The sequence below is a fragment of the Abramis brama genome (assembly GCF_963993115.1).
Source record: "Abramis brama genome assembly, chromosome: 2".
Taxonomy (NCBI): Eukaryota; Metazoa; Chordata; class Actinopteri; order Cypriniformes; family Leuciscidae; genus Abramis; species Abramis brama.
The window spans coordinates 7,953,224-8,025,312 of NC_139964.1; the positions used below are offsets into that span (position 1 = coordinate 7,953,224).

The following is a 72,089-nucleotide window of genomic DNA, read 5'->3' on the forward strand; positions in this document are numbered from 1 at the left end:
TTAAGGCAGTGTTCTTCAACCCTGCTCCTGGAGTACCCCCAACACTGCACATTTTCTTTGTCTCCCTAATCAAACACACCTGATTCAACTCATCAGCTCATTATCACATGGGTTAATGAGCTAATGAGTTGAATCAGGTGTGTTTGATTAGGGAGACAAAGAAAACATGCAGTGTTGGGGGTACTCCAGGAGCAGGGTTGAAGAACACTGCCTTAAGTTATTCTGAATAATCTGAAAAATGCGTGATTTTCTCCTTCAGTGATTCTGCTTGTTAAAGGGACAATATGTAGCTTTTTAGGTATTTTATTATCTAAAATCAATATTTTTATTCATAAATATGCCCTCAATGGTGTACAAATACCTATGCCAATGATCAGACTAATCCTCGTAAACGAAGAATTTATTATCTTTATATACATGGGACGGGTAGGTCCACGGAGGCTTCCATGTAGTTCCGCCATCTTGAAAAACTATAATAGCAGAGAGGGACAAAAAGTACTAGGCCAACGCTTTTCCACAACACGTTTCGTTCAGAGCCAGGCATCACGTGACTGAAGCCAGCAGAAGCGGAGGAGCAGAGCAGAGAGAGGCGCTTGTCACTGCCGCGGCAAGTTTAAAAGGCTGCACTGCACGGTTATTTATACACCGTTCATTCATACATATGCTGAGTCACAGGATAAGGAGTCCTCGTCATCGAAAAAGTCCAAAATAGACCGTAAAAGGAAACGTGACCGGAGATTACAAAAACAAGGGTTAATGTCGGGATAGCTAATGCAGGAGAAAGCTTTTAAAAGAGACGCTGAAGTTTCCTGCTTTCTTCTCGACAGGTAAGTCAATGTTACGGTGTTAATTACAAGCTTTCTTTTTTCATTGCTTTGTTGTGAACTTTATTATATAGACAGTAGAACATTTATAGTTATATCTATTTATCTATTCTATTCATAGTAAGTTAAACAGGCTCTTTGATGATTAGCAGCTAACGTTATTGAGTAAAGTAACGTTAGAGAAGGCACGGATGATGATGATAACAATGCACGTACTTCAAAAATATAACGAATAAAGGCGGCATTACTACTAACTACCATAGTTAATGTTTTTCACAGTCAGTAATTCATACTGTAACATTCTTTTTTTCGTTGATTCAAGTTTCAGTTTGTTTTAAATAACAAACCTGTTCACCCGAAGAAAAACTCGAAGTGCTAATAAGACATCCTGTCATAGCTTTTTGGTACATAACGGCAACCGTAGATGCAACGCGCATTTGGAAAAGTGAGGCACTGGAGAGCATTATTCGTTTGAATGCAAAATACAATTTCACCACTAGATGGGAGAAATTCCTACTTACAGTCCCTTTAACATCAGGTGTCTTCAATAATGCTCAATTAATCACTTAATTATCTCATTAACTTCAACACTGCTTCAGTGTTGAGAGTGTGGATTATATAAACATTGAGCAGTGTTAATTTAACACTGTTGATTTTGCTGTGTACATTTCTACAGTACGAGGATAGAGGTCAGTGTTTGCTTTAGTTGGGCTCTTTGGCCTTGACTATTTGATTTTTGTATGTCAAATTGCAAGACAAAATGTGATCAAATATTTTGGCTGCTAGTTGATGATGAAGATATCATCATGTAGCAGTCTGAATTCATCCATGTTCTAATTTCTGACATCAATTTACTCTACAGCATGAGATGTGTTTTAACCAAAATATCTGGAGAATTCAATTTTAATAAATTGCATGTGCACAATAAGTTTTAAAACCATTCATCAAGACAAAGACAAACCTTAAGAATCAGCGCATGAATCTCAATAATGGTGACATGCTTTGTGCCGCAATGTATTCTGGGTGCATCATACAAATCTCATTAATGGCTCCCAGAATACATTGTGGAGATGTATATGCTGATTCTTAAATTGTTTAATGTCTAAGCAAAGCAGTAGTTCAAAATGTGTTTTTTATATATATACAAAAAATATATATAATAAATAATAAATAAATTATATATATATATAAATAATATATATAGGTGGGGGGAGGTGGGGAGGTGCTCATAACATGCTTGGCTCGGCTCTTAATTCCTCTCACACGCTGCGAGCCGCGACCATGCAAGCATCACCGATTCCACTCGATTTCTTCAGAGTGAAAAAAATCATCTGCGAGCTCGTAAAAACAGCAAAAATCGCACCGTGTACGCCCGCCTTAAGATATTTCATATTTTGTACCAGGTCATTTATTGTTGTTTGTATTGTTCAATAAAGTTCTTGGTAAAAAAACAAAAACAAAACAACAACAACAACAAAAAACAGCTACTGAGCCTATTATTCTTGAATACAGTGCGCAAGGTTTATGCGCATGCTTTAAGTCTTCTTCTCCATTTTTAGTGCATCTTTGTGGCAGAATTACAGCACTGCTCGTCTAGCATGTATACTACATAGGTTTGAGTCAGTTTCAGTGGTTTCGTGAGTACGCAGATATTTCTTGAGACGACACCGTGTTTACGGAGTCTTTTTTAGAACGAGAAAAAAAAAAAGATTGGATAGCTCTGGCTTTGTGTGGATGTGGCCTTAGTTCAATTGTAGATACTATAGCACTACTGCAGGATCACAGACAGGAACTGAGACAGGTTTTAGATTGTAACCAGTTTTTCTTTGAGATACTGTGATATCTGGTTTTAGATAAAAAAATGCTCACAAGTTGTACATAATTATGTATTTATGGCTGTATCCAATTTACATGGTTTATTTCTAAGAGTTATAGTAAGTGTTGTACTGTTTCATTCATACATTTGTGATTGTGTGTATGTTTCATATTTTGTATAGCACGAGGAGGTGTCGGTTTCTTTGTTTCTGGACATAGTAGAGGAAAAAGGACTGAGAAGTGATCTGGAGGAGAGAGATCTCACCTTTATTGAAAAGTTAATTAAGGGGGTTGAGCCTGCAACTTCAGAGGAGGTAAATAATCCTGTACACTGCCATTTTACTGGGTGTCCAACAAGTTATATTGTACTGAAGTTATTTATATTCTTCCAGTGGACAGCGACGGGGAGGCCTGAGGAGAAAGCTTTCCTGTATGAGATTGTGGTAAATAAATGGAATGAAATTGATGTGCGCAAATGGGACTATTTTGCAAGGTAATTGTATTTTTTTTAAATGTTGATTATTTATACATAATTATCACATTGTGAAGGACTTAAATGGCCATTAGCATAAATACCAGTAGTCAAAATGTCATTATTGATATCACAGTAAACTTTCAATTCATAATTATATTTTCATATAGAGCTACACGATTCTGAGTAATTGACAATTGTTTAGAACAGAGATCAACATTTTTACTTAAGTGATTTACAAAATCTGAACAACATAACGTAATTTAGCCTACTAGAAATTCTGAGAAATATTGTGATTCACTTTATTATTATTTTTAAAGCAATAAGACCAAAAGTTATGTGAAACCAAAAATATAGCGATATGTCAATCAAAAATACACTACCGTTCAAAAGTTTGGGGTCAGTAAGATTTTTAATGTTTTTAAAAGAAGTCTCTTCTGCTCACCAAGGCTGCATTTATTTGATTTAAAAATACAAGAGACTTCTTTTAAAAACATTAAAAACCTTACTGACCCCAAACTTTTGAACGGTAGTGTATAAATTAAAGGTTTACACTTCATTTTAAGGTAGTGTCCCTTATGGAAAGAAGATATATTTCCATATATTTATAATCAATATATTATACACAGTATGGCGTAGATATACTGAATAATATATTGTGCTAATATACTGTTAATATATAACAATATATTTAATAATACATAACGAAATGCTGCTTTTCATATATTTAAACTGTATTTACAATATATTCACACTGTAAAATGTAATTAGTTGAGTGTATTTGAAACCATGAGGAAAACTATTGCCTTCAATTTTTCAAGGATGTTTTACTCATTGCTAATATAAAAACACATTTATGTGTATTTATTAAACTATAAATACTTTGTGTATGTCTGAAATTTAACTGGACAAATAAAACAAGTAAAAAAATTAAATAAAAAAAAATCAACTTAAAGATGCTTAACAGGTTAATAGACACCACTGATATACAGTTATTGCTTTTTAAATAAAGCAACATGCAGCATATCATCAATGTCTCTTGATCTTCTCCTGGACTGAAACACAGGCTCTACTCTTCTGCACAATGGTGACCCCCAAACCTCAGACAACAGAAACCCCTTTAAATCCCAACAGAACATTAATATATGACCATATAATATTTTGATCTCAAATAAATGGAAATATAATTTCGTTCTGTACGGTTAAAGTCAGAGATCAGTGATATCCATCAGCAAGAGTGTGCATTTAAATCCTCTCTTATTGTTTCAGAGACTGTCATTACCTCGGCATCCCAAACAGCTTTGACCATCAGCGTCTGCTGAAATCTGCTCGAGTGTGTGATGTGAACGGGAGAAATCACATCTGCTTCAGGGACAAGGTACATGATACACTTACCACTGCTTATTTGATGGCTGATCACTTTCTGCCTGTTGGATAACACTGTGAGTGTCTCATACTGTATATAACAGCAGAACATTGAATTTAGTCTTTCTGTGCAGTATCCTGAGACATTGGGCCCTATCTTGCACCCAGCGCAATTGACTTTGTACACCGACGCATGTTTCATTCCTATTTTGCACCCGCGCAAAGCGCGCTTTTCCCTCCACAGAAGCACGTCGCTAAACTAGGGAATGAACTTGCGCTCCCTGGGCGGTTCAGCGCAAAAAAGGAGGCGTGTTCCGGCGCAAACAATCCCTGGTGCTATTTTACTGTTCCATAAAACAATTGCGCCACTGGCCAGAAAAAACCTAGTCTAAAGTCAGTGGCGCGTTGCGCGTTGTTCATTATGCTATTTTAAGGGCGCATGCTTGACCATAATGTATTGCGTGCACAACGCGCATACACTTTGATTCTCTAATCTACACAGAAGCAGCATTTTCATTTTTGCAAATCATATTATTACAAACGATAGATAGATAGATAGATAGATAGATAGATAGATAGATAGATAGATAGATAGATAGATAGATAATTTATTATAAAAGCATACATCTATCTTACACATTTACCCACATTATTATATACCTGTTTAACCGAAGCTAATTTGGGTGTGTTTCTCCATCCCCAATGTCACTTCTCTCTCTTTTACGGCCGTGACGAGAGCGTTGCTCTCCTCGGCTGTGAACCACTCCTGGCGCGCGCCTGGCAAATCCGCCGTTATAATAGCAATATACGCTAAGGAAAAAGCGCGTCTGCTCTTAAAGGGAATGTGAGATGATGCTCTGATTGGTTTATTTCACGTTACGCCCAAACCACACCTATGAATAATGAAGCTACTTCAGACCAACCTCTTTTAGATTTGCGCCGGGCGCAAGAGCCATTTATCCCGCCGGGAAAATAGCAACAGCGCCGAGACCCGCCCACAAAGTTACTTGCGCTTTGCGCTTTGACACTTGCTCTTCAGATCGTTAAAATAGGGCCCATTGTCTGACAGTGATCAATTACTGCTCATTTCAAAAGGAATTATCTTTGTAACGTTTAAAAGTTTCCAATTTAGCCAAATTTAAGAATATTTCTGAATGACAATTGAAAACCTGTACATATCAATATTAATATTTGACTGTTTGTGCTATTCTTTGTCTCTCATAGGTGGCAGATAATGTTTATGACATGTTTCACACCAGATACACCCTGTATCTCCAGGCCTACCAGCACAAGATCGTCAACATCATTGAAGACAAGTTATTATTGTTTTTACTCAGTTATAATCTTTGTTTTTTATAGTTTATTATTGCTTGAGTTATGTACTGTTTCATACTTCTTTTTTTAAATTTGTTCATTAGAATCGCAAACGCCTTCTGGGAAGCTAAAGACACACTTGGGATCACCCAGAGTTCAGAATCCCCTTCTCAAGAGATCACCCAGAGTTCAGAATCCCCTTCTCAAGAGATCACCCAGAGTTCAGAATCCCCTTCTCAAGAGATCACCCAGAGTTCAGAATCCCCTTCTCAAGAGATCACCCAGAGTTCAGAATCCCCTTCTCAAGAGATCACCCAGAGATCAGAATCCCCTTCTCAAGCGATCACACTGATTTCAGAATCCCTTTCTCAAGATGAAAAGACAAAGTTCATTAAACTGACAGGTAAGTTGAAAACACAGGTAGGATTCTAAAGATCAAATGGGGGGAAAAGAGAAGTTGTAAAGTTCAAGTTCAAGGCATCTTACTCTTACTCCTACATGGTTTATTCTTATGATTTAAACATGTTTTCATTAGACCAGAAAGGTTTCAATGGTAAAGATGCAGAGCAACGTTCAGTCGAAATTGTTCTCATTCCATCAGATCACATCTTTGAGGAGATCTTGTACTCCACTGATGACAAGCTGAAAGGTGCCAGAAAAGAGCTTGAGGATGTTGTGAGGAGACGCCTGCCAAAGTGTGTGGGAGAGACCAGAATAACAGAAGAGGAAGCTAAAGCTGAAGGGGAAGTCTTTGAGGTGAGTAAAATTCTAGTGTTCATAGAATTATAGAGAAACATACCATTATTTTATAACTAAATTTTAACTTCCCCTTCTAAATTTTAGGGTAATTTTCATATTTGCAATTTCGATTTATTCCATTATCACTCCATTAAATTGACTTAAAAGGCTGTTCCAATTAGCTAATAATACTGTTCCGGTATGCTGGTAGATGCACCAACAAATCATACCTATCTTTTGATCTGCCATTTCATAATTTCATAACCTGTACAATCAATGAAAACGTGCAGGTAAAAAAAACAATAAGAAATTTCTTTGCTGAAGGACATGCACAGATAATGATATACTCTCATGTAGATAATTTGTTCTTATTTGTTTGACTTTAATGCTCAATTCTCCAGCGTAACTGGAAAGAAGCAGTGGATGAATGGAACAAACTTCACCAGACTGTGTTATTGGATAAGAAGGATTTCAGCACTGAAGTATGTTGTGTTCAGAATTTCCAAAATTTCCACTCTTTGATTTTTCTTCAACACTTTTTAGTGACTAACACTGTAATCTCCTCTCACACAGGTAATTACACTGGATTATAATAAGAATGGTGAAAACCCCATCAACAGTGTCTACTTCTACAAGAAGAAGAAACCCACTAAAGGCTACAAGATTAAGAAATATGAGGTAGCCTACTCATACCAACTGGCATTTCATTACACTGTTAGACCTTACCGGGTTTTTTTACAGTAAAATACTGGCAACACTGTTGCCAGTAAAATACTGTTAATTGTACAGTTCTTTACTGTAATCTAGTTTGTTTCTGTAAAAATGCACTAAATTATAGTTAACTAATTACACTTGCAGAAACCGACTGCCTTAAATTGACCAACTGTCATTTAAATGTATTAACTAAAATTTATAATGCATTAATAATGTGAGCAAAGTAAAACTGTGAACTTCTTTTATTTGAGACCACTAAAAAACTATTGTACATAAAAAGATTTCCACTGGACCAGCAACTACACAGTCACCGCCTGTTAAATAAAGCAACATGCAGCATATCATCAATGTTTGTAGATCTTCTCCTGGACTGAAGCACAGGCTCTACTCTTCAGCACAATGGTGACCCAAAAAAATAATTTTACAGTAAACTACTGGCAACAGTGTTGCCAGTATAAACCTGTTTTATAACTTACAGTTTATTACTGTTAAAATACATTTTGTGGGTGTGTCTTTTTATCTTACACTGTTAACCCTTTCAACCCCACAGGGAAATCCACACTACAATGAGTAAAAGCAACATTGAGACAGTGTTGCAGTGAGATAATTAAGGATATGTAAGTGATTGTTGAGCATTAGTGATGAACACCTGCTGTTAACAAGCAGAATCACTGAAGAAAAGAGAAACACAGGAACAGAAAATAGAGAAACACAATAACTACGACTGACTTCCAGCCATTACACATTATTACACTTATTATTAACCAGTATGACTTTATTTCTGTCATACAGAAGTTGTTATTGAAAATGTTTGTTTTGAAGTTACCATTATAGAGATCAGTGCTTGCTTTAGTTGGGATGCTGATGCTATAACATTCATTTTTCTTTTGCCGCTTGAGCTGTGTTTTTGCAAGTCACACTTGTGCGCACACAGTTTATGAATGATTGTGGTTGTAATGCTTATGATGACAAAATCATCATATTGCCTGTTCATTCACTAAGGAATTAATTCTTATTCATTCAGAGTTTTATCCTCGATCAAAAGTGTTACATTAGCACCACTGTGAAACTACAGCAATAAATTACTATGACTCTTTTTTTTAACACATGCTGCATAACCAGAGAAACAGAGCTATACTATGTTTTAGAAACACAGAGATATCACAATTTAGCACATTAATCTCAACAATGGTGGCAATATTTCTTTTTTTTATTATTCATGCAGCAGTGCATGCTGGGAGTTTTATATTATCCTGGAACCCAGCATGCATTGCAACATGAAACTTTTCACCATTGTTGAGATTCATGTGCTGATTGTTGATGTCTGTGTGTGTCTGAGTCAAGCAGGAGTAAAATAAAATTGAATGCACTATATGATTGTTATTTTCAGAAGACCTGATAACAGAAATATTGATTTCATTTTGTAGATACACAGAGTTATGCTAAATATGACATACCCATAATTTCAATGAATATATACAGGAATAATCTGAAAATCAGACATGTCCAGGATGATTGTGACATCATCACAAAATAATAAAAAACACCTTATAAACTACCTCTTGACTTTTTCTTGCCATAACAAATGTGTTTTATAAACTCACTGTTACAGCAGCCAGAGAGAGATGAAAGCTAAGAAGTCCAGGGACAAGAGACCAACTAAAGCAAATACTGATCTTCATCATGGTGACAACAAATTTTATTATTAACTAAATCTTTGTTAATTCTCAACAAGAACTTTTGTACATGTATGAAAGAAATAATCGTAAACTGGTTTGTAAACTGGTTTCACACTCAGTATTGCTGGAAGTCAGTTGTAGTTTTTGTGTTTCTCTTTTTTCTGTTCTTGTTTGTCTCTCCTTCAGTGATTCTGCTTATCAGGTGTTCATCAGTTTCTCAATTCACTCACTTCTTTTCATTCACTCTGTCAAGTGGACTATATTAGTGAACTAATGTAGGGAATAGTGAATGAGGGTATAGGGTGTGATTGGGAAAACAGCCTCTGAGTGTCGATTTTGAGCACTGTTCATTTACAGTATATTCCTGTAGGCTATTTTTGTTTTCTACGGTATATTACTGTTTTAATGGAAAATGGTATGATACTGTCTGAATTACGCCTTTTTTTACAGCAAGGGTTAACAGTGTAGGTTATGTTTTAGAATTACAAATTAATTGCCAAACCCCCCTGTTAATCTGGAGAGATGGGTGCAAGAAAATGTTTGAAATTACATTTTTATTTATAAATGTACCTTTTTAAAACATCTATTTGTTACTTATTCTTACTTATTACGTAATCAAGCCATTGCTTAAAGATACAATATGTAAGATTTTGGTAATAAAATATCCAAAAATCACTTGCACAGTGTGATATATTTCCTGCAGTTGTGAGAAATTCCAATTTTAAATAATGGTCCGTCCCGGAAAAAAATGTCGCCCGTCAATGACGCAATATCCGCGCTATCCTCGGTTTCCGCGATATCACGTGGACAAATGCGCAAGTAGTGGTTATAGCTGTTGTGTACATCATGGATCACGATTAGTCTTTGGCGAGTATTGAAACTCAATAAGTATATGAAAACGAGTATTGAAACAAAACGTAAGCGTTGATATGAGGAGACACGCAGAGTTTGTGACAAGCGGAGGTATAAAACAAGGATAAATATCGGCGTGGCGTTTTCGAGATGGAGAGAGCTTTGCGACGAACTTGGGCTCGACAGAGACTCTGATCTTGCGTGTGTATTAATAGACAGGTAAGCAAATCTATGTTTGTTTGTACAAGTAATGTAATAGTCATGTACAGTACAGATGATTTTAATAGATATGAATTACACCATATTCTTACATTCTGTCACTTTAGCATTTTTATCAATGACGTTACCAGTTAGAGATACATATATGACGTGACAGATCATAATGCATGTTGATTCACCACAAAAACTATCAAGTGATCGTTATGCTGATGAAATTTCACAGTTATATTGCTCTTTGTACTTCGCCAATGCCTTTTATCACGTGTGGTGACCAAGATTATGGCAGTGCAATTAAATACAATCGGCTATGTGTTGTTAAAAAATATTTAGCCATTACTTGCAAATACTGTGGGTTCGGTCAAATGTACTTTTAGTACGATTGTTCTGAACACGTAAAACAACACGGCATTAACCTTAAACACGTAAAACTGCGCAGCATTAACCCACCAAATCATTTGACAAATAGTTGTAACAGGATAATTTAGCATTACATTTTGCGTTCATTGTAGTTAATTCATTACGATGACATAAAATAGTGTGATCAAACGTTCAGGTAATACAAAAACTAATAAATTACCTCATCCGTTATCATGATTCGTTAATTCCATACATCTCTGGATGGTGAGAACGACATCTCCCTACGTTCCACTCTCCTTCATAGCGTCATCAAGGTTCACCTTTGTTATTCTTTGAAAACTGCGCCCTCATGCTGTGAAAAATCTTACATATTGTATTTTTAAGCACTTAATTATCATCTTGCATTTACAGTCACTTTTTTTTTAATAGGGTGAAAGTGGTTTTATTAAATGGCACTTAGGTGGTCGTAAAACAGCACCACTTTTTTTTTTTTTTTTTTACAATTTATCACCCTTCTATGTACATATTTTATTCTTACATTATTTCAATCTTACATACAGAGTCACTCACCAGTGAAAGTGTGTGAAACTGTAGACCGTTGTGTAAAAGAAATGGCAATACTGCCTCTTATAAATAACATGAAGACTTCACAAAGCAAGTCTTACAATTAACAGCCAACACGAACACCCGTTTGATCGATCTGCAGTGTAAAACAAACACAATCAAACGAAGATTACAACAGAAATGCAAATTAACACATATTTGCAAAAAGAAAAGTGAAATATGTTCTGCAATAATATTAGCATGTTATGCAATTCATCCTCATAACACATCTGTAGCTTGTCAGTTGCACTTGCAATCAAATGGATGGTAATAAAATGTCAGACCATTTCTTTTTTATTTCGGCCACGGTCCGAGGTTGTGAGGCTGCAGCATTAACGGCGTCTGCAACCTTTTGCCACTCAAGTGCCTTTTTGGCATTAGTAATGCCCACTCTGTGCCCTCCAAACAACATTTTACTCCTCTTTTCCACCTCGCCAACGATAAATTCTAAGTTACGTTTCTTGGTTTTCCTCTCTGTGTTTGCCATGATTTCGCAATCGATGAATATTAACTTGTGGGCGTTTCACGGACTATTTATGAGCAACTATGGGCGTGACATGAAGCCGCAAAAGCTGCGCTACATTTAGAATTGACTGTGATTTATTAAGGGAAAACTGCGTAGGATGTGCATGCGCACGGTTTTATAAATCCGAATATTTCTGTGCGTACGCACGTCCTATGTTTCATCAGTACGCCACTTCTGACGCAAATCCTATGCAAAGTTTTATAAATGAGGCCCCTGGTCAATAGGCAAGTCAAAGTAAGTGTCCCAGATCTATAATTTCTGATAAACACATTATTTCTCTTGTATCGGCAGGTATCCAGTCTTCTGCCGGAGAAGTTCATTGAACATGTTGGTAGGGTTTACTACACAAAGAACTCTGATGAGAAGGAGAAGGACGCTAAGGAGTGCTTCAGATGGTGGCGCCTCGGCAAGGTGTGTATATGGTTGCTTGTCATCTCTGAAGAACTGACACACACACACACACACACGTCACACAGAAACCACTCTACAATGACGTTGTTCATTATCCAAGTGTTTGCTTGGCTCTATTGGCTTGTCTCATATAAAACAAACTATGTTTCTTTTCTACAAGTGTGTGATTCGGGTCTACGATCAGGAAGACTTTGGAGGCAATGAGCGCTTGATCACAGAAGACTGTCCTTCTTTGGACCACTGCGGTATTAACGCGGTCCGATCAGAGGCGTCTGGGATCTCTATGAGGGTCCTGAATACAGAGATCCCCGTCACCGACTGGAGGAGAGAGAGTATTGCAGTCCTGCAGAGTGGAGCTCCATCACTGCTCCTGCTCCCGCTCCTGCTCCCGCTCCTGCTCCTGCTCCTGCTCTGTCTCTTAAACATGTGAGAGAGTGAAGTCTGATCTATACATCCAAATCTTGCCCTTGTTCACCTTTAAAGTAGGGCCGTTAATTTAAACCATTCATGTTTAATTATGATTTCAAAACAATAATAGTCTAATCAGGAATTAACTCTGCTGTAACAATCATAATGTATCTTAGTTTTTTTTTTATTATTATTTAGAGGCTTTTCTTCACCAATTTTAATATGTACACTGAACTGGGAATAATATGATTAGCATAACATGCAGTTGATGTGATTTTATTTTATTCATTTAGCAGATGCTTTTATCCAAAGTTACTTGCAAATGAGAAACGTCATGATTAAATAAAGATAACTGATTGAGAGCAATTTAAGCAACATGTGTCCATATGACATTTTTGTGAATAAAACTTATGGTAGATGCTGTTGACAAAAAGCTGTGCAAAGAAAAATCCGATTAAACCATAAACATGTCTAAATCAATCCAAAGTATCAGAGTTAAAATACTCAAGTAGAGTGAGCTTTCTGATCTGGAGTTAACTTGGGTAAAACTGAAGTGCTGCCTGTTGGGATATTTCAGTTCTTCACATATACAGTAGAATATTTGGCCATAACTACTGATATAAATAGTTTGAGCAGCTCTATTTGCTTATTCACAAAATGTGGCGTTCAATGCTGGTTATAGACTCTGTTAGCAACTAAACGTAGAGGATGGTGAAGGGTTATGCTTTGACAGGTTTGTTGGGCAACTGATAGATATAGGTAATTGATGGATTATTTCATATTTTGGGTGTGTTTTTTTTTTTTTTTTTTTTTTTTTTTTGTAGTAGAGTAGAATAGAGGTCCGGTTACATATTTTTATGGATTGAATTGAATAAGGAATTATTTGTCCTACATCTAATCGTTCACCTTTTCTTAGGATTTAGGAGGTTACTTGCACCTTTTTTGTGTGTGATTCTGGGAAAACATGGGTTATTATTTTAATCTTGTTGTCGGACACTGACAAATAAACTGTACTGCAGTAACAGCAATGGTGAAGCAATGATTTATTATCTCGTATCTAATAAATGTGATGTTCCTTCCTTTATTTTGTGTATTAGTTTATCTTCTTTATATATGTGTCTTGTGATTAATGAATCACTAATTAATCAGTTTAATGAAGGATGCAGAAGCAAGTTAGGTATGATTTCATGAGTCTTGAGCAATTAATTAAGCGTTCCAAAATACTTATTTAAAATAATATTTTTATATTATTTGTTTTTTAATCAAACTGAATTAAAGATGCTGTAGCCTGATCTAAGTTGCTTACAAAGAGTAAATAACACTGAAATATTAAAGAAAGAGCATTTTACAAAACAATAATAATAATATACGTATACGTATTATATAATAAATAATACGTTAGGCTATGCTAAAAGTGCAAAATACAACAACAAAGCAAGCACACTTCAGTGGATATTATGCTAAAATAATACTAAAGAAAAAATTTACCGAATTACCTAAAGGTGAACTCTAGGATTGTTCAGGTCTTCAGAGACCGACATCGTTGTTAAAATATCACAGACATTATTCATCAGGAGTAGCTTCTGTGTTTCAATAACATTCAGAAATCGATTCAAACAGAATTGCAAAATAATTTGGCCAATTAAATGGAGAGAAAGAACCAACTTTACAAGAAAGATTAATTTACAAATGATTGGCATCGGAAAACACATAATTACTACTTCAGGTCAGAACAGAGCGTACAGCCATGGGTCGTGAATACAGTGATCCCGTCACCGACTGGAGGAGAGAGAGTATCGCAGCTCCATCACTGCTCCTGCTCTGTCTCTTAAACATGAGAGAGTGAAGCCTGATCTATAAATCATAGTGATAATAATTTACATTATTAATGTATTTTACTTATTTTAAATTTAAGGCTTTTTTTCTGCCAATAATAATATATAACTGAACTGGGAATACTGGGATGGGATGTTTTAGTTCTTCACAAATACGGTAGAATATTAGGGCATAATAGCAGATCTTTACTATATTTACAGTATTTGCTATTATTACTCACACAATGTGGTGTTGTATGTAAGATAGGCACTCATTAGTGATTAACTGTACACTGTTAGACCTTACCGGGTTTTTTTTACAGTAAAATACTGGCAACACTGTTGCCAGTAAAATACTGTTAATTGTACAGTTCTTTACTGTAGTCTAGTTTGTTTCTGTAAAAATGCACTAAATTCTAATTCAAATGAACTAATTACACTTGCAGAAACCGACTGCCTTAAATTGACCAACTGTCATTTAAATGTATTAACTAAAATTTATAATGCATTAATAATGTGAGCAAAGTAAAACTGTGAACTTCTTTCATTTGAGACCACTAAAAAACTATTGTACATAAAAAGATTTCCACTGGACCAGCAACTACACAGTCACCGCCTGTTAAATAAAGCAACATGCAGCATATCATCAATGTTTGTAGATCTTCTCCTGGACTGAAGCACAGGCTCTACTCTTCTGCACAATGGTGACCCAAAAAAATAATTTTACAGTAAACTACTGGCAACAGTGTTGCCAGTATAAACCTGTTTTATAACTTACAGTTTATTACTGTTAAAATACATTTTGTGGGTGTGTCTTTTTTATCTTACACAGTTAACCCTTTCAACCCCACAGGGAAATCCACACTACAATGAGTAAAAAGTAACATTGAGACAGTGTTGCAGTGAGATAATTAAGGATATGTAAGTGATTGTTGAGCATTAGTGATGAACACCTGCTGTTAACAAGCAGAAACACTGAAGAAAAGAGAAACACAAGAACAGAAAATAGAGAAACACAATAACTACGACTGACTTCCAGCCATTACACATTATTACACTTATTATTAACCAGTATGACTTTATTTCTGTCATACAGAAGTTGTTATTGAGATGTTTAATTGAAAATGTTTGGTTTGAAGTTACCGTTATAGAGATCAGTGCTTGCTTTAGTTGGGATGCTGATGCTAAAACATTAGTTTTTCTTTTGCCGCTTGAGCTGTGTTTTTGCAAGTCACACTTGTGCACACACAGTTTATGAATGATTGTGGTTGTAATGCTTATGATGACAAAATCATCATATTGCCTGTTCATTCACTAAGGAATTAATTCTTATTCATTCAGAGTTTTATCCTTGATCAAAAGTGTTACATTAGCACTACTGTGAAACTACAGCAATAAATTACTATGACTCTTTTTTTAACACATGATGCATAAACCAAAAAAAACAGAGCTACACTATGTTTTAGAAACACAGAGATATCACAATTTAGCACATTAATCTCAACAATGGTGGCAATATTTCTTTTTTTTTATTATTCATGCAGCAGTGCATGCTGGGAGTTTTATATTATCCTGGAACCCAGCATGCATTGCGACATGAAACTTTTCACCATTGTTGAGATTCATATGCTGATTGTTGATGTCTGTGTGTGTCTGAGTCAAGCAGGAGTAAAATAAAATTGAATGCACTATATGATTGTTATTTTTCAGAAGACCTGATAACAGAAATATTGATTTCATTTTGTAGATACACAGATTTATGCTAAATATGACATACCCATAATTTCAATGAATATATACAGGAATAATCTGAAAATCAGACATGTCCAGGATGATTGTGACATCATCACAAAAGAATAAAAACACCTTATAAACTACCTCTTGACTTTTTCTTGCCATAACAAATGTGTTTTATAAACTCACTGTTACAGCAGCCAGAGAGAGATGAATGGTAAGAAGTCAAGAGACAAGACCAACTAAAGCAAATACTGATCTTCATCATGGTGACAACAAACTTTATTATTAACTAAATCTTTGTTAATTCTCAACAAGAACTTTTGTACATGTATGAAAGAAATAATCGTAAACTGGTTTGTAAACTGGTTTCACACTCAGTGTGGCTGGAAGTCAGTTGTAGTTTTTGTGTTTCTCTTTTTTCTGTTCTTGTTTCTCTGTCCTCCAGTGATTCTGCTTATCAGGTGTTCATCAGTTTCTCAATTCACTCACTTCTTTTCATTCACTCTGTCAAGTGGACTATATTAGTGAACTAATGTAGGGAATAGTGAATGAGGGTATAGGGTGTGATTGGGAAAACAGCCTCTGAGTGTCGATTTTGAGCACTGTTCATTTACAGTATATTCCTTTAGGCTATTTTTGTTTTCTACGGTATATTACTGTTTTAATGGAAAATGGTATGATACTGTCTGAATTACGCCTTTTTTTACAGCAAGGGTTAACAGTGTAGAGGATGGTGAAGGGTTATGCTTCTAAATTTTAGGGTAAAAAATTTAATTTTCATATTTGCAAAGACAAAGGCAGGGGTGCAGCCGACCCCCTGGAGGTAAAGGAAGGGACCATCCTGCTGGTGGTGGTGGGGAGGATGGAGGTAATTGGCGCCGTCAGTATCTGCGAACTCAGACGAATGTAAGTACCATTCTTTTATACTGAGAGTGTTAACACATGATTGGTTAGAAGTGAGTTAATACATGACGCGCTGATTGAGTCTTCCTGGCAGAACTTAACGCTAAGCTTACATTTCTTGTGTTTCTGCTCATCTCTTTTTCTGTTCTCTTCTTTCCTTCAGTGATTCTGCTTGTTAACAGGCTTATTAAGGCTGAGATGACTCTATATTTAATATACATGCATTCTTTTCTCATGAGACTCTTTATCAGGTGCATGGATGATGATGTCATCTGATATGTTCTCTACTCCTTCGATGCCAGCCAGAACAGTGGCTATTTCATGCTGGTACTGCTCACTTGCTGACAACACTCCAAACACCAGTCTTTTGAACCTGTATATACCATTATGAACGGCAAACGTGGTGATGTCTCTTGATTTTAGGGTCAATTCCAGCTGATGGTACCCCCATTTCAGGTCTAGTTTGCTGAAAACGACTGACCCATTCATTCCTTGCAACAGTTCATCCACTGTGGGGATCGGGAACCGCCCACGAATGATTGCAGTGTTTGCTTGTCTCATGTCCAAACACATCCTTATTTCCCCATTCGCTTTGGGTACAATGACAACTGGGTTTACCCACGGGGTTGCTCCATTGACTTTCTCGATAATGTCCATGTGGAGCAGCTCATTTATCTTTTCCTCAACAGCCTCTCTAAGGTGGAACGGAACGCGCCTAAGGGGCTGTGCAACTGCCATCACTGTGCTGTCTATGTGTAGGCTAATTTGTTTTGTATTTAGTTTGCCTACTCCACAGAACAATTTGGGGTACTTCTGTCGTATCATGGACTTCACATCGCTCACCACTGCAACATTAGCTCCGATCCTCAGCACTCCTAATTTAACTGCTGTGTCTTTTCCGAGCAATGGCTCCCCTCTCCCGCAAATAACTGTGAATTCAGCTGTTGTGCTGCGTTTTCCCGTTTTCTGCTTTAAGCTGATAAAACGTCTGTCTTGCAAACGCTGTGTTTACCTGAGGCACAAAGTATGCGTTCAGTGCTGTTACTGCCTGCGCGTAGTCTGTTGGCCCTCCTGTGTCAGCGAGTGTGGAGAAAATATCCTGCACATCTGTCCCAGCGTGATGTAAGAGCAAGGCTCTCCGTCTTTGCTTTGTAGCGTCGGGTGCATCGTCAGTCAGGATCAAACCCTTTCCATCGGCAAAAAGTTCAAATGCATTTAACCATCTTGTCCACCGCGGACCTAACGTGGATGGATCGCTGTAGCAGTCAAACTTGGGAACAGTACCGTCCATCTTTAACGCGCACCGCCTATCTCCACTAAACTTTTCAGTTAACTGAGATAAAACAGTCGGCGTGACGCACGTCTAACTCACTTTCAGATTTAACTAACGAGTGAGTCCTTGTTGCATCATCCTCGTCGCCAATGTTGTAACCTTTCTAGTTATTTCGGATCGAACCACACAGACACCAGATTTAACTTCCATCCTTTATCTCCGCTTTGTGCGTAATGACGTTGATGACGACACATCAATACACAACACTCGATGATACTTCTCAATAGTGCAGTGCTGTTACAGGGCTAGAGAGTTCACAGTTGTTGAATTGTTGAATCGTCTACAGTTGGTTTCAGTCATTAAAGGCAGCAGATTTGAAAACTGGTAATCAGCAAACCAAGACAGAGAAAAGTCACGCCAATGAACCTTTAAATCTGGATACCAGAGTGATCGATGAAAACGGCGGCGGGATTGCATAAATATACATTTATTCAGCAGAGACTTTTATTGAAAATGATGAGAATAATACAAACATATTGCTAAATCAAAGCAGAACACAAGCACAGTCATTAATACAAGTTACTAACAGTATTTTAATTTGTTCTTTTGAAGATTGAACTGTATTCTGCTGCTCAGTATTGGCAAGTTACAATGTAATTAGTTACTTTTTTTTTAGTTAAAAAGTAATGTAATTACATTTTTTAAATATCTATTACTGCCTTTCAGGCACTTCACTTGTGTTTCACATTTCTAAAATACATTTAAATCTTAGTGGAGAAGGCTTGTAAATGAGGCTTATTTTCCTCTGCATGATATACATCCCATTAAAACACTGACATTCATGACATCAAGTACATTTATAATCGTTATGAATATTGTCTTGCTCTTCATCCGAGCTGATGCGCTCATCACAGATTGGCTTATTGCTCACAACATAATGCGTCACTTTTGGTAAACTGATGCTTACAAAGATTAAAGATGATTTTTAAAAATAAGTTCTGTCATCAGTTTAACATTTCAAGAGAAGTCAATGTTTCCTTGTGTCTCTGAGAGAAACATTTCAGCTTCTTTCCCAACAGTGACCTGTAAGTGTCACAACTGATCCATAACCTGTTCTAATAACTGATCCATGTTAACAGGTTAGAGCTTTCACACTGCACGCGGATGCGGTCCGGCGATCCGTTCCAGTTGTGGTGCGTATACAGCCGTGCAGCGATCGTTTCTGAGTCTATTTCTGCTGTGCTGCAGACGCTGAATTAAAGTGACAGCGCATGGTTCGTGGTCAAAATGAACACAGATTGACATGAAAATATAATAATCTCACCATAAATGCGTTTAATTAAATAAAATGTAGTAATCTCACCATAAATGTATTTAATTAAATACTTTTTTTCACAGTCATCTTTTTACTTTAAAACCGGGGTAAAGCAAGGAAAAATACAATTTACCTCAACAAGGCGACATAATGAACAACACTCGTCTCATTCGTGGAGGTGGAAAAACAAGTTCTTTGTGACATGCAAGATTTATTGTATTAACATTTAAATGCAAAAGAAAACCCTTGTGAAAAAAAAGCACTTTAGTGTACTTTTATAAAGTGTACTTATTATACAAATAATATACTTTAAATGTATACACTTAAGTGTAACTCAAATGCAATGTTTTCACCGGTCTGAATGCACATTAAGTATAATTGATTTGAAATATATCACATATTAAGTTGAAATAAAATGCAATAAGTTGTCATTAAGAGTGATTTTTTGCTACAACTTAAGTGGGACTTTAATACAACTTTATATTTACTTTCATAATTGCTTCTAGTGTCTTTAAAATTGATTTAAAGTGCACTTCTCAATGCACTGACAAGCAATTAATGTGAACTAAAATGTACTTTAATGTCAGTTAACAATACACTTAAGTGTGAATTAAATGTAATGTTTTCACCGCTTAATTGCATTTTATTTGTATTTAATTTCAAATGTATCACAAATTAAGTTCATATTAAATGCAATTAGTTGAACTTTTGAATGGTTTTTGTAAACATAAATGGGACTTTAATACATATTTAATGAGTACTTTCAGTGTATTTAAAATATAGTTAAAGTGTAGTTTAATGAACTGACAAGTAATTCATGTGAACTAAAATATACTTTAATGTCAGTTAACAATACACTTAAATGTGAATTAAGTGTAATGTTTTCGACAAACGTATTGCATGTAATTGATTTCAAATGTATCACAGATTAAGCTCAAATTAAATGCAATTAGTTGAAATTAAGAGTGCTTTTTTGGAACAACTTAAGTGGGACTTTAATACATTTTTATTTGAACTTTGAAATATGATAAAAGTGTACTTCCAAATATACTGACAAGCAATTAATGTGGACTAAAATACTTTAATGTAATATACATGTACAGTATTATATAAATACATTTGCAATTTAAAAAATAAAGTTGCAATTTATTTCAAATTTGAATAAAAAAAAAAATCTTAACCTAGTTACAAACACAAATTCAATTTAAAACCCTCTACGTACATTTACTGACAAAATCTCTAAAATAAATACATAAAAACCTTTCTGTTGATGCACAAAAACACCCCAAAGAAACACTATGCATAAACAGTTACAACACCTTAAAGGGATAGTTCACTTCAAAATGAAAATCTCGTCATACTCGCCCTCAAGTTGTTTCAAACCTGTATGAATTTATTTCTTCTGCTGAACACAAAAGATGATATTTCGAAGAATGTCAGTAACCAACCATTTAACTGGTCCCATTAACTTCCATAATAGGGAAAAAAAAAATATGGAAGTCAATGGGACCAGTTAACTGTTTGGTTACAGACATTTTTTTTTTAAAATATCTTCCTTGGTGTTCAGCAGAAGAAATAAATTCATACAGGTTTGAAACAACTTTTGAAGGCGAGTATGATGACAGAATTTTTATTTTAAAGTGAACTATCCCTTTAACTCATTTATAAAGAGTCTGGAGGACAATGATGCTTATTATGCACAATCATTTTCTCCCTTATACAAAGGTACCTAAACCTATCCATCACAGAAAACATTTAGCATTTTTACATTTTCAAAAAACATCATTCTGTATGGATTTATAAGATTGTTTGCATGTAATTTACTGGTATTGCTATACTTTTGAGGTAATTTGGTCCCCATAACCTAGGGATTACCAGTACAAGCATCATTTTAGAAGCAAACGCACAGTACCTCAAACACACAACCCATGAATTAATACAAACAAAATGTGAAGAAAAGTATCATTCCATGTACAACACTAAGATTCAAACGGGTAATGCTTTACAAAAAGGTATTATTAGTTAACTACTTCAGTTAACATGAACAAAAAATGAATAATACTTTAAGCATTTATTAGTCTTAGTTAATGTTAATTTCAACATTTAATAATGCATTATTATATTCAAAAGTTGTGTATTAAAATTAGTTAATGCACTGTGAACTCACATGAACAATGACTATAAATTGTATTAACTAACTTTAAACTATATTTTAATTAACTAATATTAATAAAGATTAATAAATACTGTAAAAAAAATTGTCAGATCATGTTGGCTAATACATAAACTAATATTAACATAGCACACTTTACATAGCACCAACATTAAACAGGACAAAATGCTTACTCCAGCATTACAGTGAATATAAGTTTGTCTAAAAACAAAACAAAAAAAATGAAGAAAACCAAAGGCACAAAAACAAGAAAACCAAAATCATGTCATCAATTTTTTTGAAGTTGTTGGAAAGTGCTGTTTATGTCAATGTCCCAGAAGCTCTCCAGAGTAAATGTGAATGGAAATGTTCCAAAGAGGCAGAAAAGTCAGAAAAAATACCTTGAAAAAACAAACAAACAAAAAAACAGAAGGAAAACATTTGTTTATAAAACAGATCCAGTCCATTATTATATTTAGCTCAGATGAATGAAATTGATAGATATACAGTTGTGCTTTAAAGTTTATATACACCTTGCAGTATCTGCAAAATGTTAATTTTAGCAATAAGAGAGATCACAAAAATGTGTTCTCTTTTTATTTAGTACTACCCTGATGAAGTAGTTTATTCTGTAAAGCGTACATAAACTTTTGACTGCTAACTGTTGATGAACGTGTGATGAATCAGTCATCAGGGTCACATCGTAGTGCTGGGCAAGGCTCCTATTTCCCACAAACACCAGGATTCCACTGACCACGCCATCTTCACTGACACTGGGCTTAAAGTGATTAAAAGTAGAGAACATTTGTATTGCTACTTTACAGGGAATTAAACATAACTTATCAATTACACAAATATAGATAAATGACCCATGCAAACCCAAGACCCATGCAAATTGAGAAAGGTAATCTTGAATTTTAAGCTTGCCGCACATAGCTAGTTATCTTCATGAAGGATGTTCCTGTAGGCTATTTACCACAGCAATGCTGCAGCCTTCTTCATTTTTACCTGTAAAATACATGGTTATAGGGGCATATGTAAATGCACAGGTGGAAAAGATTCAAAGCATCAAAGCTATAAGGATAGTTAGTGACTTGATAGTAGTGTTTTAGCTTGATCAAGGTGTGATGTCTTGGCAATACATTTTGTACAGACTCTTGTACATCTAACTTACTCAAATGAGTCAAAGGAATATTTTATGCATTTAACAATTATGTTGACTTAACATGTTATGCTGCATAAGATCCTTATAAACATATGTAAACCATACATATTTAACATTCATTTTTCTTTCTGCAGCGGCAGGAAATAACACAGTATTACATCAGCTGAATGTATGTCTGAAACATTTGCCTGAGAAAGTGCATCCAATCTTTATATGTATACTACATAACTTAATAAACCAAACACAATTTTAAAGTAAATTCATAATGAACACTATAACCTTGTAAATGGAGTCAAGTTGAATCGAATTAAACGCATTTCACAATCACCTCGTGTTACAGCGTTCACAAAATGGCGGACAGTCTGCATATCAACATATTCACAACCCCGAACGTCATTACTCGAAATATCTGCGGCATATACATTTGCATTACAGATCTCGTGTGCATATGTAACAATAATACCTGCAAAATAACAGGAAAAATTGATGAGACAGGAGCCACTGTGTCACGTCGCACCAAATCCTTAGCAGAGAGCAGATGTAAGGGCGCAGGCGCACACAGCTCCTAACAGCGCATTTTTCAAACTCTAGTAAAGTAGTGCGTCATCATGACGTAGTATTTCCGGCGCATGCGCATTAAACAACATGTTCGTATATTTCCGTCTATGTATATTTCATGCATGGTTAAATGTTATTTCCATAGACAGAATATAAAGGGTTATTTATTTCAAATTTTCTGTTGTTAGACTCTGTAGCCTAAATTGACAAAACTTGACTCTTTCACCCAACTAAAAATCAATATTTTTGTTCAGTGTAGTGTAGTCTGATTACAATTAAATGTGTGTTTAATTGACTAAGAACAACATAATGATATTGAAAGTATTCTGTTCACAGTTGTAAAGTACAACACATTACTATTATGCTAAGACTCCTCTCATAAATTACATTTTATTGTCATATATAAAACAGACAAAAATGTCAACAATATGATTTGTACAAGCAAATGTATTGGAAAAATACATTTCAAGTGCATTAATGCACAAGTATATATTATAGACTAAACATATTTAAAATACATTTACAAATTATTTTTGGACAACACACCTGAGTTGTAATTAAAATAAATTATTTTCCATGTTTTCCATTAAAGTTCTTATTTTATTTAGTATATTAGTCAATACATCAAAATAAATGTCCTTTAATAACTTAGAACTTTAACTTTAATAACTTTAAAACACTATAAAATCATAATTATTTAAAATGTTTGTTTAAGTAAAACTTAAGTAGACATTAAAAAGTGCATTTTTTAAAACATGCACTTAAGTGTGTTTAGAAATATTATCATGAAAGTGTACTTTCTTTAAATAAAATTAATTAGACATTATTATAATGTGCATTTTTAAAAAGTACACTTAAGTGTGTTTAGAAATATTGTGATGAAAGTGTACTTTCCTTAAAGGCACAATTGTCACGGTTCACGAATGCATTGCTTTCTTTTTGTCTCGTGCATTTGTTATTTGTGTATGTGTGTGTGTGTCGCGTGGATCTGTGGGTGTGGCCGGAGCAATCACGCTCATTCATCAATCTGCAATCATCATCGGCTCCAGCTGCGACTCATCATCACTTCCTTAAATACTCACCGTTTTCTCCTCTCCATTGTCAGATCGTTGTTAAAGTCTTGTGCTGTCTGGTGTCCTGATCCTGTGTTCCTGTTCCCGTTCTGTGATCGTGTGGTGTTTGTTCCTGGATTCCTGTTCGCTGTTCTGTTCGTCATTCACGCCGGAATTCACCGTCACTTCACTCAGCACCAGCCCAGACTCACCCGTGTTTGACCATCGAGGTCCCTGCGTCACCCGCCAGTGTTGTTGCCTTGTATGTTTCATCTGTGTTTCTAATAAAGAGTTTATTGCACCTGCTATTGCTTCCTCGTTCTCACAACATGACAGAACGATCTGACCATGGAGAGGAGAAAACGGTGAGTATTTAAGGAAGTGATGATGAGTCGCAGCTGGCGCCGATGATGATTGCAGATTGATGAATGAGCATGATTGCTCCGGCCACACCCACAGATCCACGCGACACACACACACACACATACACAAATAACAAATGCACGAGACAAAAAGAAAGCAATGCATTCGTGAACCGTGACAACAATATGTAACTTTTTTGCTTTAAAAATAGCAAAAATCACTATATCTATGTTATATATTTTTTTTAGTTGTTTACTTACATTATCCCGACTGTTTCCAACAACTTTCAAGCCAGGAGAAATTTGTAATTTAATTCGAGAAACGTCCCGTTTCTTTATTTCCGTTTTGTCGCAGTCAATGGCGTCATATCCGCATTGTCCCTGGTTTCCGCCTTGTACTGCCATGGTAACCAGAGCTATGAACTAGAGTAGAGCCCTCTGATAACCAAGACGACAGACGTGGACCACTGTAGTTCGCAATGTCTATCTGCATGCTGTTGTTGTTTCGTTCAAACATTATGGACCATGGCAAGCAGACTTTGGATAAAAAAGGAGAACTAAAACGAGAATCAATATCAGCGCGGTGTTTTCGAGATGCCGAGAGCTCCCATATATAACTTAAACGAGAGCTCCACGTCCGAGACTTCGACCGCTCCTACATGTACTTTATTAAACAGGTGAGCACATTTACATAAAACTAATCAATGTTATATAGTTCAACAATGATAAAATGTCAGAATATGATCTGTATGTTATTCTCATGTTGATCTAGCTTACTGCTAGTCTCATACAGACAAACTAACACATACATTTCAACACATTCAAATGCAGTTTAGTGTGATAGTGTAATGTTAGACCAAGTGAAACAGCGCTGCGTTACCTCACAAGTTTAATTTGTCTAATAAACTGACCTGTGAGTAGTAATTCTGCGTGTAGTTCGGTAGAATGAAATGTCCATATTCCTTTTATATCCGCGGGACTCGCGTCGCTTGTGGAGCTGATAGCTGTCTCTTAGCAATCCCGAACTGCTTCATATCACAGTCATGATAAAAACATCGATGTATTCAGTCATCCATAAACATTATTAGATCGGTCGGCTTGACGTTGACGACAAGATCCATAATTCTTAGCAAATGTTGAGTCATCAAACTACGCCTTTGTTATTGTAAATAGGTTAGCGACCCCTAGTGGAGAAAAAATTCCATACTGTACGTTTAAGTAAAACTTAATTAGATATTATTACAAAGTGCATTTTTAAAAAGTACACTTAAGTGTGTTTAGAAATATTGTGAGGAAAGTGTACTTTCTTCAAGTAAAATTTAATTAGACATTATTACAAAGTGCATTTTTAAAAAGTACACTTAAGTGTGTTTAGAAATATTGTGAAGAAAGTGTACTTTCTTCAAGTAAAACTTAATTAGACATTATTACAAAGTGCATTTGTAAAAAGTGCACTTAAGTGTGTTAAGAAGTATTGTCATTAAAGTGTATTCCATTTAAGTACACTTAAGTGGTCTTTAATTTTAATTATATTATATTATCTGCAACTGCACTTTTTAAAAAGTACGCTTTCAATACAATTAAGTACACTTCTTTTTCACAAGGGAAGGCATGAGAGTCGGCTGTTTTTGTCAATTTTAAGTTTTAATTTAAAATGTTTGCGATTTTAATATAAGTACATGGTTAAATATTTGACCACTTGCTTGAGCAACTTAATATAAGTAGAAGTAATGCATGGAATAATAGCCCTACGTTGTTTAAATTGTGTTTAAACGTGCATACGTCCATTAAAGAGTATATATGTGTACAAAGAGAATCGCAATGCTGCCAAAACTTTTTTTTTTAAATAAAAGTTGCTGCATAACTTCTGGATTTGAAATAAAAATAGTAAGTATGTGTTTGTGGTACAGCCACGGATCAGTTATTCACTGCAAAAGCAGCAAAGCACTATAGCTCGTGCTGCTCCTGTGCCGCATACGCACCGCAACACGCACCGCATACACACTGCAAACGGAATATGTGTGAAACTGGCGTCAGAGTGAATCTCTTCATTACTGAAGGAGACAGTAGCATCACTGAGATACAGCAGAATACAGGGGCTCATCAGAGGGGACTGTGGGTAATTGGACTGTTGAGTAAAGTAGATTCTGTGAATCAGAGGGGATTGTGGGTAACTGGACTGACAAGTAAAGTGGATTCTGTGAATCAGAGGGGATTGTGGGTAACTGGACTGTCGAATAGAGGAGTTGATGTATAATCTGAGTTTTGAACCTGTAAGAGAAGCAAAATCCCCCAAACATGAAGTCTCAGTTTAACCCTCTGGAGTCTGAGCTGTTTTCTGGGCCCTGGAGGTGTTCTGACATGCTCTGACATATGAGCTTTTTTCAGTTATTTATAAACATATTAATGGCAAAGGTGTAAATTCACTCTATATAGCACAAACAGGGCTACCAAAATATCTGATCAACATGCATGTATATGTTTGAATTTTTAAGAGAATAATGTTTATGCGTGGTTATTGGAAAAAATAAAAATGAAAGTTGCAGAAATAAGACCTCAAAACACATACTAAATATGTGTGAATAAGACTTTTTACTAATTAATTGTGTAGCTTTGAGTTTTGGCTTCAAAATGGTGTGAAAATCATCCTGCCTCATCGTTCTCATAAAACAGTACATTGATTTGAACTTTCTAAAACAGTTTTTTTGTCAGAAGAGGTTTATGCATGGGAGGGGTGGCCCATCAATATTAATGGGCCAATGGCCATCAATATTAATGAGATTCAGACCAGGGGTGTGACATACACTCTTTCAGTGGCTAATGGGCCATCAAGTGCCTGAACAAAGAAGAGGAGATTCAAAGGTTTTGTTTTTCAATCTGTTTTATTGTAATTCCTCTATGTGGAGGAACTAAATGTTCTAAATTTGCTCTAAGCAAAATAAATTAATCAGTCTGCTATAAACAAAGCAATTGTGAGCGATAAACAAAAGTAAAGGCAGGTATCTCACAGTAAATTCCTGTGCCCCGTTTATATGCGGGCTACAAGTAAAACAAATGTGAGCAAAATAAAGAATCCTGAAAAAACTATCACAGGTTATAAAAAATATATATTAAGCAGCACAACAGTTTCCAACATTGATTTTAAAAAAATAGTCATCATATCAGAATGATTTCTGAAGGCTGATGGTTAGTGGAAGGTGGTCAGCAGAGCACACACATCTGAACACAGTCACACATCTTTATGCCACTCCTGAAAACAGTTCCTGTTTAACTGAAGACATAAGTGAACATTGCATGCCTGGCATTTCCATGGTGTTAAATTCCTTTTACCATGCTGTGCTTTGCAATGCACACATTCGCGGCGACCAACTGTGGCAACATCCCTGTCATCTGATGCCAGCTCAGCTCCTGGAACTGGCACATGGTCACTATTGGTCTGTTTTGGTGCTGTTTTCAGTGACACACCACAGAGCTCTGTTATGAGTTGCTCCATAAACTCTTTATGGGACAAATTACCATGTAGCTCTTTGTGCACAATGAAAGAGTTGGTGGAAGCAATGTCCAAGAAGTGTAGAAAGATCTTTCTGTACCACTTCATGGTTTTGTGCTGTGTTGTGTAGTACTGTAACAGCTGATCGGACAGGTCAACACCACCCATGTGTTTGTTGTATGCGGTCACAGGTGCAGGACATGGAAATGTCTTTGTCCTCCATGTATCTTGTGTTTTCACCCTCCTCTGTGCAGTGTCTCCTGAATAAGCAGGATGGATAGTAGAACAGACAGATACCTCTCGTGTGTCCATCCACTTTACAAATACAAGAGGTCCATCCCGAATCCACCTCATTGATCCCCTGGCAGATTTTTTAGAGAGTGAATTAGCTGCATTCCGAGGGCAGTCCTTCCTGTTGTCCCTGTAAGTCCCACATGCACCAAACTTCATTGTAAACAGGTCTTTGAGGAGCTTTGGACTTGTATAAAAATTGTCCATGTACACATGGTACCCAGAACCCAAAAATGTAAGATCTAAAAGAGATATTACAGCATCATATGACAGTCCATGGCCTGTGGGAAAATTGTTCTTTCCAGTGTACACAGAAAAGTCCACAGTGTATCCATTCGATGAGTCTGCAAGAACAAACAACTTGAAACCCCATCTGGTTGGCTTGGCTTTCATGTACTGCGTCATACCTGTGTGTGCTTTGCATGCCACCATTCTTTCATCCACAGCTAAGTTTCTTTTAGGATGATAGATGGCTTTACAAGCCTGACGAATAGTGTCCATGAGAGGTTTGACCCTGAAAAGACGGTCATGTTCAGCTGTGCCCCTCTTTCTGTCATTATCCATATCTGCATCTGGGTGACTCATGTGCACATTCCATGAAATGATGCGGTATCTGTCCCGGGACATAACTGTAGCTGGAAAGGGTACGGAGAAAACACTGCTTTTCCGCCAGTAGTCGCTGATGGAGCTCACCTTCACCATGGCCATGTAGAACAGCAACCCAATGTATCGGTACATCTCACTGATGCTGACATCTGTCCATTTATATTTGCAGCCCTTTGCAGTTGCCTTGGCAGCCTGAGCATTGGTGTTGTTGCACAGAGTTGACACAGCACTTTCTGAAAAAAAATGTTTGAATAGACTCATGGGCGAATGTGAGTCAACAGAAATCAGTTGTGGTCCAGTTTCTCGTGCAGGACGGAATCGCACAGTCTGTGGAACCATGTCAACATCAGTCTCTGTTTTCCATGCCAGAGTGGACTGCCTGTTGCTTGCCTGCTGGTTAGCCTTGGCTCTCTTCGGGACAGGTGCTTGGACAAGTTCATTGTCACATCTGTAAAAAAACAAAAAAACAAACATGTGAGCATGCTAATAACACAATTAAAGAAATTGTATTATAATTATGAATCACTAATGGCCATGGATAAAAAAGACAGCGTTTTTTGTCATTTCACACAAGAATAGGTGGCTACTTTTATATTATGATGATGTAAAAACAATTAGGCTATATTTTATTTGTAAAATATTACGTCCTATGCACTTACTCAGTATGATTCTCGATCGCACTGAGAACTGCACGACACCTGCGTGCCCCTCTGTGGGGTGCTGGAGAAGGAGAGCTTGACACATTCCTTAAAAAAAAACAAAAAAAAAACTGTTAGCATACATTATTCAAAGTAAACTGATGAGCAATTGATGGTTATGGACGCACAATGTGTATATTTGTTGATGGCCCATAGGATGGAGAAATATATTTATGGGCCATTGACCGCGCCACCGCAAGTATCTGTTGATGGCCATAAAGACCGCACGCATTTAGTGACGCACGCAATGAATGGATCGTTCGCGAATGGCACACATCTCTACATTTCAAACATTTACACCTGTATTCACAAACATCTGTGCATAAGGCAGTATTGAAGCGTGTCATATGCTAACCAAAACCGAACATTAATATAAAAATATAATGTATTTAGACAGTGTCACATATTTTACCGGAGGATGAAATATATTTGCACTAAATCACATTATAGGCCTATTACCTAAGCAGATATTTGCAAACAAGCTACATTACACATAAGGAAGCATTTTGGCATGATAATGTCATAAGCTAATCACAACTGAGTGAAATATATTTCATTTACAAATATGTTTAAAGAGCAATATCACATTTAAAAAAAGTATGCTCACGTGTAAATAGCCTACACGAATGTTATGATATTGTAAGGCAATCGCTCCTGTAAGATGTCAAAAGCTAGCCAAAACTAGGCAAAATATAGTCTGAAATTTCATATGAGCTCTATATTATCAGAAAAAGAATTATATAACAGTAGCAGCTAAACAACTTACTCCGAACGTGTGTCCTCGGCGGGATCAATTCGCTCTTCAAAATGCTGCCGTTCGTCATCCGAGTCTTCATCTTCCTCCGAGGAAAAGGTGAATTCTTCCTCGCTGTCCAGAATCATCTGAAGGGCGTCTTTACCGGAGAAACGTGCCATCCTCTCTAAACGCGATGAACTATCAGTGAATCTGATCTGATGAAACTTCGTGTTTTCAAAGCATTGATCGGGGGGCGTGTGCACTGCATAGATCACCTCCTAAACGATTTACCATGTGAATAGTGCCGGGGGCGTGGCGGCCGCAGCTTATTAGAGATAATGAAGGGAGAACGAAAAAACGGTACCTCTCCTTGCTTTCAAACGGATTACATAAAATTAGAATATTTGTTTTTTATATGAATTACTTCATTAAAAAGAAGATAATCCAATCTTCATAAAGACATATCTCACGTGCCTGTGTGAGAAGTATTCGCTGAGTTACGACAGATTTTCGGACGCGTTTCAGAATGGACTACACTGGCAGAGAGGAGGCAGAACTCGCATCACGTTTATTTTTCTTTATTTGGCAAAAAGCACAACACTTTGTTTTTATTGTGAGTATACACAAAAATAATACACATTTAACAGAATCGATTGATGTATGAAACTTGTTTTGTAAAATCAAAGTCAAAAGAGTATTTCGGGTCTCAATTCAACTCATAAGGAAAAAAGCGAGCAGATCACGCCGGCGTGATCTCCGACCTCTGAGGGTTAAAGGTACAGCAAACATGCTTATCTGACATCATGAAGTAGATCAGTTCTGAAACTCACCATTTCATGATCTCCGGTCTCTCTTCTGTCTGATGATGAAATGATGCCTGTGTGAACAAGAGCCACATCTCAGACTGAGAAAATGAGAGATAATTTAACTGTGTGTGTATTTCAGAACAGCAGAGGGCGACACACTCAGATTTACTAAATGTGCAGTGTTGTGTGTGTGTGTGTGTGTGCGTGTGTGTGTCTCACCATGTTTACAGCTGCATTTTATTTTGAGCAACATGAGCACTAAACACACAGCCAGCAGGATCAAACCCACAGAAACCGCAACTATCACAGTAGAGGAAACTGAAATCACACAAAGGGATTTTCACAGAGAAACAAGGTGAGAATGTTACGTTCAACTACATTCTTACACATGCTGTACTTTAAATGCTTGTTTATATCATGAGATAACTTTGAACTCAAAATGCGAAACGGATATACCAGAATTATCCTGGGATGTTTCTCTTTCAGGGTCAGGTGACGTTGTTTCTGAAAATACACAACCATCTTTATCTTTATATCATATGATCACTTTCAACTCAAACTGAGCAACGGATCTGCTGGATCTTACCAGACTTTCCTTCATCCTGGGATGTCGTTGTTTCTGAAAATACACAACCATAGAGTGTTTTGGTTAAACCAATTAGAGGAACAGGATCTGTCAAAAAAAATCACACAAAGGGATTTTCACGGAGAAACAAGGTGAGACTTAGGGCTGTGACGGTGGCAGTTTTTTACCAACGCGGTGGTAATGAACCAACTACCGGCGGTGTTGCGGTGGTTGGGGGGTTGTTTTGAAATAAATAAATAAAAAACAAAGAAACAACACACTAAAGCCTGTAAAGCATTGAAATAAATATCCGTAAATACTGGTAACTTACATATAATAAAGTTGAATCTATTTAAAAAAAAAACAAAAAACTTTCGTTTAATATTTCCACACAAAGACGCGTGATATAGCCTACCGCTCTGCACTTTGAGAGGGATGTGGGACACGAGCAGGAAAGAGACCATCGATCTCTTTTCTGATATCTTCATGTTTTTTACTTCTTGTAAAAGGTATGAAGAATTTTATCTTCCACAAGGGCAATGCATTTAGGCTATGTTTGCGCGCTGCCAGAGAAACTAAAATCACCCGCGCGTGTGAAACGCGCTTTACAAATGAACTTGACGCACCTTACCAATTACCATATGTCTAATAACAAGCACAAACTGTGTTAAAAAGAATTTGACGTACAAGTAAAAATGTAGGCTATCTATCCTACAGCGTTTTTCTACTTTACCACAGTAAAGAATACGAAAATAATAGACCTAATTAAAAGCGAACAAAGGAAGAAACGTTTATAATCTCCTTTGGAAATGGGTGAGACGCGAGTGAAGATATGGGAAAAGAAACAAGAGATTCCGTGGAGGGATGAGTCACGATTTTTGAATAGTCGATTAGTTGATTTAATTATAGAATATCTAATATGTTGTGCGATTATTCTCTAAAATAAAATCTCCATGTTCTGGTGCTGATGCAGTGGTGACGCGTTCATGTAACCAGAGGGTGACGCTGCCAATAATGCACATAAGTAACAGCTGTCACAAAGAACCGGCAAAAGTAATGATTAGGAATGTGTCAAATATAGCAAGGAGACATTTGAATTGTTTATTAATAAAGTGTTTTTTTTATGTGTCAGTGTCGGGCTGCAAAGATGAAGTTGACGATGCTGACTCGTCATCTTCACAGTGAACGCGCCTATAGAGAGAAATGCACAGTTCATACGGAATACATAAGCATATGCTAGTCGGTTTATTTTCGTTTTGAATTGTTTTTTTTAAAAAGTAGACAGTTCAAGCTTTCTATATGGAATAACTGATGGAATATTTTTAAATTCGCTGATAATCAGGTGATCATATTGCAAACCAGAATTCAAAGCCGACAAAGTTTAAATTTATGGGGGGGGGGCGAACCACCGCCAGTACTACTCAGCCACCACGGTGGCGCGGTTGTCAAGTTTACCGGCACAGCCCTAGTGAGACTATGACATCATGTATGAGTATTCTTACACATGCTGTACATCCATCACTCATCTTTATATCATAAGATCACTTTCAACTCAAACTGAGCAATAGATCTGCTGGATCTTACCAGACTTTCCTTCATCCTGGGATGTCGTTGTTTCTGAAAATACACAACCAGTGTTTTGGTTAAACCAAATAGAGAAACAGGATCTGTCAAAAAAAATCTCACAAAGGGATTTTCACAGAGAGACAAGGTGAGACTATAACATCATGTATGAGTATTCTTACACATGCTGTACATCCATCACTCATCTTTATATCATATGATCACTTTCAACTCAAACTGAGCAACGGATCTGTTGGATCTTACCAGACTTTTCTTTATCCAGGGATGTTTCACTTTCAGGGTCAGATGACGTTGTTTCTGTAAATACACAACCATCTTTATCTTTATATCATATGATCACTTTCAACTCAAACTGAGCAATGGATCTGCTGGATCTTACCAGACTTTCCTTCATCCTGGGATGTCGTTGTTTCTGAAAATACACAACCATAGAGTGTTTTGGTTAAACCAAATAGAGAAACGCCTCGGTTACGACTGTAACCTCGGTTCCCTGAAGAGGGAACGAGCGTTGCGTCGAGAATGACGCTATGGGGAACGCTTTGCGTGATGACGTCTTGAAGCACATGTAAAATCAGTCCAATGGTGTGGCGGAACGTCAGAGGCGGGTGACGTCACGTACCAGGAAGCTATAAAAGCCGGCCTGAAACAGAAAACGAAAGCTTCGTATAGTCTGAAGTCGGGCTGACAGGCATGAAGGAGATATGGCAGGGCGACGCAACGCTCGTTCCCTCTTCAGGGAACCGAGGTTACAGTCGTAACCGAGGCGTTCCCTTTCAAGGGAACTCGCGTTGCGTCGAGAATGACGCTATGGGGAACGTCTATACCAACGCCTCCATAGCTACAAGTGTCTGTCCCGTGTGAAATCTGGTGAGCAGCACTAGGAAGACAAAACATGAGACCCTGGAGCAGAGTCTAGATCCAGAGAGTAGAACCTGACGAAAGTGTGCGGTGAGGACCAGCCTGCCGCATCACAGACGTCCTGTAACGATACTCCTGATATAAGGGCCTTAGAGGCCGCCATACTCCTTGTAGAATGGGACCGGACAGCCATAGGAGAAGGCTGCCCAGCCGCCTCATAAGCAAGTGAGATAGCCTCGACCACCCACTTGCTCATCCTCTGCTTAGACACTGGACCTCCCTTGTTAGGAGACCCAAAGCACACAAATAATTGATCACTTTTACGCCACAGGGCAGCTCTGTGGACATAAGCGTCTAACGCCCGAACTGGGCAAAGCAAATTATTAGCCTCCTGGTCCGCATTCTGAAAAGGAGGAGGACAAAAGGCCTGCAGAACAATAGGTCTGACCACATTAGTGGGGACCTTGGGGATATAACCCGGTCTCGGATGTAGAAAAGCTTTCACCATACCCGGAGCAAACTCTAAGCATGACGGAGCAACCGACAATGCTTGCAGATCCCCTATTCTCTTGAGAGAAGAAATAGCAAGAAGGAAAAGAGCTTTCAGAGTTAGAAACTTCTCAGGAACCTCCTCAATGGGCTCAAAGGGGGCCAGGGACAAGCCTTGTAATGCAATGGACAAGTCCCATGGTGGCACCCTAGAGCGAACTGCAGGCCTCAGCCTCCAAGTGCCACGAAGGAAACGAGATACCAAAGGGTCTTTCCCCACAGACATTCCACCCAAAGGAATGTGGTAAGCAACTATGGCCGCCACATAAACCTTTAAGGTGGACGGGGTCAGACCTGCAGTGAACCGGTCCTGCAGGAACTCCAGAACTGTACCAATTGGGCAGTTGACTGGATCCAACCGACGGTCACTACACCAAGAAGTGAAGACTCTCCACTTCAGGGCATAAAGTTTCCTCGTGGAGGGAGCTCTGGACTGTAGAATGGTCTCCACAACCTCAGTTGAGAGACCTGACTCTATGAGCTGGGCCCCCTCAGAGGCCAAGCCCACAGGTTCCACAGTTCTGGGCGGGGGTGAAATATCGAGCCCTCCGCCTGGGACAGAAGGTCCCTCCTGACGGGTAGCTCCAGAGGAGGCCCATCGAGGAGCGACACAAGATCGGGAAACCATACTCTGCCCGGCCAGCGCGGGGCTATAAGAAGCAGGCAAACCCGGTCCCTGCGAACTCTCTCCAGAACTCCCGGGAGCAGAGCAACTGGGGGAAAAGCGTACAGACGTAGCCTCGGCCACGTCTGCACCATAGCATCCAGTCCCAGAGGAGCTGGATGCGTGAGGGAGAACCAAAGTGGACAGTGAGACGTCTCTCGAGACGCAAACAGATCCACTTGAGCTTGGCCAAACTCCCTCCATATCAGCTCCACCACCTCGGGGTGGAGCCTCCATTCCCCGGGCCTCGGCCCCTGTCTCGACAGAGTGTCTGCTCCTATATTCTGGACCCCGGGGATGTAAGCTGCCCTGAGTGACAGTAACTTCCCCTGGGACCACAAGAGGATATGGCGTGCCAAGTTGGATAACGGGCGCGAGCGCAAACCCCCTTGGTGGTTGATATAGGCGACTACCGACGTGTTGTCCGTGTGTACTAACACATGGTGTCCCCTGAGATCTGTGATAAAGCTCCTCAGAGCCCGGAAGACAGCTAACATCTCTAGGCGATTGATATGCCAGGAACGATGATGGTCTTCCCACAGACCTTGAGATGAGCGACCCTCCAGGATCGCTCCCCAACCCGTGAGGGAAGCATCCGTCGTTAGCAGTTTGCGACGACAAGGAGCTCCCAACACTGGGCCCTGGGACAGGAACCAAGGTTTCTTCCACATAACCAGGGCACGTAAGAATCGCCGCGTGACCTTGATTGTGCGAAATGGGTTGCCCCTCGGGGAAAACCCCCTGGTCCTGAGCCACCACTGCAGGGGCCTCATGTGCAGCAGTCCAAAAGGTATCACGTTGGAAGCTGCTGCCATGAGACCCAACAGTCTCTGGAACTGTTTGACAGTGAGTAGCTGGCCTAGCTTTACACTTTTCACAGCTGTAAGGATGGACTCTATACGTGGCGGTGACAGGCGCGCCTGCATCGACACTGAGTCCCAAACCACGCCTAAAAAAGTGGTCCTCTGGAGTGGAGAAAGCACACTCTTCTTGGCGTTCAGCCGTAACCCCAGCTCTTTCATGTGGGCGAGAACAACATCTCGATGTTGAACCGCCAACTGATGCGACTGAGCTAAAATCAACCAATCGTCGATGTAGTTCATGATGCGAATACCCTGGAGGCGCAGCGGCGCCAGAGCTGCATCCATGCATTTGGTGAAAGTGCGGGGTGATAAAGCTAGGCCGAATGGAAGAACACGATATTGGTATGCTTTGCCCCCGAAAGCAAACCTCAGGAACTTCCAATGACACGGACGGATGGAAATATGGAAATATGCGTCCTTGAGATCTATCGTGACAAACCAGTCCTCGGACCTGATCTGTGGCACGATCTGTCTCAATGTTAACATTTTGAACTTGAGCTGCATGACTGAATCGTTCAGAACTCGAAGATCTAAAATGGGACGCAATCCCCCGTCCTTTTTCGGAACAATGAAGTACCGGCTGTAAAACCCGGTTTCCCTGTCGGAGGGAGGTACATATTCTATGGCCCCTTTCTCTAACAGAGTGTTCACTTCCTGTTCCATGACCAGAACCTGCTCGGGGCCCACCACTGTGGGCAGGACCCCCATAAACCGAGGTGGGCGTTTTTTGAATTGTATCTGATACCCTTTTTCCACGGTCTGCAGGACCCAACGAGAAACATTTGACAGTAGCTTCCACGCTGTCAAAGATTCTACTAGAGGTACCAGCCTCTCGAGACTGGTTTCTGGATTTTGTTGTTGTTGAGCAGTCAATTCGTCGCCCTGTAACGGCGCACCGGCAGGGAACGATCGAACAGACTGCTCTAACACCCTCCTCGGAGGGGGCGGGCATCCCGAGGCCACTACGTTTCCGGGTGGTCCTTGAGATATGTGCTCGCCGGAGACCGCTGCGCCCTGTAACACCGGAGGCGGCAGGGTTAGCAGAACGGTCCCCTGAGGGTACCGAAGAGAGACGGGCACCGTAAAAAGAGGTGTTAACCGCTCTGCTTCGGGGGGGACTACCCTCATTAGTCCTGAGCCCTCGGACGTCAGGATTTCTTCCCAGCAGCCTTCTTGGCGGTAATAACGGTCCGCAGATCCGCTTTACCCCTCGAGGACTGCTGGGTTTGAGCGCGCCCTCCGTGTCCCCGAGATTTTTGTGGGGGAGCACGGGAGGACACGCTCTGTTTCTGAGTGGCACGGTGCTCAGCGCTCTTTCTAGAGGAGTGAGGCTGCTCCCGCTCAGCAGCCTCATAGAAAGAACGGCGGGGGAGAAGTTTCTGGAGAGCAGCAGCTTGCTTAGCGGCTTCTTGTGATTTTGCTACCGCAACACTAACTGCATCACCAAACAGACCAACAGTGGAGACCGGAGCATCTAAGAGAACATGCTTTTCTTTATCCTTGATATCACTTAGATTGAGCCACAGATGCCTCTCAGTGGCCACCAGGGCTGCCATAGACCGCCCGATAGATTTAGCGGTCTCCTTGGTGGCCCTGAGAGACAAATCTGTGGCTCTGCGAAGTTCGGCCACAGTGTCAGGTCCAATTCCCCCGCCCTCCTCCAAATCCCCCAATAATTCAGCCTGATAGGCTTGTAAAATGGACATCGTATGCAGACACGCTGCAGCTTGACCAGCGGCTGCATACGACTTATGAACCAGGGAAGATGTTACTTTAACTGGCTTAGAGGGAAGTGTAGGAGCTTTCAGAGAAGATGCCGTTGCTGGAGAGAGATAGCCCGCAAGCGTCTCTTCCACCTTCGGCATCTCCCCATAACCATACTCTTTATATTTAGATATTGAGGAGTAGTGAGATGTTTGTGGTGTATAAACTCTGTGAGACACTGGTTTCGCCCACGATCTCGACACCTCGGTGTGGAGATCGGGGAAAAACGGCAGGCTCCTGCGCTGGGGCTGCGCACGAGATGGCAGGAAGCGTTCGTCGAGCTTACTTTTCGAACGAACGTCCTGCCTATCTTCTGGCCACTCAATAGACAGTCTGTCAACAGCTCTAGTAATGACATCGAGCAGTTCCTCAAACGCATGAGACTGAGGTGGCGAATCCTCAGACTCAGCTTCAATACTCACAACATCCAACTCCTCAGAGCTGGATAGTTGCAGTACTGGTACCTCTATCGGGGGGGAAGAAACCGCAGCGCGTGCTTCCACACCCTGATGAGAGGCACTGGATCTGTCAGAAGGAGGCTGAGATAAGGCAGAGCCCGTCTCAACATCCACTGACAGATCCATTTGCGAACCCCAGGTCTGAGATCGCCGCCGAGCCTCAGCCGCGGCGGGACCCGAGCCCTGGGGAACGTGGTCGGGATTGAACCGAGCCAAGCGGGATCGGAGCGTACGCAATGGAAGCGCACAGCAATGCACACAGTCACCACCCTCGAGTGCTGACTGGGCATGCTCCTCTCCCAAACAAACAACACAAAGAGTGTGAGTATCACCTCCCGTAATATAACGCGGGCAAGGATGAACACACACTCTAAACTGCTGCTTGCTCGCCATACTGAATATATATATATATATATAGACAGACAACACCAAATAACAAGGACAGATTTCAACACAGAGCGCGACTGAAGACTCAGAAAGCTTTCGTTTTCTGTTTCAGGCCGGCTTTTATAGCTTCCTGGTACGTGACGTCACCCGCCTCTGACGTTCCGCCACACCATTGGACTGATTTTACATGTGCTTCAAGACGTCATCACGCAAAGCGTTCCCCATAGCGTCATTCTCGACGCAACGCGAGTTACCTTGAAAGGGAACAGGATTTGTCAAAAAAAATCTCACAAAGGGATTTTCACAGAGAGACAAGGTGAGACTATAACATCATGTATGAGTATTCTTACACATGCTGTACATCCATCACTCATCTTTATATCATATGATCACTTTCAACTCAAACTGAGCAACGGATCTGTTGGATCTTACCAGACTTTTCTTTATCCAGGGATGTTTCTCTTTCAGGGTCAGGTGACGTTGTTTCTGTAAATACACAACCATCTTTATCTTTATATCATATGATCACTTTCAACTCAAACTGAGCAATGGATCTGCTGGATCTTACCAGACTTTCCTTCATCCTGGGATGTCGTTGTTTCTGAAAATACACAACCATAGAGTGTTTTGGTTAAGCCAAATAGAGAAACAGGATTTGTCAAAAAAAATCTCACAAAGGGATTTTCACAGAGAGACAAGGTGAGACTATAACATCATGTATGAGTATTCTTACACATGCTGTACATCCATCACTCATCTTTATATCATATGATCACTTTCAACTCAAACTGAGCAACGGATCTGTTGGATCTTACCAGACTTTTCTTTATCCAGGGATGTTTCTCTTTCAGGGTCAGGTGACGTTGTTTCTGTAAATACACAACCATCTTTATCTTTATATCATATGATCACTTTCAACTCAAACTGAGCAATGGATCTGCTGGATCTTACCAGACTTTCCTTCATCCTGGGATGTCGTTGTTTCTGAAAATACACAACCATAGAGTGTTTTGGTTAAACCAAATAGAGAAACAGGATCTGTCAAAAAAAATCTCACAAAGGGATTTTCACAGAGAGACAAGGTGAGACTATAACATCATGTATGAGTATTCTTACACATGCTGTACATCCATCACTCATCTTTATATCATATGATCACTTTCAACTCAAACTGAGCAACGGATCTGTTGGATCTTACCAGACTTTTCTTTATCCAGGGATGTTTCTCTTTCAGGGTCAGGTGACGTTGTTTCTGTAAATACACAACCATCTTTATCTTTATATCATATGATCACTTTCAACTCAAACTGAGCAATGGATCTGCTGGATCTTACCAGACTTTCCTTCATCCTGGGATGTCGTTGTTTCTGAAAATACACAATCATAGAGCGCTAATGGTCAAATTTATTAGAGGAACAAATTCAGTCATCATTTACTCAGATCATCTGTGGAACACAAATCTGATTGTTTGAAGAATATTTTCTGTACATTGAAAGCAGACAGGAACTAGTCAAGCTCCCAAAAGGACAAAAAAAGCCATAAAAGTGCCCACATGACGTGTCAAGTCACATTTATTTATATAGGTGTAGCACACGTTTGAATTATCAGCAGTAATAAAGTAGCTTTTTACTTTATTATTATAATACGAATAATATTTGAATCCTGTCAGAAGAACTAGGGATCGCTATGGAGACGGCGGGTTAGCATAAGAAGTAACAGACAGAAACAAGATTAATTTAGAAATATAATTGTTTCAATTTGATTTGGAAGAAAAGTAGAAAGTCAATAAAATAAAAGAAATTACAGAAACACAATAAACAATAAAACTGACTGTGCAAATTTCCACCTCGAGTGCACTCTTGTCGGTGTTTTCAAATATGTACCCACATAGTCAGTTCAACATTCAGGAAAAATAAATAAAAAAAATAGAAAGATATCACAAAAGAGTATAATCTCTCTCTCAAAGGGATTTCAAGTGTCTCTCATGAAAAGTTAAATGTCTCTCAATTCTGGGTGATAGTTGACCATACACCCTCAAGAAGAAAAGAAAAAAAAAAGAAACAGTTCTTTAAGTCGAATTTGTCATGCTTCAATGAGTTTCAGTGGAAACTCAAGGAAAGGATATCGAGCCTCCTCTCCACCACGCGATGTCTCCTTTTCTACAACTGGGTTGGCTCGCCATCAAACTCGCAGTCTACAGGATGTTACAGGAGGTCGTGCAGATCTTCACGAATCAAGAAGGAAGAAAGAAAAGAAAAAAAAAGAAAAAAACAAAGGAGAGAAAAAAAACCTGGCCTGATCACAGACCAGAACATTCATTAAGTACATTTCAAAATAAGTTCCACATCTAAGATCTAGATTAACATCTAATACACAATTAAAATTTCTTCATGAACTAATATAATCACATTCGTTTACCTCTAAATCACTAGTTCTCTTTCATACAGACACGTAGCCAACAATGGTGACGCTGAACTCTGAAATGAACAAATAATAACCATGCGGTTCACTATGACCGCTCAAACTTAAGTAATTACATACTAGTACATACAAATATCTTTTTCTTCACAGAACTGCTTAACTAATGTACCTTTATGATCGATTTTATTCTTTTTGCTCTCACTCGGGCGCACCTCGTGTGTGATCGTAAAATGGCGTCGATGAACTGCAATGTGCAATGGCCATGCGCTCACTCAGGCGCACCACGTGCGTGATCGTTAAATGGCGTCAGTGAACTGCAATGTACAATGACCATGCGGTTCACTTTAGACATTTGTTACCACTCGGATCAAAATACAATTTTTAAAGAAAATAATCAGGCCACAGCAACTAATTTAATGTTTAGTAGCAGTAATTCTATCCTATTATGAAGTATGTCTTTTATTATCATTAATTATGTGATACTGACTCACCAATAATAATTTATTCCTCTATTCAGTCGGCTTCTTGTTCAGAATGCATCAAATTAACTATATCTCAACTTCTCAATACTTTTTTCGAAGATTTTTAACCTCAGATACATAAAATGGATCGCAACGATGGGATTGCGTCTGCTCTTCTCAATCAAGCTCGTCTCTTCTGTCATCGCGCATGCTCGTCGACACTCATGACGTTAATGACAAGAGAGCTCTCATTGGTTGATCGCTGAGAATTTATTTTAGAATATATTCACATATTTTACTTAATATTCTTAATCTTAATAATCTCTTATCGACTTTTATTAAGGGAAAATCATATAACTAAATTGTGTAAATTAAATATTAACTTTATTTAACCTGTGTTACATTCTCCCCTCCTAAATTCATGCAAGTCCCTTTGCATGTTCTGCTCGGCTGACTGGTGACCACACCGTGTAAACCATTAGGCAGCAAGGGAAGGACATTCAGAGTTTCATCTCCACCAAGAGATTTAACAAAAGCCGAATTCAGACCTTGGAACAAAGATTGGACCACATATATTAATGGGTTTCCTGGCTGAAAATAAGTAAGTCGCTCTGGTTCTCCTCTCTGTCTAACGGAACGCCTCGGTAAGGTGTCTATCTCATCTTCTGATTGTTGTTCGGCTTTTTCACAAACATCTGAACTTTCAACAACACTGGTTACTTCAATTTCATCAACAGAACTGCCCGTTACGGCTTCGACTTGGCCCTGACCAGGTAAATTACTCTGTCTAAGGGTGCCGGAAACATTAAGAGGTAAGTGCTCATCGAGTGTGTCGACAGGTAAGTATTCACCAGGTTTATCAACTGGTAAGGCTTCAATAAGTAAATTATTACTCTGGTCGCCCTGCAAGGTGTCGCCGATAGGGAAAGTTTGTTCGGCCGAGTTATCAGTAGAATCAGCGTTCACTGTCTCTCTTTCCGTACAGATATCATGAACTGTAGAGAAATGTGCTGTCTCTATACTTGGAGTATGGCTGTACTCGCAATACGAATTTCCTTCTTCGGAATCAGAGAGACAAGTGTCATCAATTAACGGAACCTTAGGATTCTGTCGTGTTCGAGGTTTCGAGATGGATTCGTTTAGAGTGGGTGGTTCAACTTCGGAAGACGGTAAAAACCCACACGGGAGCAACATATCTCTGTGAAGAGTACGCAGAGGACCGTCCTTTCTCTCTGGACGAACAGTATAAACTGGCAATTCAGCTGCCTGACTCACCACAACATACACCTCAGACTCCCACTTGTCTGCTAACTTATGCTTCCCGCGTAGCCTAACGTTCTTCACCAACACTCGATCACCAATCTCCAAAGAGCAATGAGTTACAGATTTGTCAAACCTAGCTTTGTTTCTTTCTGCACTTTTTGACATACCACGTGACGCAAGCGAATAACTTTCTTTCAGATTGTTTTTTAGATGACTGACATACTCCGAATGAGACTGTCGTGGACCATCTTGATACGGCAACCCAAAAGCAAGGTCAACGGGTAACCTGGGTTGACGTCCAAACATCAATTCATAGGGAGTGAACCCAGTGACCTCATGTTTCGTGCAGTTGTACGCATGAGCTAAAGGTTTTACGAAATCTCTCCAACGAACCTTGTCTTTTTCTTCTAAGGTACCCAACATACTGAGCAGGGTCCTATTAAAACGTTCGACAGGATTTCCCCTGGGATGATAAGGGGTTGTTCGGGTTTTCTTAATACCTGCCACCTCACAAAGCTCTTTGATGGTGCGCGATTCAAAATCCCGGCCCTGATCGCTATGAAGACGCTCGGGGAACCCATAGTGTACAACAAAATTTTCCCAAAGACATTTCGCTACCGTTCTTGCCTTTTGGTTGGGTGTGGGGACTGCCACAGCATATTTGGTAAAGAAGTCAGTGATTACCAAGATGTCTCTCGTATTACTTTTGTCTGGCTCTAATGAGAGAAAATCCATACAGACCAACTCTAAAGGTCTTGTGGCTTGGATATTAACTAACGGTGCAGCTTTTTGAGGCAATGATTTCCTCCTCACACAACGACCGCATGTCCTGATCTTTTGTTCTACCTCCGCAGCCATCTTCGGCCAGTAGAACCGAGACCTTACCAAGTCTAGAGTTCTCTCCACCCCCATATGACCCATACTGTCATGCAAACTGGTCAATACAGAGGGCCTCAGTTTCTCAGGTAGCACAAGTTGATAAGTAACTAATTCCTCTACCTGCCGTTTCCGGTAAAGCACCCCACTTTTTAACTCAAGACGGTTCCACTCTCTTAGAAAAAAAAGAAGATCTGGGAGTTCCCTCCTGACTGTTGGTGGAGGCTTTTCTCCCGACTCTAGGCAAGATACTACTTCCCGAATGACTGGATCTGCCCTTTGCTCATCACAAAGGTTCCCTGACAGGTAAGATACGACAGGTAACCCCTCAAAATCACCTTCTTGTTCGTAACTATCAGGTACAGCATCAGGGTAAAGTGCAAGAGATTCAACAAACGCAGCACCACACCCAACGTCCGTTGGCTGTCTGACCAGATGCTTCTCACATATAGCCTGAACTACGTCGCTTGCGGTGTCACAAGAATCTGCAGCTTCCGTGAGATGATTCTGCATAAACTGTTGAATTCGTTCGTACTCTTTTTGAGATAAAGGATTTTCAGGCAACTGCTCCTGTGGTCGCCTTGATAGACCATCAGCATCAGCATTTAGCTTGCCTGCTCTGTACTGTAACTTAAAAGAAAAAGTGGAAAGGGCAGCAAGCCACCGGTAGCTAGTCGCATCTAGTCTCGCCGTGGTTAGAACATACGTTAGAGGGTTGCTGTCGGTAATGACGGTGAATTGGCTACCATACAGATAGTCTCTAAACTTTTCAGTTACTGCCCATTTAAGGGCAAGAAACTCAAGCTTGTGCGCCGGGTAATTGGACTCACTGCGGGACAACCCTCTACTTGCATATGCAATGACTCGCATCCTCCCTTCCTGTTCCTGATACAAGGCTGCTCCTAAACCCTTGGTGCTGGCATCTGTATGTAGGAAATAGGTAAGTTTAGGGTTTGCAAAGCCCAACACAGGCGCAGTAGTTAGTTTGTCGATAACAGACCGAAACGCTTCCTCACAAAGCGGCGTCCAACGGTTTCCGAACGACTCTTTAGGGTTATGGTATGGACCCTTACTCTCACTCCGCTTACCACTTTTCCTAGTCGGCGGATACCCTACAGTCAAGTCGGTGAGTGGTTTCACAACCCTAGAATAATCTTTAATAAATCGGCGGTAATACCCCGAAAAGCCCAAAAACGATCTTAACTCTTTAAGGTTTGTGGGACTCGGCCAGGTTTTTAAGGTTTGCACTTTCTCTGGATCGGTCTCTACTCCACGCTCTGACACTATGTGCCCTAAATAACGTACAGACGTCTGAAAAAACTTGCACTTTTCAGGGGCGAGCTTTAGCCCATACTCTCTGAGCCGAGAAAGAACTTTTAACAGCCGTCTTTCATGCTCTTCCAAAGTTTCAGAAAATATGATCAGATCGTCCAGGAAGACAAGTACTTCCCTGAGATTGATATCCTCCATACACTTCTCCATCAATCTCTGAAAAGTACTTGGGGCGTTAGTGACCCCCTGAGGCATGCGATTAAACTCCCAAAACCCCAGGGGGCAGACAAAGGCGGTTTTAGGTTTGTCTGCCTCTTCCACCTCTATCTGGTAATACCCAGATTTCAAGTCGAGAACGGAAAACCATTTTGATCCAGTTAAAGCGGAAAACGTCTCCTCGAGATTGGGTAATGCATATGCGTCTTTAACTGTTTGAAGATTTAACTTCCTATAGTCTATGCACAACCGTACATCTCCATTTTTCTTCCGCACCACTACAATAGGCGAAGAAAAAGACGACTCAGACTCTCGTATAACGTTACTTGCAAGAAGATCGCGCAGATGTTTGCGGACAGCTTCCAGATCTTGTGGATGAATCGGTCGCGCCCTATGTTTAAAGGGAGTTTCATCGTGCAGTTGTATACGATGTTTCACCTTTTGCGTATGCCCAAAATCTAAATCGTGTTGACTGAAAACATCAGGCATTTCTCTGAGTTTTTCTGAAATCCGGTCCCGCCATTCTTGTGGCAATGGGGACTCACCGAAATTCAAGGCGAAATTAGAATCCTGAGTAGGTAAGTGCTTACTAACAGGGGAAACACTCGGCTGGGGGAGCACGGACTCAACTGCATGCAGCTCTGCTATTATGCATCTTGGGGGAATGGCTATATCGTGCTCGGTTTCGTTTTTTAGTACCACAGGTAACCAGACAGACTGACTAGAAGGAGTAAGTAAGCAGCGCTTCACAAACACACCACCAGGTAAAGAGGAATCAGACGGGTGTTCTACCACTACACACTTATCTATCCCACCGGGTACCGCAAGAGAGCCTTTCACCACGACAGTTTGACCAGCGGACATGACCTCCGGTATGTTGCCTCTTAATCTCACCTGACTCAGAACGCCACTCATGTTCTGCTTTCGCCTCGTTTCAAGAGTTTTCAAAACCACTCTATACCCAAATAGAGATGGCTGGTGCTTCGGGGATACTGCCACTAACTGCTGCTCATAGAGGATGTCGAGAGTGTTTGTACCTATTAAGATCAAAGGCTGAGTGTGAGACTTTACATCTGGAACGACTAGAGCTACCGTGGCCACTTCAATAGTCGCACCCAAAAACTCCTCAGGGAAAGTGATGTCTACCTTTACGTAACCTTCGTACGGAACGGAAAACCCATTGGCACCTTCTACTTCCAAAATATCGTCAAGAGGGTTAATCGGGTGCTCTGAGAGGTGTCGTTCATAAAAAGACTTAGGCACAGTTGTGACCTGCGATCCAGTGTCGAGTAGACAATGACATTTCTTACCAGCTATGCTGACTTCGGCAACACATCTAGCACCAACTAAGCCCTTAGGTAGGTTTGCACTCTGCTTCCTAGGAGCTTGGCATTTCTTGAAGACACGATTTACAATGGGACCACTCAATTTAAGCTCAGTTCCTGTATGTCCCGCGACAGGAACTGCCTCTAGTTTAAATCTACGCTAGTGGAGGGATTCTGTGACTCCCACTGTAACTGTTTCTCCCTTAACAGCCTACGTTTAGTAGCGACAAGCTCGGGGTTTGGCTCAGAACTACAGGACGATGCAATGTGGCCATCCTCACCACATGTGAAACAGTACCACGGCCTAGGTCTATCAGTTGGCTTCTTATTGACCGGAACTACACTCGCAGCAGCCCCTGACTTCCTTTGGTCAGGTGGTGCAGGCCTTTTGACTACCTCTCGCGACGGAGTTCTCTTTGGATGTTTTGGTCGGACTGCAAGATTAGCTAACTGACTCTGCAACTTGACAATCTGCTTCTTTAACTCGCGCGTTTCAGTTTCAAGAGGACTCACTCTAGGAGCTTCATCTTGTTCTAACTCAGCAGAAATCCACGCTTTCTGAGAGTGCATAAACGCTCTCTGCTTAGAAGACCCAAGGTGTTGCTTCATTCGAGTTGCTTTCGCAGTATGTCTATCCTCCTCTGTACGAAGCACAAGGAGAAGCTGTGCAAAGGAAGGAGGATTGTTTCGCTTTTGCTCTAGTCGTAGTTCGGCGATCAAGTCATTATCCCAGCAGCCCCTGCAAAACTGCTTTAGGAGATGCCTATCTGCCTCTGCTGGGACAATACCATCTCTTTTGACGGTTGCACTTAAAGCTGACTGTAACCTGTACAGATAAGTAGATGGCCTTTCACCTGCATCCTGCAACGTGTTCATGAATTTCGCTAACAATTCGTCCCCGTCCTCCACAGCCCCGAAAGCGGAGTCCAACAGCTGGAGGTAAGCGGAAGGAGGAGATTCGGGATTCAGATGCTTTATAACATCCGCCGCAGGCGGCAAAAGACTGTCTAGTATTCGCCTAGACGCATGCAAATCGGACAAAGAGGGATCTTTCAAAATGAATTCGACACTAGAACGCCAAATGTCGTAATCTACCTCGTTTCCAGGCCTAGGGCATTTTCCTGAAAACACTCTGAGCCTGGGCTGTATCTGCCCTTGAGCAACCACTTCACTGCTCCGCACAACATGCTCAACTACTAGCCTTTGGACCTCGGGTGGGTTGAGAAATTTGGACGACGTGTGAAGGGTCGGTTCAATCAGATTGATAGGAGTAGGTTGGGACGGTACGTCATCTATCTGACTCGGTGGATTACGAATTGTGTCGAAGTTCCCATTAGGAGATGCCCAATATGGTTTCTCACAGGTGTCTTCACCAGTACTACCAGAAACAGCAGGCTCTGGTGGGAGGTCAGCACTCATTTGCGACAGCATTTCACTCAGTATAGACTCAAAGTTGTTTCCGCTCAGTTCTGCTATTTCTTTTAATCTGTCCAGGTAGGATTTTGTTATGCTACTACCAAGTTGCTGTGTAAACACACTGGCTAATGCTCTCACATCGCACTTAACACCTGGTTCGCTTGACAGCTGGTGAGTATACGGCAATTTTGGTCCGAGTGATTGCAACGCTTGATTACTGTTGTACTCAACGATTACGTTTTGGTAGAACTCGGATTCTTTGTCATCGATGCGCACGGTTTTGGCAAATGACCCGTATCGTTTCAGAGCATCAAACAATTCGTCATCGCTCTCAGTGTCTGTTAAACCACTGACTATTACGGAGTTTGGGATAATAATCCCTTCAGCTTCAATAATCTCCATTATCGTCGCTTGCTTAAATTGTGTAAATTAAATATTAACTTTATTTAACCTGTGTTACATAGGCTAGTGCTTTATACAATCTCGACTGTTTTTTAAATTAGCTTCACACTTATAAACAGGAAAATAACAGTGTTAATGTTGCAAAGTTCTTCAGTTATAAAAACAAAAACAATTTCAGTATTCCAGTATCCCAAATATACTGTGTGAAGATATAAAGATATAAATATACTGCCGAGTGTGAAGCGGCTGGGATGAGAATCAGCGCCTCCAAATCTGAGGCCATGGTTCTCAGTCGGAAAAGGGTGGCTTGCCCACTTAAGGTTGGAGGAGAGTTCCTGCCTCAAGTGGAGGAGTTCAAGTATCTTGGGGTCTTGTTCACGAGTGAGGGAAGGATGGAATGGGAGATTGACAGACGGATCAGTGCAGCTTCTGCATGTAATGCAGTAATGCAGTCGATGTACCGGTCTGTCGTGGTGAAGAAAGAGCTGAGCCGCAAGGCGAAGCTCTCGATTTACCGGTCAATCTACGTTCCTACTCTCACCTATGGTCATGAGCTGTGGGTCATGACCGAAAGGACAAGATCCCGGACACAGGCGGCCGGAATGAGCTTTCTCCGCAGGGTGGCTGGGCGATCCCTTAGAGATAGGGTGAGAAGCTCGGTCACTCGGGAAGAGCTCAGAGTAGAGCCGCTGCTCCTCCACATCGAGAGGGGCCAGCTGAGGTGGCTCGGGCATCTTTTCCGGATGTCTCCTGGTCGCCTTCCCGGGAAGGTGTTCCGGGTATGTCCCACCAGGAAGGTGTTCCGGGTATGTCCCACCGGGAGGAGGCCCCGGGGAAGACCTAGGACGCGCTGGAGAGACTATGTCTCCTGGCTGGCCTGGGAACGCCTCGGTGTCCCCCCGGAAGAGCTGGAGGAAGTGTCTAGGGAGAGGGAGGTCTGGGCATCCCTGCTTAGACTGCTGCCCCCGTGACCCGGCCCCGGATAAGCGGAAGAAGATGGATGGATGGATGGACAGTATCCCAAATATTGGTTTTACGCCAGTTATTTCTATTTTTTCTATTTCTGTTAAGTAGAAAATATCAGTTTACATTTCTAAACATAAATTTTGCCATTAATTGTAATAATCCAGTGAGATTTTTGTGTACAGGAGGAGTCTGACAACAGCCGGTCTGATCCACACAGAGATCTGATCTCACCATCATCCAGTCCACCTGGGATTACATGAAGAAACAGAAAAGCTCACACTGTTCCCTTTCAGTCGGGTAACGTTCGACTTAGTCGATCGTACCGACTGATAGGGATCACGCCAGGGAGCCAGATGTCTTCGATATAGTATACAAATCAAGCCAAATGAGCTTTGGCACCTGTGTCCGGCGGCAGCTACATCCGACTCTGGAGAACCGTGTTTCCCCTCACAGGCTCTGGAGTCGTTGTCTGCTTTGTCAGACGCGGCTTATGGAACCTGTGGGCAAGCTGCCGCCTCTATGCATGCCTTGGCCTTGTTACAGCTTTTTCAGGCTAAAACACTCCAGGACGTGCAAAAGGGTAGGCCAGACTGTCAGCTCATGGGTGAGCTCTGTAAGGCAACCGACTTGGCTCTTCGGAGCACAAGTGTGGCAACCTGCGCGATTGGTCTGGCAATGTCCACTCTGGTGGTTCAGCAGCCACCAGAGTGGACGGTGGGTGGAGTGGACTACACGCATTCATTGGCTCGGTCTGATTGATATGGAGGATGCGGACAAGGTTCGGATCCTGGACTCCCCAATTTCCCAGACGGGGTTGTTCGGCGACGCTACAGTGGGTGGTGCCCAACAGCCTTCTGTAGCTCAGTCGCAGGTGGAGGAAGCCCGACACACCCTGCTGTGACGGCCTCCTGAGCCTCTAACCCCGTCTCCGCTAGCAGTCACTCCACCAGCACATCGCCGAGGGCGCCCCCCTAAGGCAGCTCAGCCTGTTAGGCCCCCGCCACAGCTCGGGCCTCAGCATAGAGCTAGCCGTAGGCAGGCTGCCCAGCCTGTGTCAGATCTTGCCAGTCCAGGAGGCAAGGGTAAACATCCCTGATACAGGCCACCCAGGGTTGGGGACGAAAGTTTCTCTGGTGGTTGTTGTTCCACCATTGTCTCTCCGGAGTACAGTGGTTTCCGAATCGCCAAAGGGACAGAAATTCTCAACCCTGGGTTTCAAGAGGTTCAGATTATCAGGCACCCCAGATCAGTCTGGCCTGCCTCAATCCCCTCTTGTGTCGCCAGTTGGCAGACGAGTTTGGTTCAAGGACCCAAGTTTGCCTCCTCCCGTACTCAATGCAACCAAGTGGAGGCAGGTTCGTGTTATACGTACACAGACCCCCCTCCGGACTGCCTTAGGGCCCTCCGGGTTGGGTCCCTGCCCTCCACTTCGCTGCCCTCCTCCTGGTACGTCAGTGGTGCCACGAGCCCCCCGGTACGGTTTCTGCAAGCCTGGAAAGACCTCTGCAGACCGTCCAGCTGGCTTCTGAGCACCATTGCACGCGGCTACACGATTCAGTTCCACCGGCACCCACCCAGATTCGCTGGCGTTCGGTCCACGGTTGTGAAGAGCAGATCTGCCCCAATCTTGCGTGCGCAAATTGCTGGCGAAGGATGCAATAGAATCGGTGTCTGTAGCCAACATGAAGCAAGGGCTTTACAGCCCTTACTTCATTGTGCCAAAGAAAGGAGGTGGATTAAGACCAATCTTGAACCTACGCATCTTGAATCGGGCCCTTTACAAGCTACCGTTCAAGATTATAGTACTCAAGGACATATGCAGATGTGTCCGTCCAGGAGATTGGTTTGCAGCGGTAGACCTGAAGGGCGCGTACTTTCATGTCTCCATCCTGCCGCGACACAGGCCATTCCCGAGGTTCACATTCAAGGGTCGGACGTATCAGTACAAAGTCCTACCCTTTGGACTGTCTCTGTCCCCCCGCGTCTTTACGAAGCTCGCAGAGGCGGTCATTTCTCCCTTGAAAGAACAGGGTGTTCGTGTCCTCAACTACCTTGACGACTGGCTGATACTGGCTCAGTCGTGGGAACAGTTGTGCGAACACAGAGACTTGCTGCTCCAGCATATCAGTCTATTGGGTCTTCAGGTCAACTGGGAAAAGAGCAAGCTCACCCCCGGGCAGAGCATCTCTTTTCTCGGTATGGAGTTGGACTCGGTCAAACAGACGGCACGTATAATGGAGGATCGTGCCCAGTCGATGCTGAACTGCTTGGATACGTTCAAGAGCAGGAAGGTGGTTCCACTGAAATACTTTCAGAGGCTCCTGGGGCATATGGCTTCCGCAGCGGCAGTCACACCGCTGGGGTTGTTACATATGAGACCACTTCAGCATTGGCTTCTTGGCCGGGTCCCATGGAGGGTGTGGAAAGACGTCAGGTTCCCGGTTGCGATTTCTTGAACTTGCCGAAAAAACCTTCCAACCTTGGTCAGACGCTGTGTTTCTCCGGTCCGGTGTGTCCATGATACAAGCGTGGTGGTGTTCACAGATGCCTCCAAGACAGGTTGGGGGGCCACACACGACGGGTATGCAGTAGCAGGACACTGGACAGGTCCTCAGCTGCATTGACATATCAATTGCCTCGAGTTGTTAGCGGTACTACTTGCTTTGAGACACCTCAAAACGTCGCTGCTCGACATGCATGTACTGGTCAGATCGGACAATACCACGACCGTGTCGTACATCAACAAGCAAGGTGGTGCACGTTCACGTCATCTGACACAACTCGCCCGTCTCCTCCTTTGGTGGAGTCAGAAGCATCTGAGGTCGCTTCGTGACATTCATATTCCAGGTCTGCTCAATCGTGCTGTCGGTTCAGCTGACCCCAGTCGGTTCAGCTGATCTGGGATTGTTTCGGGGCCGCACAGGTAGACCTGTTTGCCTCTCCAGAAACAACCCACTGTCAGTTATCTTCTCTCTCAGGGGCAGGGCACCATTTGGCACCCATGTCCAGACCTGTGGAGACTCCAGGTCTGGTCCCTGGACGGAAAATGGAGGTTCTGAGGGGTCTACCACAAGCTGTCGTAGACACTATCACCTCTGCTAGAGCCCCCTCCACGAGACTGGCTTATGCATCGAGGTGGAACCTGTTCGTCGATTGGTGTTCTTCTCACGGAGAAAACCCCAGAGTTTGTTCGGTCGGATCGGTGCCACCCTCATAGTGTATGTTGCTTCTATTGCCACAAATCACGATGCAGTTGGTGAGAAATCCCTGGGGAAGCACGATCTGATCGTCAGGTTCCTTAAGGGAGCAAGGAGGTTGAACCCTCCTTGCATCTCTTCCATACCCTCTTGGGACCTATCTCTGGTGTTAACAGCACTTCAGAGACCTCCCTTTGAGCCCACGCGGACAGTGGAGTTAAAAATTCTGCTTGCACTGGCTTCTATCAAGAGGGTAGGGGACCTGCAAGCTTTCTCGGTAGACGAATCGGTGCCTGGAATTCGGGCCGGCTGACTCTCAGGTGACACTGAGACCTCGGCCCGGATATGTGCCGAAAGTTCCCACTACTCCCTTTCGAGATCAAGTGGTGAACTTGCAAGCGCTGCCCCTGGAGGAGGCAGACTCAACCGTAGCTTTTCTCTGTCCAATCCGCGCCTTACGGACTTTTCTGGACCGAACGCAAAGCTTTAGAACCTCAGATCAGCTTTTCATCTGTTTCGGAGGCCTGCAGAAAGGTAAGGCAGTCTCTAAGCAAAGGCTGGCCCACTGGATAGTGGATGCCAACATCTGGGCGTATGATACCCAAGGTGTACCTTGTCCCCCAGGGTTGCATGCCCACTCCAAGGAAATGACGACTGGCTGATACTGGAAGGAAACATCTAAATGTGTCTGGTGTCGGGACATCTGCTAACAGTTTATCACTACAAAGGTATTTCAGAATTCTTTTTACCCTTGAGCGAAGACAAAAAAAGGATGTTGCAATGATTATACGAGGGCCGTAAAGCAGCTTTATAAAGACAATAGAGTCAGTATTCAGCTCAATTCAGTTCAGTGTTGATTCATTTCAACAACGTGAATGTTCAAATATATGATTAATTGCAAATTTGTATCCGATGATATCAAGTATGTGCCAAGACATCTTTTCAGTGCATATAATGATTTAAATTCAGATCTGATCAAGAATCAGAAAAAAAAAAAAAAAAAGTGTCTGAAATGACAGTAAGGTGAGCGTTATTTCTGCACATCTGTACACAGAAATGCTTTCTCTGTGAACTTACTAAACTAAGAAAAACTAAAACACAAGTTTTACTATGGTTTTGGTAGATTCCTGTTCTCTGTGGTTTTCATGTTCATCAGGCTGAATCAGCAGACTTTACCACAGCATGTTGCTTTAAAGGGACAGTTCACCCAAAAATGAACACGCTGTAAGAAAAAAAACTACAGAGAACCAGAAATGGTGCTTTAATTTTCAGCCATGACCTTGTTCATTAAGTTTACAGACATTTCCTTTAACCTTAGAACATTAATATGGAAAATTATTTATTAACAGTAAATTTGGTCCATATTTTTACACTGTACAATCTAATGTAAGTCTAATGCTGGGTACACACCAAAAGATAATCGGGCTGATTTTGGGCCGATTTCCCCCCTTCTGACAAACCTAGCTATGTCCTGATTATCTTGATGGTTCTACAGATTATCTTATCAGATTTTCCCTTGGCGTGAGGTGTGTTAAGAGTGTCCGAACCTGATCGGAAGAACATCGGAGCCGCCCCGATCGCGAATCCAAACACTATCATCTCAGTTTTTTCCTGCATATCGTCCGCCGTGCTTATTCTGAAGTCTCGCGAGATTTTGCGAGATTTCCTGTGTTCACAGTCGAGACTCTGGTTGAAAATCTGTTTGTGTGTGTTGTGTTGTCTTTGTCACATCATGGCACACCACACACTATAGGAGCAAAACGGTTAAATTAGGATTTTTTGTCCTCATGTTTGTGGTCTATCACATTTTGAAAATCTTATAAGATGTAAAAATCTTTTGGTGTGTACCCAGCATTACTTAAAAAAGCATGCAAACCGATCCAAAAAAAATCCAAGTAAAATAAGAATAGTATGTTGTACTGACAAATGCTTTAGTATAGTTCACTTACACAATTGTTCTAGTAACTAAAAGAACTGAGAGTACTTTACTTTTCATTCATTCATTCATTCATTACTTTTTCATTTACTTTAGGTTTACTCTTGACTTAGTATAGCTACCAATGCTTTTACCATGGTTGTGTTTTGCATGCTGAATGTTGAAGTCTGTGTGTGACTCAAGCATGATCTATACAGAACAAAAATATATGGGAATATACTTCAGAATATAATGTGATGAATTACATAATACATTTACATACATGGGGAACTAGTGCTTATATTTTTCAATATACTGCAATATATAAATACATATAAAGCACAAAAACAGCATTACATGTAATAATCAAAAAGTTTTATCCTTTATTGTGTACATGTTTTGCACAGTCATATTCCCATATAAATGTGAATGTATGTTCACTGTTCGCACACACACATATAAACACACATTCATGGAATAAGTTACAGCAGATTTCTAGTTCCCAGCATGCTTTGCTTCTGACTGTTAAAGGTGAGTATGTTAAAATTAAGAGTTATTTAATGTTTTTAAATAATGTTTTGCTCAATATTAATATAGGGGGAGATTTGTTAGTGTTTAATTTTCTATTATTTTGGAATTTAAAAAGTTTTCTGGTATGTCTGAGTTTTTTCTTGGTCACCATTGTGCTGAAAGATGTTTTACCTTGAGTCACATGTAGATGAACTTCAGTGAATACGAACGACCCAGAAGTCTCCTCTGCGCACCAGTATTTCCCAGAATCCTCTTCTGTCAGATTGCTGATGTCCACAGTAAAGACTCCAGCTGAGGTTTTGTCCGTCAGAGAGAATCGGCCGTTTGTTCTCATATTGGATGAAACACGAACTCCGTCTCGGACACAGATGTTGGGCTGATCTCCTCTGCAGAAAAGCCTCTGTGTTTGAGTCCTGACGTTCTTACAGCTGATGGACACCGATCCTCCGACAGACGCTTCATGAGTGAAGAGCGCTGGAGAGAACAAACACATGAGGATGATGACAGAAAACATTGAGATGATCCCCAGAAAACACTCTCACCATCTTTCAGGACGATCATGAGCTCAATGGGAAGGTTAAACGCTCCTTCCACTGCACACCAGTATATCCCAGCATCCTCTGCTCTCAGGTCACTCAAGGTCACAGTGAAGAGATTGAGTTCAGTGTCATCCTTTACTGAAATCTTTGGTTTATTAACATGGGCTTCATCGGATTGAATGATATGTTGAGCATCTTTAGTGAAACACTTTCCTTTACAAAGATACTTTATTTCTGTTGAATGGTTTTCATCATAAGGGCATTTGATCTCAGATGAATCTCCTTCACGTCCGACCACTGGAGGCACTAATAGTCAAAGAAAAGGAGAAGTATTGATATGCTGTAATATATGCATATGGTATTTGATTTATGGTCACTGTACGTACTAGTTAAAGTGAGTTGATGTTGATTGGTGAGCGAGACAGAAGTCAGATGTGTGTCTCTGGTTTCGGCTCCACACCAGTAAACTCCAGCATCTCTCACGCTCACATTACTGATGCTCACTGTGAAAACTCCTGCTGGACCGGCAGAAAACTCAAAGCGTTTCTTCTCTGATGAACTGATGCTTTCACAGATCTTCTCCTTGTTCTCTTTGCAGATGTGTGTGAAGGTCTCGTCGTGTTTCTCGGGGAAATTGCAGGTGAGTTTCACACTTTCACCAATAATAGCAGATGCTTTGCTTAATGCAGGAAAATGATCAACTATACACAAAAACAATGAAAAATATACAATATATAAAAAGCTATCTTTCTTATAAGTCTCTAAAATGAAGGTCCTCCCAGAAGCTCTTTACCTTGATTTACTGTCAGTTTAATCTCAGTGAACAGATCATCATCAGTGATATTCACTCCACATCTGTACGTCGCTTCATTAGCCGCGGTTAAATCACTGATGAAAACCTTCAAACGTCCTTCACTGGAATCATCATACATGTGCACTTTATCATGACGAACCCACTGATTCTGTTCTTCAACGAAGATCTTCTTCTGTGGTGGATCTTTCTGGATAAACTTCTTGTTTCCTTTGAATTTTTGTGGAAATTTACACGTGATGAAGACTGATTTACTGGAGTAGGCCTGAACCTGGACAGAAGTGATTTTACCTGCAAAACAAGATTTATTTCTTAATTTATTACATTATTAAAAGTCAGGAGGGATTTACATTCCTTATTTAGAGCTGTAAGGATTCTTTAATTAAAATAAACTAAACTCACTAGAAACATTCAGCTGAATCTCTTTAATGAAGGTTATGTGAGTAATTGATGTTTCTGAAGGTCGATGATCTGATCCGTCTCTCTCCACTCCACATAAATAATCTCCACCGTCCGCTGCAGAAATATCTCTAATGGTCACATTAAAATGATCTTCATGACTGTCAGACAGACTGAACTTCTCCTCAGATGATTGTGATGATCGTGAACTGTTCAGAACATGAACAGGATCCTCGTTCAGTCTGTAGAAAACTTTGGTGTGTGTTTTAAACTTCTCATCATATTCACAGCGGAAAGTGATCGTCTTTTGTCCAAGATACCCGTCCAGGATAACAGACGTCCCACAACGAGACTCTGAAAATGATTTCAACAAAACCTTGAGACATGAACTTAAATCTAAAATATTATTAGTGTTATTAAAGGTGCACTAGGGAACTTTGGCCTCTCTATCGCCATCTCTGTGTGAAACATACAATGTCATGTTCTCTGTAGTGTTTTTTTTAAATGTGTATTGTGGTTGTTTTTAGCAGTGTTGGGAACGTTACTGGGGAAAAAAGTAATTAGTTATAGTTACTCACTACTTGTTCCAAAAAGTAACTGAGTTAGTAACTGAATTACTCTATAATAAAAGTAACTCGTTACCAGGGAAAGTAACTATTTGCGTTACTGTTAAAAAAAAAAGTTGCTATATGTCAAAGAATTTGGAAACACTTTGCAGTTTGAATGTCCTGTATAAACAAAATTACTGAGTATGTTTTTATCTTTTCACTGTTCGATCGCATGCCTCACACACACGCGCGCACGCACACAAATGTAAACACTTTGCGACTTTTCGATCGCGCCCGCGCCTCTCCCTCTCCCTCTCCCTCTCTCTCTCTCTCTCACAAACACACACACACACACAACACATTCCAATCTTTACATCGCAGCCTGCTCCAGAGCCATGTTCAGAGCTAATGTTCAGAGCTATACAAAGAACTCGCGCATCTAACAGTAGTTCCGCATTACATTAATTAATTTGCACGCAAGTTTTATTTATTTTTATTCCGTGTAAATGTAGGCTATGCACCGAACCGTGACGCCCGTACCGTTTCGGTTCAATACAAATGTACCGTTCCACCCCAAGTTCTTGCCTTTGTTTGACCTCAATGAATTTAAAGTAGTATATCTCCACCTTGAAAATGCCAACTTTTCATCGGATTGCTCCTGACTCGCCATCTCTGCTGCTTCATCGAATCTCTGTTTAGCTTGTGTGTGTGTGTGTGTGTTTCGCGTGTGCTGGCATGTGTGTAAAAACACTGACTCTGATTGGCTACCATGAAACACATGACTCTGCCTTAGCCAATCATAATCGCTTACCTCGTTATTAACCCACCTCCTCACTAGCTGTGCGAGCCAGGGGTGCGTTCGGATTACACAGTTTATCAGAGAATGTCTAATAGAGTTTATTCAATCAATGCATAGTAACGCACCGCATTTAACGTCCAGTAATGTTAACGGCGTTGTAACGACGGGAAAAGTAATTAGTTAGATTACCCCGTTACTGAAAAAATAACGTTGTTACCTAACGCCGTTCTTTTAAATGGCGTTATTCCAAACACTGGTTTTTAGGTATATTTATAGTTGCCTGAGATCAGAGCAGTGACATCCTACATCAAGACATACTGACAGAAAAACGCACATCTGAAAATGTAATCTGAACAGGGAAGTTACATATATATTTTTTTCTTTTTATAGAAGTAACATGAACATGCTAAGAAGAATGACATACAACATAAAACTGGCATTTTCCCTGCATAATCCGACCTGACAGCTCGAACTATGGATTATTATTATAATCTGACCGTTTTGAATCATTGTAAGACATGGAAACTGTTTTACATTTTTTCAGTAATTCATTTTTACTCAAAATCTTCCATACTGCACCTTAATACTATAATAAATAATTGCTGTAGGAAGTTATAAAGTGTCACACGTACCTTTCTTCTCCACTAACTTAACATTATGACTCCATGTCTGATTGTTTCCACATGTATATTCCCCATCATCCTCTCTGTTGAGGTTCCTGATAAACACTGTGAAGAATCTGCTGTTTTCATCATCATACAGAGCGAATCTCCCGATATAAACCCATCGACTCTGAACATCAGTACTGATGCCCATCTTACAGCGCCTGTCTCTGCAGAAATACTTCACTTTATGTTGATCATCAGTCTTTCTCTCGTTCTTGTACATGCACTTGAACATTAAACTCCCTCCAGTGCATCCAAACACACTGAAACAAAGTACTTGACCTGCCAAACACAAGTTCATTTGCTCTGGGTTATTATATATCATCAATCTGGATAATATAGTATATTATTTGACTCTGACTGAGCAGTGAAGAACTGACCTGAGATCAGGCAGAGGGTGATGAAGATGAAGATGATGATGGCAGCTTTCATTCCAGATTGACTTCAGTCTCAGATATCCAGAGAAAAACCAGATCCGATCCCAATCCAGTGAAAGCAAGAACTGATCAAATGTGTTCCTTGAATGCGATGTAAGTCACTATCATTAGAAGTACACAGATCCTCCGTCAGTCTTTCTCACGTTTCTTCTTCCCTATAATGGTTCCACCCAGATCTGCACTGTTAACAGGGCGGAGAGTGTTGAGATATGTGAAATGTAGGGTGACCATATTCTAGTTTTCAGATAACAGGACGGGGGTGTGGTTGATGGACGGGGGTGTGGTTGATGGGCGGGGCGTGATTTTTGGGGAGGCGTGGTTAAGGGGTGGGGGCGTGGTTTGGGGGAGAATGCATCAAAAAATACTTGACAAATGCATTCACAACCTTGCAACTATGTTATACTTTAAGACATAAAGTAATACATCCTTTCCATTCAATGTTTGGCCCGCAACAATAGAATACTATATATAAAAAAAGTTTAGCTTTTAACACCTTTTACATGACACTATTTCTTTTCATGGCCATAGGTTAAAAATCTACTACTAAAATAAATAAATAAATCTACTATACTATTTCAGTAAAAAAAAACTATTTCAATCCTTTTCAATCCAATTTGTTCTCTTAGCCTATACTTTCTTTATGTGGGCTTCAAGGTTGCTAGCACCTTTATTTGACACTGACACATACGTGCCAGCTTTGCAGTTCATGCATTCTGCTTTACACGGATCCCGACCGAAACGAAAACACGGGAATTTTCTCTGTAAATCATCTGTGAATTTACATTTGGGCTTTTTTTTTTTTTTACGCTGTTAGCTACTTACATCTTACCTCGCACTTGACCGTAAACTGAAGCGTCTGAAGCGTCTCGCTGCTAAAATTCTGTGAACGTAAAGTCTGCCTACTTTGATTTGATTGGTCATTTCAAATATTCTGACATTGACAAGCAGTGACAGACCAATGAGGCTGCGATGAACACACACACACACACACACAGGCCTCTGTATTCTGACGATTCTGAGTCTGACGTGCTCTCTGCTTGCCGCTGCGGATTGAGGAACGCGCTGATTATAACAAGAGGGGGTGAAGCCAAAGCCGGTTTCATATGTTTTGTGTGCAAAGGCAAGCGTGTATTTAAAGTACACACTTAATGGCCCACTGAAAAATAATGAAAACCAGGACATTTTCATTGCTTTTTAAAAAACAGACAGGACAGCCAGGACAGGACGTGAAAACAGGACATGTCCTGGGAAAACAGGACGTTTGGTCACCCTATGAAATGTATATGTGTGAAAGACAAGCAGAGAAACACTGCTGATGTGAAAAAAAACATTGCTGATGTGCATCTCGAGACAAAACAATGACAGTGACATATTTTAAGATATGCCAGTGCAAGTTTAATTTAAAACAGGCATTTTAGTCTGGGACTAGGCTTAAGCCTTGTCTTAAGAATGGGAGAAAGTGTCATTTGCATGTAATTTATTACGATCTATTTGTGGATCCCACATAATTTCACTTCTGCTTTCAGAGGAAATAAAAATCACCCACATCTTCTTGTAAACATTTTCTCTTGATACACATTGAGGGTTTAAGGCCATTGCAGAAGCATTTCTGATGTTTATGATTGTGTTTGCTCATGTCTCATTCATGTCTATTTTTTTTTTAAATATAGATAAACTTATGTCCCTTTCACGCATATCCACTCTATTTTGTGAGGCAATAAGCTATTTTATAGTTGTTATACGCAAATGGTTAAAAGAACAACAAAGTGCAGTAAATGGTAAAACTAGTCACGCTGTGTTAACAAGATAAAATGCCATGATATCGCATACAGTTTGCAATATCAAGTAGCATAACAGACAGATTTTGTAGAGCTAGAATAACTGGAAGCACATGAGACCGAAGCCTATTCAAGTTAGAAATGGCTATTCTGCTCTTATGTTAAAATAATGTGTATAAAACCATAGATATGCAGACGTAGATGACACATTCGACCGCTCCAGACATGTCGCGCACCCGCCATCTTAGAACGGTCAACGCGTCGACACTCACAGTAAGAATCAGTGATGCTACAACATTGCAAAAACACCCAAGATTTAAACTCTCGAAGAAATGGGATAACATTTCACACGTGAGAATATGTTGGTTTGTGTTTGTATATGTATTAACTTAATATTACAGGGGTTTAAAGGGTAACTTAACCCTAAACCAACTTTTTTTAGATAATGATCTGTAAGAATGGGGCTTTATTAGTGCTGTTCATTGATTCGAGTAACTTTTTTGACAATGAGTGCTGCCCTCTTCAGGTTGAACGGTGGCTACTGCAGTTGAATTTTCCTATTGGATGTTTGCGGTACTGCGTGACGTAAGCAGGTTCCAGCTCACTACACCCTTGGTACGAGCTTATATACTTATATCTGTAAAGACTGCCTTTGAAGAGAATGCAGCAAAATATCTAACTGGCTTGACTAGGTGATGTAATGGTATAGCTACAGGAAATGTTAATGCTAATTTAAAAAAATATCATTAGATGTCATGCATGGCTTATTTGATGGTATTATATTATATTTAAGGCCACGCAATCCAGTTTGGTTCAGAAAACCCATTAACAATGAAAACAAATGTTTATTAATGCTGTAATATATGTGTCCCATAGCCTACACAAGGCCTCTTAAACAAGGCACTTGGACTATGAGGGCTCCCTGGAACTTACAGTTGGGCCCTATGTGAATATGAAGGCCCTGTGGAGTTACAAATTTAAGAATCTGTATAAGATCTGCTGATCTTATGTCCTTACATAACATAACATGAAAAACTAAGGTAGGGCACACTGAATTTAGCATTTAAGGTTATGATGATGATATCAGCTGTTAATCAAAGTTTCCAGCAAGAGATTTCTGCCAGTCCTGTTCTCTCTATTGTAAGTTAAATGAGTCAGATTACTATGAGTCTTTAATAGATCTTGGAGCCCCTGTCCCAGTCTTTGAATAGTTATGCTGATTGGATTAGGATTGGTAACACTCTAAACTCTAGGGTGGGTTCCTAAACCTGTATCCTTCATTTGCATGCTTTGTTTAAGGTCGTCACCCAACTGCTTTGCATTTCAGCAAGTTGTAGTTCATTCGAATTTAAAGCTCAACTAAAGAAGAGCTTTAGATCAGTTCTTGTGCCGCTTGAACCGAGGTGCTACAGCGATCTGTCACGTCATATTAAAGAGCGCCAAAATGGTATTTATTGTTTGAATTTCGTAATAAAATTGACATAATTTGAAAGCTGAGACTGTTTCATATCAAAAGCAGGGGCGTTTCTAGGTTTTAAAAACATCAGGGGCTGAGCCCGAAACGTCAGGGTCTGGGGTTATAAGATAACATGATTCGATACAGAGAATAATATTGTAGGCCTATATGCAGGGGCAGACTGGGTCAAAAACTCAGCCCTGGCACTGTAGCCACACCAGCCCACATTACCACACAAACACACGCATTGAAATGTGAGGTATTAGGGGGGTTCTAAAATTTGGATTTCTCTGACCTGCATTTTAAGGTGTTTGAAGGCCAAAAAAAATGGATTACAATAGTTTTAAAAGCATGTCAGTGGGTAGTAGCATAAATTATTTGTCAAGCAGATAACAGATTCTTAACCATGAGAATGAGGATAAATGTTGTAATGAATGATCCCCAGTACAAAATGGAAATGCAGAATGTTTCTGCTTGTTGACAATACACAATCACATGTTCCAAACAGGAATGGCCTTAAATGAGAAATCTTTCAAGGATTATTTTGCATAGATGTTACATTTCAATCAAACACCAGTGCAATCTTTTTGTGTCCAGAGGCAAATGAGCAATTTATATATTAGCATTAAAGATTGGTTTCAGCAACTTTTTCCTTTCAAAAAGTTGGTTTTCTTCTTTGATTAGTGCCAAAAACATTGATTAACTCAAGAAAGAAAAAAGTTGCTGAAACCAACTTTGTGAGCTGGTGTGGCTACAGTGCCAGGGCTGAATTAATCATGTTATCTTATAACCCCAGACCCTGACGTTTCGGGCTCAGCCCCTGATGTTTTTAAAACCTAGAAACGCCCCTGCATATAGCCTGAAAACACCTCATCTGACAGAGGACTGTGCGGCGATGCTGACTGCGTTATTTTTTTAATTGCTGGAGATATTCTAGGATAGGCTGAAATCACTCACGTGGTGCATCTCTTTATGAGAGATTTCAACAATCACCAGTCAGAGACAGCAACAAAGCCAAAGCACAGTGAAATAAGGCAACCTTTGATTTCGGGGGTTTACATAGGCTATTGTCCGGTTTCATATTTGTCAGTCAGCTTTTCAAAATACATTCGGGGCCACACTCAAAACATTTGGGGCTGAAGCCCCGGTAAAATCGACTGACGGCGCGTCTGATCAAAAGTAACCTGCCTTGTCTTGTCTATTGGTGTCAGTGGCCTCTTTGCTTCGGAATTTTTCATTGCATGAAAAAACGGAGAACAGTGTCAACACGATGCGTGAGATTTGGCAGCCCTGTCTTCACCAACAACATTGTGCATTATATTTATTAAAAAACAATTTTATTATCGCACTGGGGGGGGCCTTTGGAGATAACTGGCCCCATGCAGGGCCTTTACAAGTCATAATCCGTCCCTGGTTTGACACCAAATTGAAGACAACATGTTAACTGAGAAGTTTTTGTATACTGACCAAAAGAGAGAAAGTAGGCCTAAGCTACATCCTGCTAATTCAGTGGTAATCATTTAATTGTTGTTTTTATTTATATTGTTGTCAATTAATCGAATGTCCATGCCTCTTATATAATAATTATATATTTCTATGTATGTACCAATTAGCCTACTAATGCTCGGACACACTCGGTCTCTCTTGTCCAGTCAGGCGCCTCATACGCCTGATGTGTGAGGCGAGTGTAATATATTTGTATTTGTAGTGATTTGTCAATTTAGCTCAAAGGAATTATTAATTAATTTATAGGGAATTCGAAAGAATCACTTATTACAACCGAGCAAATGACTCGTTCGCCGTTCATTTGAACTGGCTGTAACTATCAGCTCTGCAATATATAAATATCCAAACTATAGTGAAACACTATAGTTAGCAAGGTAACTTAGATCAGAAGTTTAAGACATCAAATTCATAAGCACATAACACAAGTAACACTTTTCTTTAAAATACAAGCAAGACTTTATTGATTATTCTAACACATAAAACTAATATCTAACACAAACACACGCACACACATTCATACGAGTTGCAGAAAGAAGAGAGTGAGGAAAGAATGAGTTTTAAGAGTGAGATTAAGAGTGAGATGATGAAATCCCAAGTTTCTAGATGCACTTATAAGACATAACCTGAACGAACCATCAAGCATTAATTTAACCCTTCGTTTCTTAGGTGGGTTATTAAATCTATATCAAATACACCAGTTCAGTTTAAGAGTCTGGAGGCTACTTGTGTGTCTTTGCTTTTGGGATTCCCTTTGTCTGCGTAAAAGGGGTTTCCCGAGTTCGTTGGCTGGTCTCCTCTGCCTGGGTCTGGGGCGGCCAATCACGTGGTGTGCTGGCGGATGAATGAAAGTCTTTGTTGAAGCTGGCTTTGCAGAAGAATCGTGGACCGAAATCTTGCCGCAAAACTTAACTTAGAACCGAGACTCACAACGGAAAAGAAAGGAAACTCAGAAAAGAAAGGAAATTGAGACGAGAGTAGGTGATGGCTTGAATGAAGCTGCTGAACCCGTTCTTCTGATCTTGATTTGGGTTCTTTTATCTCTGCGCGTCTACATGGTTATTAGTCTGTCATGGCTTCTCCATGATGGTTTTCGAATCTACTTTTTCATTTTCTCTTCTGCTCAAAGCTTTGTTCGGGTCTAAGATTTTAAACTAAAATGTTTGTCCAACCTCCTAAGAGAGATCTGACCAATTAGACACTGGCTTAATTTAGGAGGTGGCTCTATTCACTTCTTATCATAAATCATGCGTTATCTGTGATCTCCTTGCTAGCAGAGAGAAAAGAGGCCACAGTTTAGACATTATTACTATTATAAGAATACGAAACATTTTACACAGATTTCAATCCAGCCATCTTTTGAATTAAGAACATACGATCATGCTGACAGGAAGCACGACACACTTTCATTCACACACCTAATAGTTATAACAATTACATGAATTATATGGCATCTAAGCATATTAGATACACACATATATTGTAGAAACAACATAGAATTATGTAGTTGCATGATGTTTGATTATAAGTCCATCGAAAATTGTTCTGGGATGATTTTATGTATTGTTATAGGTAAAATCTCAGTTCTGTGGTTTGAAAAGATTTTACACCCTGGGTCATTCAGAGGTCCTTCAGAAAAAGGGGGTCTGTTTAGTACTGTGGTTCTCAACCTTTTTTGGGCCAGCGCCCCCTATCCAATATCAAAATCCCTGAACGCCCCCCACCCGTAAACTAATGAACGCCCAGGTACGAGTGAGAGTTAACAGATGAAATAAAAGACAACAAAATTGTCTTTTATTAATACAATAGAACTATACTCCACAGTGATTCATTAGAAAAAAAAAACAAGTTATAAACTGCACTGGCATAGCAATACCAGTGTTTCTCACAGGATTTTTGGTAAATCTGTGGTGAGTGGACCTCGGGCCTTCTAGGGGGGTTCGGGGGCATGCCCCCCGTAAGAAAATTTTGTGCATTTTAATGTTAAATTCAATAAATCTGGTGCACTTTGAGAGTTCAAAATTAAAGTGCCAACCCATATTCAGTGTGCAAATTAAACAAAGAAAAAATTCAAACCTCTTTTAGTTGTGTCTACATTACACTACTATATAATAATAATTATAATATTAATCCCATATATTGTAAAACAAATGCACTGAAATATAAAGGATGGTCATTAAAGCGGTAATGTTTGCACTTAGGTTTTATTACGCATTTAGGAGAGTATTGCAAGAAGCTGCTTACATTAACCTTACTTTCGAAAAATAAATAAATACAATCATGATTTTTCATGAAAAATTATGTTAGAATTGTAGGCCTAAAATACCTTGGTATCAGCTTGTTTTCATCAATGGTAATACAATTACAATTAATTTGTGTTCATAATCAGTAAAAAAAAAAACTTCTAACAAGATTAAACACATATGAACAATTAAATTATTATTGTATTATTAATTATTTTTATCTTGAAACTACCCAAGCAGCGTTTCGTGCTCAGATGTGATGGCGGAATGAATACATTACCAAAATGTGATTGCAGAATATATTTAAATTATCCATCAAATTGTCATTTTCTCCTTACTGTATTGCGAGTTAACAATAATGATTGACCAGTAAATTACTCGGTGAACAAGAAAACATTTTGGCATTAGGCATTGGAATTAGTTAATACCTAAAAATTTAAAAGTTTTACCTTATAAATGGAATATAGTTTAATTAATTTTAAAATTCGTCGCCAGAGTAAATGGGAACATGATTTATTGAAAATATAAAATAAGTCAATAATTTTTAATGGCTTGTCAACTTTCCATTCCTCCGCTGCGTGATTCTAGGCACCGGAGGATTGTTGTCAGCGCGAAACGCATTTTTGAGCACGTGAATGCTGATTCGTGTCAGCGCTTGAGCGCTGGTCTATGACTGGAAAAATAATAGAGTCGTTGCAAAAGTAACGATAGGCAACATGTCGCTTTAAACTGGAAGATTTTAGAATGTTAGGCATTCTAAACTTTTGAATAAGAAATAATATCAAGTCGTCAAAATACAACTCGTCAAAACTCCGCGAATCACAACAAGCGCGCGCGGTGAGAACTCTCACAGCAAACACGTACACGAACTTGACTGCACATCATATTTTTGACATTATTGATACTGCTTTCAATCGTAATGCAATAGAAATGAATACAAAAAACCTGCCTAGTGCCTACCTACAACACTGCGGTCAGGAGTACAGCGGCTGCGGACGAATGTTTTTTGTTTTTTTTTGTTCTTTTTTTGAGCGCTGCTGACGTATTCTTTTACACACAATATGATATCACACTCTGCGCATATGTTTTACAACATAATTTAACAAAAACATAGTCCTAACACTTTTTAAATAGCCCACTTAAAGTGTTTATTACAACTAAATTACTAAATGTGCCATCTCTGAACCAATCAGCCTTTCCAAACCTATCAAATGCTGACAACGTTCTTCCTTTAGTTGGGCTCATCTCTTTGAAGCTTGCATGGCCATAAAGTTCTTAGCTAGGGGTTTTCGTTGGTTAGCGGAGACTGGCTGGAGCCTGATTTTATGGCTCTGGATTGCTGATTTGGGGTCTGGAATGTTGAGTTCTGTGTGGAATTATGTTTAAACAAATCACCTGGAAGATTCATTTGTGTTTGATTCGCACTCAGTCCTACAGTGAGGCGAGCTTAGATCCGGTTAGATCTGTATAACAAATACTTGATCTTAGAAAAGGCTAGCACGCTGTATAGATGGCTTGGAGATTCAGTGTTTGCGCTCAGAGCGCGTTTCCTCTCAGTTCATTCAAAAAGGTTTTTATTATCAACGAAAGCTCACAGAAACGTGAAAATGGTCTCATTTGAAAGATAACATCCTAAGCTAAAAGGTGATATAGATTGTGGCTGTTTGTGGCTGACTGAAGCCATAATTGGAGCTGGAATGTGATACTTTTCACTGTTATCTCAGTTTGATCCTATTTCGCGATTCTTTTGAAGATCATTCGATCTATGATTTTCTCACAATGTAATAAACTACACCGGCAAATTCCTTAGAATGAGAGCTTTCTTGTGATATATGACTTGACTGTTATTTGAAATATATAAAAAATAAATATTCGTAAAAATATTTTTTCTCAATCATAAAGCGGAAATTTTGGTCTGGGACCAATGCATATGTGGCGATGGAGCGGTATTACAGGTAGAAAGAATTTCGACTACGCCACCCGGGGAATTTCGCCCCGGGAAATATGGACAACACTCAAGTTACTATTACTAGGTCACTCAGGTTCGATTCTCTAATAAAGGTAGGCAGAGACGTGGATATGAAAATATACAAAAATTTTATTTATACAAAGTTTAATTTAAAGCAGCAGGGTAGTCACGTTAAAAAGGCAACCTGGAGCTATACTGACAAGGTTTTGAGTTACAAACACATTCAAGTAAACAAAAACACATTTGAATAAACACACACTCTTTCCATACACTGGTTACACAGACACCATAGAAAAAGACACAGACTAACAGGGCTGAGGCAAACCACGGGAGGAGGGATCACTAAACTTAATTTGCCAAAAGCACACTCACACACACAGCAAAGACTTCAAAAGTGTCACGGCAAACATTCAAAGAAAGCACCACCACCACAAGAGATCCTCCACCCGTGGAACCTCAGCACCTGAAACGAAAATCACAAAAAAATAATTAATAACCAAACTTCAACATACCAACTGCACTAAAGCCCAGTTGGATGATGTTTAGGGTACGGTCATGAGCAGATAATATCACCATTAATAGACAATCACGAATAACATACAAAGGTGTAAACACAGACCATAAATAAATAAATAACTCAATTCACGCAATGAGCTCGCAAGCAGATAGTTTGGTGTTCCATTTTTGACACCAAGTGTTAACCTCAAAAGTTCAATAAAAGAAACATTAAATCAACAAATAATAAATAAAACCAGACAGCAACGGTCCCCCTCATCAGTGGGGTGACGATCTTCTCACAGATGGCAAAAAGTTTGTATTGCACACGGTAGCGACAGTGGAGCAGGAAAATACGATGCGCTCTTAATCTGGCAGCAAGGAATCGACGGGGCTGTAATAGCTTTTTATAGCACCAGCAGGAAGAACAAGATCGCCGGACGAGAGGGAAAATCCGGAAGTAGACGATGCATTCGCACAATGTGCTTGTCCTTTCACAGGCACAGGTACTCAAATCATGCAATCCGCTGTTCAGATAGACTACAGGGACACTGAAAGGCGAGCAGCCAGCAAATGCAACCACTGCGACAAACCGAAGGAAAACCGGAGAAGACAGACAAGCTACAGCCACTGTAAACAATGGAAGGAGGCGGAGTCGAACGTGACGCATGCCGGGCTACAGCCAACCAGCTCTTAAATAGGGTGGATTACCTGCTGATAGGTGCTCACTAGAGGTGGGCAGATCGATCCTAAAATATCGATACTTCGATACTGACGTGGTATCGAAAAGGATCGATACTCACATAAAAATATCGATCCATATGTGTGTGTTTTTTTTTACCAGTAATTTTTATTAATTTAGCACGCAATTCAGTGCGTAAAATAAGCTTCTAAGTGGAAAAATAAGCGAATGTTAGCGGATAATTGTGTAGGATAGAACTTTTTCTCAGTCATCTGGATACAAGACGAAACCAATCAATCACAGAGAGCGTTCGATGCTGGTGCTTCACTGAGCTCACAGGCACGTTTGGGAAACGAAGCCTTGCTTAGATGACAGAGAAACAATCGGGAGTTATTTTGCAATAAACAAAGCAAAAGTGTATATAACGGTTCAAAATGTTGAGGACAGTAAGATTTTTTTTAATGAAATTAATATTTTTATTCAACAAGGATCGATGCATTAAATTAAACAAAAGTAACAGTCAAGGGTTTTTCACTGTTAAAAAAAAATCTACTTCATATAAATGCTGTTCTTTCAACTTGGTTCATCAAATAATTCTGCATCATGGTTTCCACAAAAAAATATGAAACTGTTTTCAACATTGATAATAATAAGAAATGTTTTCTGAGCTGTAAATCAGCATATTAAAATTAATTATCATCATAACTGGAGTAATGATGCCGAAAATTACGCTTTGATCAATTGAATAAATTACAGTTTAGTATGACATAGAAAACAGATAGCCTATGTTAAATTGTAATATTACAGTTTTTACTGTATTTTTTATCAAATAAATGCAGGAGTGAATTAAAAATCTTACAGACCCCAAACTTTTGAACAGTAGGCTAGTGTACAATAGTACTTTTACTATAATTAGGGTAGTTTTGTAAAAGTCACTGACTAATAATTACAGGCGAGTTGAGAGCACAAATCACAAAATATTTAGTAGTAATGAAAACGTTTTCAGATTTAGCATATTAATGATGCATTCACCTCATAAATCATGACACACTGCTCTAGCACAGGAAAGTGCATACAAGTTCAAGTGCATGCTTTTAAAATTAAAAAGTATTGGTATCGGTATCGATATCGGCGATACTGGCCCTGTATTTACTTGGTATCGGATCGATACCAAAATTTGGAGTATCGCCCACCTCTAGTGCTCACTAATGTCCATCACCTCATTCATCCGGTTACACATATTTAAGCTAATATTTATAATATGTATCATAAAAACAAAAGTGATGGTATTCTTTGTAAAGTTCAGACTCTAAGCTTTCAAATGATACCATGAATTGGGTGATACCATAGGGAAGCCTATAAAAAGAACATACAAACATTATAACGAAGATTTTCACACCCGATACCGTGGATTTTATGGGGTTAATAACTTGCATTACTTAAATTTATTTGAGAAACATAAGCCAATCAGGCTTTTTCCCTTATTTTTTTTTTTTTTCTAGTTGTGTGTTAACAGTTGTTCTAACTTACACTTTTTAGTTTACTTTACTTATTGTCTTAACCTAAATCTAATTGAAAAAATCTAATAATCTGTACTATTAAAATAAAATAAAAGTAATTATGAATGTTGAATTGTCAATACAACTGAAAAATTTGAGAGAACATCACATAAGCTGATTTCATAAATTGATGTAAATTTTCCTAAAATGTTTTAGTTTGAACTCATCATTATGGTGATCAGTGCTCACTTTGGTTGGGCACTTGGAACTTTATATTGTTGTAATTCTCTTTCTGTTGATGCAGTAATTCAACAAGAAATCACAGTTATTTGGTTTCAAAGGAAGGGAAGTAATACATAAGAGTGTGTGATGACAAAGGTATTAACTTATATAATACACAGGTTTAATTATTGAATCTTAAATTAAACTGTCAGGGATTGGTTGAACGAAGATAGGAGAAGTTCAGTGTCCAAACGATTTGTTTAAGAGAAGAAAACAAAGCACTGGAGCACCAGATAGCATATTAAAACCATATAGCAACATTAAAAACATTCATACAGCTCAAACTGTGGGATATAAATACAGACTGAAGAATGAGCTGGAGAAAGTCGATCACTGAACACAATAGAAACCATAGAGAACACAAGAACACTGCAAGGGTAAACACAAATACTGACAAAAACTGTGGCCTTGATTTTCTATTTTAACTGTATTTCATAAATATGAATTGAATTCATTTGTATATAGGCAATCAATTATTTTAAATAAAGCAAATTATGAATTCTTTTAAACAATGACATGCTGACAGGACCGTTAGTGTTGCTGTGTCAGTAAATGAGTTGATGATGACAAACTAATCGAGGAGGAAGATTGATCAAATGATCATGTCGTACAACCTATGATCAACTTGTTGCACAGTTAACTCATACAAAAAACTTATATGATTGGCCTGAGACTTTTATAAGTACAAAGTCTATTTGTCTGGCTTTAATTGATATTATCTAATTAAAGTGATGTTCATTCTGTTTATTTATTCTGAAAAGTTTTATGTATCGTAC

At 39.8% G+C, this 72,089-nt stretch overlaps 1 protein-coding gene and 2 long non-coding RNA genes across 3 annotated transcripts; 2 read left to right on the forward strand and 1 right to left on the reverse strand.

The window, feature by feature from the left end:
* The first annotated feature begins 2,889 nt into the window (after positions 1-2,889).
* On the forward strand, positions 2,890-4,491 carry LOC311078347. The gene is made up of 3 exons (XR_014605137.1): positions 2,890-2,953; positions 3,032-3,132; positions 4,381-4,491. It is a non-coding gene; the product is annotated as an uncharacterized lncRNA (long non-coding RNA).
* Positions 4,492-6,106: 1,615 nt separating this feature from the next.
* LOC311078479 lies at positions 6,107-7,013 on the forward strand. The gene is made up of 3 exons (XR_014605182.1): positions 6,107-6,193; positions 6,392-6,546; positions 6,930-7,013. It is a non-coding gene; the product is annotated as an uncharacterized lncRNA (long non-coding RNA).
* Positions 7,014-21,752: 14,739 nt separating this feature from the next.
* On the reverse strand, positions 21,753-59,603 carry LOC311077569 (polymeric immunoglobulin receptor-like). Its single transcript, XM_084106098.1, has 23 exons — positions 59,350-59,603; positions 58,937-59,251; positions 56,961-57,311; positions 56,541-56,849; positions 56,134-56,448; positions 55,751-56,053; positions 55,380-55,682; positions 40,282-40,314; positions 40,146-40,199; positions 39,899-39,931; positions 39,763-39,816; positions 39,516-39,548; positions 39,380-39,433; positions 33,784-33,816; positions 33,648-33,701; positions 33,405-33,437; positions 31,842-31,874; positions 31,712-31,759; positions 31,475-31,573; positions 31,280-31,326; positions 22,468-22,499; positions 22,154-22,269; positions 21,753-21,892 (listed from the first exon to the last, which is right to left on the reverse strand). Exons 1-22 carry the CDS (start codon positions 59,399-59,401, stop codon positions 22,188-22,190), a joined length of 2,670 nt encoding a protein of 889 aa, XP_083962224.1. The 5' UTR covers positions 59,402-59,603; the 3' UTR covers positions 21,753-21,892; positions 22,154-22,187.
* Between the last annotated feature and the right edge of the window lie 12,486 nt (positions 59,604-72,089).

Bases quoted from the DNA above. Each gene is read 5' to 3' on its own strand.
- LOC311077569 (XM_084106098.1), bottom strand. From the start codon at position 59,401: ATGAAAGCTGCCATCATCATCTTCATCTTCATCACCCTCTGCCTGATC. The intron at 59,252-59,349 runs GTCAGTTCTTCA...TGTGTTTGGCAG, and splicing joins CACCCTCTGCCTGATCTCAG to GTCAAGTACTTTGTTTCAGT. The intron at 39,549-39,762 runs GTAAGATCCAAC...GTGTATTTTCAG, and splicing joins CCTGGATAAAGAAAAGTCTG to AAACAACGACATCCCAGGAT.